This window comes from Crinia signifera, chromosome 6, assembly GCF_055691185.1.
Source record: "Crinia signifera chromosome 6, ASM5569118v1, whole genome shotgun sequence".
Taxonomy (NCBI): Eukaryota; Metazoa; Chordata; class Amphibia; order Anura; family Myobatrachidae; genus Crinia; species Crinia signifera.
The window spans coordinates 208966076-209038164 of record NC_139222.1 but is presented as its reverse complement, the minus strand read 5'-3'; positions in this window follow the sequence as shown (position 1 = coordinate 209038164).

Sequence of the window (72089 nt, the reverse complement as noted above, 5' to 3'; positions counted from 1 at the left end):
AACTCTAAAATGCATGCAAAGTGAGCAGAGGACTCCATGCTCCTCCCACTTCAGTGAATTCTGGGTAGGGAATGGAATGATGACAAAATTTGCAATGTCATATGCACTGACCCAACCACTCGACGACACAAATATCCTTTCCCTGTCTCCTGAGAATCATCTAAGAAGTATAGTTTATAGAGAAGGCAAATCACACCTCCCAACTGGTGTACATCGAGGAGGCACAACTGCCCCCTCCCCCCCCCCGGTGCGGGACACTGCTGGCAATGGGTAGAATGCAGGACGACTACCCTGGCAACTCCCCGTGAGGGCTCACAACGGACTTGGCACTTGATTTATCACATGTAAAAGGACTCCCGGGAAGCCATATGCGATACATTGCAGTGTTAAAAAGCGCCCACAATGTGCCGATGACCACTGCACATAAGATTTATCATATGTACAGCCTGTCTGACCTCTGACCCGATGCTTACGGTACAACGCATTGGGTCAAACATGTGATTTTGGCCCAATTTCACCCAATTTCTTGGCCTGATCCATTGGAATCCAGGCTAAATTCGCACTAGAGTATTAGGCCCTTTACTGTCAAAAGGATGCATATCTGTACAGGTACCTGACGTTCCTAATTTACTTCCATCCTGTACACATGGATGCAGCCCTGTCCTGAGCTTATATAATGCCTATTTGTTTGGATAATGATGTGGAGATCTCAAAGCATTGTTGCTTCATTATCAGTCATGCCATGTTTGCATAAGTAACAGCAGCCATAAGGTCACAACACAGCAAATGAAGATGAGAAGAAAAGAGGCAGACTAAAGCGGTGTCCCAGCGCCAATAAACTGACAGCACTTTGATGGCTGTTTTAGCAGGGGTGATAATAATGAAAAGCTTCTTGCACTACAATTCTTACCACTTTGGTAAGAAACTCTAAAGGAAATACTCAATAATAATACAATATCACCTTAGACACATGTCAAACAGTATATGAGCAATGCAATTATTTCAATGTAATGGATAACTAATGCTAAACAAATGACTTTAATGATTTCTAGCTTGATGTAAAATAAATCCCATGTTTTCCCTTGGCATATCTGAAAAAAAAAAAAAAAACATCCACACCAATTTATACAGCTCATTGCGGCAGGCTACTGTTCATTCCTTAGAAGTGCACCCTTAGGTATTTAAAGGAGTACTAACCCAGGACGACAAACTTTCAGATATGAGCTGTGTATATAAAATGTGTTGCTTAATGTTATCTTGGTATTCCCCTACAGCTCAACTATAAAGTTCTATCTGATTTAATGTCTCTCTTACTCCCCTAGCTCCCTGTGTGTGTGTCTCTCTCTGTTCAAACACCTCATCACTGCTCTTTCGGCCTTATTCCAGTTCACTCTTTCTAACAAAATCCTTCTTAGATGCACAAAACCATGTGCACTGCAGGTGGGGCAGATGTTACTTGTGCAGAGAGAATTAGATTTGGGTGGGGTTTTACTTCAAAGTGAGATCTATTTTGCAGTGTAAAAATAAAGCAGCCAGTATTTACCCTGCACAGAAACAAAATAACTCACCCAAATCTAATTATCTCTGCACATTTTACATCTGCCCCCTGCAGTGCACATGGTTTTGTCCATCTAAGAAGGATTTTGGCAGAAAGAGTGAACTAGAATAAGGCCCTTTTTTCTCTCACTCTCACATTTTCACTCACTCTCCTTGACACTGCACCTCACCACCTCCACACTCCACATCAGTGCTGTAACTAGCACTGGCGGCGCTCTGTGCTGACCCCGCCCCTTTGCATGTGACATCACAAGCAGGGCCAGGGTCACCGGCACTCGGAAACCACACCGATCTTCGTGGTCGGGGCCACTGTGGTGGGCACTACTGCCGTGCTACTGGTTGCAGGGTGTCAAACCATCCCAGAAGCGCGGGTAGTGGGGCTGACCGAATTAGAGCCTCTGTGCTTATTGCTGCTCCACACCCCTTCTTACATTCCACTATTGTTTTCCTCCCTGTATTTCCTTTAGAGTTTCTTACCAATCGTTTATACGCACGTGCAAACCCTTGGAGTGAACGGTTTCAGTGTCTTTCACACTCCAGAGTGGGGAGGACACAGTGCTGGAGCATTTTTTGGATGTCACCATAAAACACTGGGCATTCCCCTGGGAATGCAGGCGGGCCGATGCCTGCTCTGAATGCGCAGCTGACATCACGGGTGAAATGTAATAGGGTGAGAGATTCAGAAAGTGAGAGATTTGTTAAGAAATCTCCCATTTTTAAATCGGCAATCATTTACACTGCAAAATCAAACTGGTTTTGCAGTGTAAATGATTGCCGCTTTTAAAAAACTGGAAATTTCTTACCAAACCTCTCACTTTCTGAATCTCTCATCCTATTACATTGACACCTCACATGTCGGATCTCCAGCTGAAATAAAATTCACTTTTCACTGTGACCATTGAATGATTTCTTTCTCCTTCGACCGCATGCGAGGGGATGTGTTCACGTACACATGCCCTTGCATACTACCGAGTGGCGCTTACCCGCTCACTAGACAGCGAATATACACTGCCTATCAAGTGGGTCTGAATCAGGCCCAATGAGGGACAGCTTAGTCGGTGTAAACTTGCAGCTAGGAGACATGGCCTCCTGGGAAATGACGAGCTACATCATTTTTCATCACTGTGGGGTCATGTTCTGAACTTTAAAGTTGCTAGTCATGCTCCCAGTCCCTCAAATTAATTAATTGCGTACTCAGGGGTGCCGTCAGGATGGTCAGGCTCCGTGAAAATGAAGGGGGCGTGTACACCGGGAGGTTACCAGAGAGCCATGACCATGCCCCTGTGAAAAAAATATTAGTTAGTGGCAGAACAGGTGGATGGGAGGGAAAGATTCTGCACACCGAGAGAGAGAAATACTGCAGCAGCTGCCTCTCTCCCCAGCTCTGCACATGTCACTGAGCAGTGTGTGCTGAGCAGAGGAGAGAGGCTGTGCTGCTGTAGCAGCAGTCTGTTCCTCTCTCACTGTGCCACTGTGTACACACAGAGGCGGATTTTCCACAAGGCAACCTAGGCACTTGCCTAGAGCCCAGCAGGTCCCAAGGGGCCGTAAAAAGATATCCTTGCTGTTCAAAATGCTCCCAGAGGAGATTAAGCTACTACCACATAATATCATGAAATCACATGGGCCTGCCCGCACTCCCAAAGTCCCTTTGATGTTCTGTGATAGGATAAAAAATATTTGGACACACAAAATGGTTTCATACACTGTATGTGGACAGTCGGGTTACTTTAAATGTTATAAGCTACTAGGCCTACTTCCAACAGACCTAGAGCCTGATCAGATTTGTCCGCAATGCCGATGTTCATGCAGCTGAGCATTTATTGGTAGAATGTGCATGCTTCAATGTATTCTAACGATGCTGGCTGCAATCGGCTTTAAAAATATATTGCTTTGAACTGTTGAAAAGAGGAGGGCCCCAAACTGGTATCTTTCCTAGGGCCCCATGAGGTCAAAATCCACCTCTGTGTACACATGCACACACCATCTATTCACTGCTGCTCTGCTTGAGTATATAGTTTCAGCCTCTATTTGTGAAGGTGTATGGACTTTATGTCAACAGTCAATAAATCAACCAATATTGGTTGATATGGTCAATAGGTCGACGTGTTAATGGTCAACACAGCATAAGGTCGACATAAGATTAACATGATTTTTCTTTTTTAATTTTTGGAATTTTTTAACACTTTTCAATCCATGTGGATTACAATTGGGAATGGTAAAGTGTGCCGAGAACAGTTACAGCGTAACCAGGGAACGTGATGCACTAGTTGGGGATCAAATGGCTACCAGATAAAAACTGACATCACAAATACATATAAAATGCATGTTGATCTTTTTATGTGTCAAACTTTTACTAAGTGGACCTAATGCATGTCAAACTTTTGGAGTCGGCCATAGACATTGTCAACCTAATAACTGGCGGCCCTATGAACCAAACTTATTTAGAAATTCTTGTCCTGTAGAAGGCTTTGTGGTTACATAAATACTCAAAAAGAACCAAAGGTGAGACTGTCCTTAACTCTTTGAGTGCCAACATCTGTAATAGATGCACAAAATATCCTCTAAAAATACCAGCGTGGCTCACATTTGTTATATAAATTCAAATAAAAATGTTATGTAATAAAAGATTATATTTCCTATATAAGGTAACATTACAGGTCATTGTGGAGGATGCTTTTACATCCGCACCCCCTTATCGCTGCCCATCGCCGGCTACCGCAAACATAATTATTATCGCATATGCGATAATTATCGCAAAGGACAGCTCTTGCGTTAAGAGCTGTCCTTTGTGGTATTACTTTACATGTATTCCGAGGCCCCTCGCCACACTATCTAAAATCAACTCCACGCCGACGTGGATAGTGGGGGTATGAAAAGGTCGAAGGACGCGTACCGCCGCCCCTCGCTGCACTCGCCATGCTTCATGTTGGCGTTGATACTGGGGGTGGCGTTGACAATGGGGGGGGCATTTAACATAGTAAGGACCCATCAGGGTGCTTGTACAATTAAAAATCGTATACGATCACATGCCATTTAATGGCATACGATGCGATGCAATATTTTATTGTACAATATCGCGTCGCATCGCATACCATCGTATACCTTATTTAGTGTAATGGTATATGATGCGATGGGCGCCGTGATAATACACAAGTACCCACAGCTGTTAATACCCTGAAAGTTGGCTATATATATATATATACACAGGCTCCTGGAGACTCCGTGATACTCGGTTGACACGTCTTTTTTGGTGCCCTATCCAGCCTTTTGTGCATTAACCTCTGGAGACCCTGTGATACTTGGTCTATACGCTTTTAGAAATTTCATTTACTTGTGAACAGAGGGATACCTAATTTTCCTTTGTATTGGTGCTGAAGTCCTTCTGCCCACCCTAAAGGAAATTGCATCCTTCTGTGAACGGAGGGATACCCTAATGTCTTTGTATATGTGATCCCACTGCTGGTGTTGAAATTCATCCATCCACCCTAAAGGGTTATTAACACACCCGCTAGAAACCTGAAGAAACCTACACTATCATTTATGTATTGATCTGTGTAAACCCTGCTCTTTGGTCAAAGAAGTCCACACCTATCCCGAAGCGGTACTTAACCTTCCTTATTGGAACAAAGTTGTCTAAGCCGGAAGATCCTTATTCATTCTAATTGGCAATTTCAGTCAAAGCCTCTCATAAAAAGAAATTTAAATCTCACCCACAAATTAAGTTGGTGATCTCTCCTAAAATAGATTGATTCACTGTCCCTGATGAAGTCCTAAGGGACGAAACGCGTTGGGCCGCGGATTTACAGTGTATGTGGCACACATCTGAAAAATTCTGAACAAATGAAAGAGTCTTTTAATGTTGGATGAACCCATAATAAATGCTGTTCTGCTTTTATGAAAAACACGTTTTTTACTTATTGTTTGTATAGCCACTAAGTGGTTCATTAAGCGCACCCCTATTTCTTTTTTTTCTATTTCTTCCCCCTTGTACCTTCACTGACAGCAGGGTACTATAGAGGTGCTGCTCGTCTAAGCGCATTATAGGGGCCACTACTTTTTCTCCTCATATATATATATATATATACTGTATAAATACATTTGTCTGTCCCCATGTACTGTATGTTATTTTTGCAGGTCCCCATAAACCACAGGAATTTCTGACTAATGTGTATGACAAAATGATGTATTTGGGACCAAAAATTCAGAAATTAGACCACTTGGCAGCATTCAGGGTAAAGTAGAAGAAAAGAAAAGTGTTTGGTTTTAAATGCTGATCAGCTGCTGCCTCTGGAAACCAGAAATTCCCTGTGAAGACTTTCTGCATGTTCAGGCTCCATTGCTGGGTCCTGTATGAGCCATCTGCTCCCTCATGCTGGCCCCATATGCTGGCTCGGCAATGCTTGCCAAAGACTGAGCATAGGAGCCAACATCAGCAGCAAGATTTCATCAATGACATTGTTTCTCTAATAACTAGGGACACTGTATACTCTCTATACCTGCAAGAGTAAAACTGATGGAAACGCCCATTAATTCACTCATGTACAGCCAGTAAAAGTATACTGTGTTTAATAGAAGTACATCTACATGATGTAAGTGCTCATTCATCTTGATAAAAAATAAATTTTACTACTATTTATTACTATTTTATTGTAGCATGGTAAATTACTTATGTAATGTCCCCAATTTCTTGGCAATACTTTATGTGTGCACAGGATTGAGGATGTAGCAGTTTTTGTAACTGTAAAGCAGTATCAATGTAGCAGTATCTGTAAAGTGGATGCTTTACAAATAAGAGCAGCCCTGTTACTTATACAATGGAGTGGTTTTATTGAAAATAGAACAGGTACAGCTTTATTCACTGTGCAGAATGCCTGAATAGCTACATACCTCTCGACTGTACAGTTATTCATGGGAATGTCCTGTTTTTTTTTGGGACGTTCCCATGTCCCGCCCAGGACTGACAGTGTTCCGTGCGGGAGGGAGCAGTTGAGAGTCCACCACTGTCACCCGTGAATAGAAGCTGTGCACATGTGAATCTATTCCCGCAGCCAGAGAGCCTGGGGGCATGGCCAGCAGCTCATGTATTTGGCTATCAGCGAATTATGGGCACCATTATTAAAGCAAATTGACTACACATAATGAATTAAGATGACATCACTTCCAGTGAAATATGATTGGCTGCTCTTCCTTTAAATAAGAGTCTTCCACACTTCCATGACATGTCTTGAAAAAGGTCTGACGACCGAAAACGCTTGGCTGTTAGTGTGGAGAGCCATTTTACAACTTGTATTTTAACATAATCGGGCCACACAATTAATTTTGGAAATCGTCAGGATATGGAATCAAAAAAATAAATCTTTATAGGTTTGAATACACCACCATGTTGAGTGAGTACGGGTACGCCCCTCAGTCTATGATAAGAAGATAATTGCGATAAGTTCTATACCTATCCGATAAGTTCTATACCTATCTTCACCTTGTATATAAAGGTACGCCCACACACATAAAGAGTGTGATTATTTCCATATGAATTACTGTCACCATTGGGACAAGCAAAATCCCCTACCACATGGACGGGAATTCAGCTGACCTCACATTAGATAAAAGAAACCACTACAAGAGGTACATATCGTCCTCATAGAGTGAGTTCGGTACGCAACACACAATATCACTTGTGTAGGGTTGATCACTTTATGTACATTATTGACACTGTATTGATCATATATATATATATATATATAACAACTCCTCGCGAATATATATATATATATATATATATATATTTATTCTTTGTTTTTCACACCTCATACCGTTGGAACCTTGGACAACACATACTACGCTTCACATAAGGATCACAAAAATGAAGAACCACTATTGAGCATTTGTATGTTTATTTAATTAATTTAGTTTAATAAGTGCACCACAGTAATCATTGTATTTCATTTGTCACTTGTTTCCACCGAGCGGTCAAGTTACCACTACCCTTCTTTTTTATTTGCCCTGTTCAGGGTGACGCCCTTTCCTATACAACCCATTTTTTGCCACATCAGACCTTGATCTGACCGTTTCAAAAGTAGATAAATCGCTATTCCCAGGTGGGAGCTGCATACACTGCACATGAGTGCAGCATCGGCAGGAGTCTGTCAGCAGCAGTAAAGACTCCTGACCTTCCCCAGGAGTGCTTCAGGAAGCAGTGTCTCTACTGTGGAACTCCCCATGGTGTACGGAAGCCGGGTTAGGTGACCCAGCTTACCCATTTACAATGTAGTGAATATAGGGTTACCCAGCAGATACTTCACTGGGTTATAAAACGTGCATTCACAAAAAAGGACTCCTCAGAAATTCCCCAGAAAATGCATAGAGCAATACAACAGAAACCATGTATGGGCGCTATCCAGTAGCAATACATCAGTAAATAATTGTAAGAAGAAACAGTGAAAATTTTACTAAAAAAATTAAATAAAATGACATTAAATATTAAATAATAAATTAGCTTAATAAATTTACAGTATTTTGTTACTTTAGAACAGTGTCTCCAACCTTTTTTGGGGTGTGAGCTGCTCGCGGCAAAATAAACCACCCGAAGAGCTACTAAAATTAAAAAAAAAATCTGCCTAATAACTAAATAATGCCCTTTACACATTATGCCACTCACTGTAATGCCCCTGAAACACTATGCCATATACATAACTGCATGCGCACGCCATAGGGTGTAGCCACATGGGGTACATCCAATGAAAATGGAGGTGTGATACACATATGTCCCCAATAGTGCAGTGCCAGATACACATATGCTCAAATAGTGCTAGATACACATATGCCAGGTATGCCCCCACAGTTCTAGAAACAGGAATACCCCCACGGTGCCAGGTATGACCCCATGGTGCCGGGTATGCCCCCACAGTGCCAGCAATGCCCCCACAGTGCCAACAATGCCCCCAGTGCCAACAAGTATGCCCCCACAGTGCCAGCAAAAAGTATGCCCCCCACAGTGCCAGCAATAAGTATGCCCCCACAGTACCAGCAAGTATGCCCCCACAGTGCCAGCAAGTATGCCCCCACAGTGCCAGGTGTTTCCCAGCAGCAGCACACTCACCATTGTTGCTGCTGCCGGGGAGAGAACTGTTCGGTCATCCAGTCCCCCCTGTAGTGCTGCTGCCGCTGGCGCTGTCTGTGTCCGGCGGTGTCCTGTGTCCAGGGTCAGGGGTGGATGGCGGGTGGCGGTGGATAATGGAGGGGCAGACGGCGGTGGATAAAGGAGGGTCGGGCGGCAGCTGAGTAGTCGAGCCACCCCGATCGCTGCTGCAAGCTACCGATAGCTCGTGAGCAACGGATTGGCGACCACTGGTTTAGAAGCTTAATCCTTGAAGAGGCTTTGATCCCTTAGACCAGTTGTTCCCAAACTTTTTTGACTCACGGCACCCTAGAGTATCAGAATATTTTTCAGGGCACCACTAGGTCAAAAGTTTGTTACCAAGAATAAAAAAAAATAATAATTAAATTAAATAAGTTGTGCCTAAATGTCATCCTTAGGTCCAGTTATGTGGTGAGGAACATGATTCACTTCTGTTTATCCACATATTTGGCCATTACATTGACCATAAACAATTTGAATTGGTTCTGGTCCACCAACCTGAGGCAACCCTGCAAGTGCACTGAGGCACCCCAGGGAGGCTAGGCGCACAGTTCGGGAACCACTGCCTTAGACCATTCTATAACTATTAGTGCAGAGTGCTAGAAATATTGTTATTGTTTTGCAGGGACTGTACACTTACAGTATAACTAAATACTGACTGTACACTTATAACTCTGACTGTTAATAGTATTAGAAGACTACTGAAGTACAGATACTTGCCTAGATAGGTTTATTGTGTAATTGCTGGAGTGCTAAGATTTGAATTATAGCTATGATATTAAATTCCATCCTCACTACCTATTACCCCCCCTGATTCTCTCTCTCTCCCCATCTTCATCCTCTCTCAATGTTTCTCTCCCTCTACCCCTCTATCTTATTTTCTCTCTACCTCCCTCTTCTTCTTCTCCTCCTCCCTCTCTATCCCTCCACTCTGTCTTTCTCTCTCCATTTCTTTATCTCTATCTACCCATCTCTCTCTTCCCATTTTTCCCACTCCCTCCCTCTCTCTCACTCCGTGTCCCCCCTATCTCTCTACTTTCTTTCTCCCTCCCTCCTCTATCTCTCTCCTCTCTCTTTCTCCCTCTGTCTCTACCTCCCTCTCTCTCCATCCATCGCCCTTTCTTCCTCTTCTCCCCTCTCGCTCTCCCTCCATCTCCCCCTCTCTCATTCATTTCCCCCTTTCCTTCCCTTTCTCCCACTCCCTCATTCCCTTTTTTCTTTCTATCTCTCTCTATCCTACCCTCTCTCTATCTCCCCCTTTCTCTCGCTCTCCTACTTCTCTGTTTCTCCTTCCCTCCTCTCTCCCTCTCTCTGTCTTTCTCCCCATTTCTCCCCATTTCTGACAATATTTAATTAACATAAATCAAGCCCTATAAATAAATTCATTCGGCCAGATTAAAGTGGATTTGTCAGCTTCTCAAAGAGGATGTATTTATTTTGCGGTATGAACCATACTACTATTGTAACATTACCATTTCTTCCCACTCTGACTCCTGCGCAATACTTCAGAGCTGGGGCTAAGGACAAAGCTGTTACAGAAGAACTGACTAGAAGAAGTAGCCTAGAGGATGCTAGAGGAGGCTGCGGCCTCCTCTAGCATCCTAAAAACTGTCTGCTTTATGGGGGAGGCCATTTTGTAAGGGATATTTTTCATAAGGAGAAAGCCAGAGGAGAGCCGACCAGGCTAGTAAATCTGCAGGTTCACTCCCGACTCCCGGCCACAAGCAGCATAGCAATAGCTCCCGCAGACCCCCAGCACCGGGAGCCCACACTTGGTCAGCGCCTCCCTGCCATTGCGGGGTCTGTGGCGCTATTGTTATGCCACTGCCTATTTCCCTATAGATTGTAAGCTTGAGAACAGGGCCCTCCTACCTTTGTCTGTAAATACCCTGTTTGTTGTATCACTGTCTCCTTTTGTAAAGCGCAACAGATAATGCTGCGCTATATAAGAAACTGTTAATAAATAACTAAATAACGGTGTATGCGCATGCGCAGTAGCTCACCATTTCTGCCCTGCGCGAACACGCAGGGGAGTGAGGCGATTAGAATAAGGGCCTAAGTCACATTGTTGATCACATAGCTTAGGGAAAAGAGTAGTTGGTACAATGGGGTATTTGGACACACTGACTATGGGCATCACAAGGAATAACGGGATCCAAAATAAAATATTAAAACAAGCAAATGACTTGTCCATAGAAAGCATAGAAGAGACAAGGCAGGGGCAGGGCATGCACATCATTTTTATGAATCAGATTTAAGTACTGGAAAACAGTGTGGTATGTTTAGGTTTATAGTAGGGGGATGCAGTTTAAATCCCGGCGGTCGGGATCCCGGCGTTCAAAATCCAGACGCCGGAATCCCGAACGCCGAAATCCCGACACTTTCTCCCCCCGTGGGTGTCCACGACACCCTCAGAGGGAGAATAAATTAGTGTGCCAAGCGTAGCGAGGCACCGGGCCCGCTGCGTGGCAAGCGCAGTGAGCCCGCAAGGGGGGGCGATCCACGTTCCCCCCCCTTGTCGGGATTTCGGCGTTCGGGATTCCGGCGTCGGGATTTTGAACGCCGGGATCCTGACCGCCGGCTTTTCATGCCGAATCCTAGTAGGGATGTGCAAAGGGCACTTTACGCATTTTGTGTTTTGGTATTGGATCTAGATCTCCGTTGTATTTTGGATCAAGATTGGTTTTGGCAAAACCACCCTTTCAGGGTTTTTTTTTGTTGCTCCTATGCTATTATTAAGCTCAATAATAGTAATTTCCAATCATCTCCAATCAATTCGGAATACCTCACAGCTCACAATATTGTTTTTAGGCCAATAGGTTGCACCGAGGTAGCTGGATGAATATGCTAAGCGACACATGTGGGCAGCACATACACCTGGCAAATCTAGGAGTGGCATTGCAGTGGCAGACATGATGGCAGTTTTAAAAACTGTGACAAAAATGCTCCAAAGAGCACATAATGCAAAGAAAATAGGTGCAAGATGGAACTGTCCATTGTCCTCCAACCCACCCTTATGTTGTATTTCAGGACATGCACAGTTTAACAAATTTCAGCGACAGGGTCTACCACAACTGTGGCTGAGATGATTGGTTCATTTGGACCCCCACAAAAAAAGAGGTGCTCATTGGAATTGTCCTACATAAACAGTACATGCCCATTTTAACAAACAATTTTAGTGACAGGGTCTACCATAATGCTGCTTTCACATCGCAAAATGAAGGACTTTGAAACGGGTCAGTTCCTGCGCGAACCTTCATTTTGGAATGTTCACATCCCCACAGCAAACCGGCAATAATGCCTGTTCGCTGACATCATCGGGGGCACGGCAGGGAGTCAGCACGTCATCGGGAGCGGGGGAGGAGGCAGTGCTTAGAGCTGGCACTGCTACAAAACGCTGCCTCCTCCATAGAGTGAACGGGAAATGGGTCACTTGACCCGTTTAACCCATTCACACCGCCAAGCAACATGGCAACAAACCAGTAAGAACTCTGCTTTCGGTACTCTTTACTTAGAACGGCGCCCACGATTTTGATCGTGGGCATCGTTAGTAAAAAATCGTGGCCATCTCGGGCATTGAATGCACTAAAAAATCGGGTGCGATGCGACCGACGCGATGCCCGCGATTTCCCATAGGGAACAATGTTAAATGTCTCAATTGACCCAATTTTCCTGTTCAATGCCTCAATTGAACCGATTTTTCCATAGGAAACAATGTTAAATGGCCCACATAGGCCAAATAGGCACCCTGAAGTGTGAAATGGCCCCCACAATTGTTAACGCCACCCCACGATCAACGTGAACCCGAAGCGTGGCAAGCGCAGCGAGCCCGCGAGGGGTGGCGGTACGCGTCCTACGACCTTTTCATACCCCCACTATCCACGTCGGCGTGGAGTTGAGAATAGAAAGTGTGGCGAGCGCAGCGAGCCACCGAGCCCGAAGCTTGGCGAGCGCACGCGGACAGCTGTGAAGCCCGCGAGGGGACGCGGATACCTGTGAAGGTATCCGCGTCCCCTCGCGGGGCTCGCTGCGCTCACCACGCTTTGGGCTTCACTTTCTATTCTCAACTCCACGCCGACGTGGATAGTGGGGGTATGAAAAGGTCGTAGGACGCGTGCCGCCGCCCCTCGCGGGCTCGCTGCGCTCGCCATGCTTCGGGTTGACGTTGATCGTGGGGTGGCGTTAACAATTTGGGTGGCCATTTCACACTTCAGGGTGCCTATTTGGCCTCTGTGGGCCATTTAACATTGTTTCCTATGGACAAATCGGTTCAATTGAGGCATTGAACAGGAAAATTGGGTCAATTGAGACATTTAACATTGTTCCCTATGGGAAATCGCGGGCATCGCGTCGGTCGCATAGAAAGTGTAGCGAGCGCAGCGAGCCACCGAGCCCGAAGCTTGGCGAGGGGATGCGGACAGCTGTGAAGCCCGCGAGGGGACGCGGATACCTGTGAAGGTATCCGCGTCCCCTCGCGGGGCTCGCTGCGCTCACCACGCTTCGGGCTTCACTTTCTATTCTCAACTCCACGCCGACGTGGATAGTGGGGGTATGAAAAGGTCGTAGGACGCGTGCCGCCGCCCCTCGAGGGCTCGCTGCGCTCGCCACGCTTCGGGTTGACGTTGATCGTGGGGTGGCGTTAACAATTTGGGTGGCCATTTCACACTTCAGGGTGCCTATTTGGCCTCTGTGGCCCATTTAACATTGTTTCCTATGGAAAAATCGGGTCAATTGAGGCATTGAACAGGAAAATTGGGTCAATTGAGACATTTAACATTGTTCCCTATGGGAAATCTCGGGCATCTCGTCGGTCGCATCGCACCCGGTTTTTTAGTGCATTCAATGCCCGAGATGGCCACGATGGGCGCCCTTCTAGGTAAAGAGTACCCTGCTTTCTTGTTGGTTCAAATTGCCATGTTGCTACCCGTTTTAGGGACACGGTAACCCCTTTTACATCACACTAATTACCGGGTCAAAACGCCTTCTAATTAGTTGCAATGTGAAAGGGGTATGATTGTGGCCGAAATAATTGGTCTGTTTGGGCCCCACAAAAATAAGAGTTGCTCTGTCAGTTGTATAAATTCTGGGGTGCTGCTAAGTCTACTGTATAAGCCATGGGGTGCTGCTAAGTCTTTTGTATGACACCCAGGGGTGCTTTGGCACAATTTAATATCTTCTACAGCACCCCCTGTACGGCAGCACCCCTCTCCCTGAATTATTCTCCAGTGTGTCTTCACAAACTTGATTGCAATTTAATATTTGCTACAGCACCCTGTAAAGCAGCACCCATCTCCCACAGTGCGAGGATTATGCTGCATTGTGTCTGCAAACTTTTGTCTCAAAAATATTGTCTCAAAAATATAAAAAAGGCATCTTGAGAAAGATATCGCATTAAAGGAGGAGGAAAAGGGAGGACCTTATCCAGTGTGACATGTATCATCTCTCATGATTATGCGCTGTTGTCTACACCACATGTAGACCAAAGTTTAGGGTACGAGTCCATACTAATATGAATGCCTGAGTTGAATTAATGCCTAACAGTATCACACTATTGTAGCGTTTTTTTCTTCTCTTCTGGGTATATCATCTGGACTTAATAACTCCTTCTATTGGATGTTTGCTAAAGCGCCTAGGGAACCTGTCAAAACCCAATTTGGTATTGTATGTCAACCCCCTTTTTTTGAAGTGGTTCTTCAAAATACTTTGAAAGTGGTGACCAGGGCTGCTTTATTAAGCGCACGATTTTCTAGATTAAAATCTTTTGTATATCCTTTGAGAGCTGCTCCATCTGTATAAATAACCCTTTTTATTTGGAGTTATTATATGCAGCACAGGAAAGCGTATCCCTAAACCACACAGGGAAGCCCCTGTAGAAATTATTTGGACAGCACCAATGGACTGTACTGGATACAGCAGAGCAGGTCACCCCAGACTGATACAGCTGCACAGCATCACTGGACTGGATTGTTACAGCAGAGCAGGTCACCCCCCAGACTGATATAGCAGCACAGAAGCACTGGACTGGATACAGTAGAGCAGGTCACCCCTAGACTAATCCAGGGGCACTGCACCACTGGCCTGGACTGATACAGCAGAGCAGGTCACCCCCAGACTGATACAACAGCACAGCACAACTGGACTGATACAGCAGAGCAGGTCACCCCCAGAATGATAAAACAGCAGAGCAGGTCGTCACCCCACACCCCACTTCACAGGACTGGAGTGAAGTTCGGTGGCGTTTAGATCTCGGAGATCCGAACGCACTCATCCCTAGTTTATGGTGCTGGGATCCTTCTGTCCTCTGTTTACTCTTACCAACTCATACCACCAAGTTCCTTTAATTCTACCTTCTACATTTAAAATCCATGCTATTAACCTATTCCAACCTGTTTGCCTTCAAATAGCTGTCATTTACCGCCCCCTGCTATTCCCACCATATTCCTAGATAACATTGCTTTCTGGCTCACTCACTTCCTCTCTTCAGACATTTCATCCATTATCCGTGGTGATTTTAACACGTCCCCACACAATCCTCTGCCTCTGAACGCCTAAACCTTACATCATCACTCTGTCTCTCCCAGTGGACCTCCTCACGCTCCCATGTGAGAGCAAACTCACTTGATCTGATCTTCACTCACTGTTATTATATTTAGGACTTCTTCAATCCCCATCTCCCTTTCTGACCATCATCTGCTCTCTTTTATCTTATGCATATCTGCTTCTCCATCTTTACTTCTCAAGTCTTTATTTATTTATTAACAGTTTCTTATATAGTGCAGCATATTCCGTTGCGCTTTACAAAAGGAGACAGTCAAAGGTAGGAGGGCCCTGCTCTTAAGCTTATAATCTATAGGGAAATAGGCATTGATACATAAGGATAGATACTGTATTATTTATTGAATTAATTCCAATAGAATGCAAGGTCCCTGGTGTGCTGTAAGATATGGTGACCCAGCAGTTTGGCCATGGGTCAGGAGGATGGAAAATGTGAAAAAGAAAGAGTGGATATGTGTGGACTGTACAGTGGGAATGTGATTAGATAGGAACGATATATGAAGGTTAAGGGGGAAATTTACTAAAGGAAATTTGTAAAAAATAGGTGTATTTGTATCCAGAAATACACTTATTCTTGACATTTACTATCCCAAAAATACGGCAATTCGTATTCGTATTGATGTGCTATCAATACGAATACGAATTGCCGTATTTTCGGGATAGTAAATGTAAAAAATAAGTGTATTTCTGGATACAAATACACCTATTTTTTACAAATTTCCTTTAGTAAATTTCCCCCTAAGTGTCTGGTTCTGGAATTTGATAAGCTTGCCTGAAGAGGTGAGTTTCAGGGAACGCTTATAGGTTTGGAGACTGGAGGAGAGTCTTATTGTGCTCGAGAGGGCATTCCACAGAGTGTAAAATTTGCACTGTTTCCTTACTCTCCCGGCTTGACTCACTTCTGGTTTTCTCTCTCTCTCCTCTCATGAACCAACCACTTCCCTATGCTATGCCTCCCTTACTTTTACTTTTGACCAACAACCTCTATTCACCCTTGAAGATAAATACCTCAACCATGGCTTTCTAAATCCACAAGATGTCTGCAAAGATGTGACTGTACCACTGAACAACAGTGTAGGAAATCTCCACAGACTTCCTCGAGTTCAAATGTATTTTCACATCTTACAGTGCTGCCATTTCTGTCCCTAGACATACTGTACATCGAGTACCTCATCTCCTCCAAATCTAGCTCCACTGCCCATCCCCACATTGACTCCCTTCTTCACTCTCTGCCTTTAACTTTTCCACCTACTTTACATCCATTATTGATTTCATATATCAGGGCATCACATCCCAACAAACCCTCTACAAACCTCCCCCCTTCTTTCTCTGACTACCACTCCCCATCCATATCACCAACCATGTCTTTATTTCCATATACCTGGAGATGAAGTAATGTCCTCCTCCCACCTTTACTTCTCTCCAGCATGTAACCCATCTTTAGCACCACCTCTTCCTCTCACCAGGCACTGTCCCCTCTGCTTCAATGATTCAAGCATGCCATTGTCTCACCTAGGGGTAAATATTATTATAATGTACAGTAGCTTCTAAAAATTAAAAAAGGTACTGTTGCCCATAGCAAAATTATGGGCAAAATTTACTAAGAATACGACTATGTCTCATTTGTATTTTGTATATTACTGAATATAACTGTTATCGTTGGAGTATTTCATTTACACATTCGTGTTCTGGAGCATAATTTACATAGGTGTTATATTTTTGAGATTCGTATTTTTCAATGTCATATGGATTCAAATTTTTTGGGAGTATTTTTTTTAAACTTGTACTAGAATGCGCCTAGTACTCATACACATGTTAAAAGTCTGATTTTGTGAAATACGCCTGCAAATTAAGGTGTATTTTGTGGGAGTATTTTTTTACAACTTGTACTAGAATACACCTAGTATACGTTCGTATTTTGACATACAACTTGATTGTAAATTTCAAAATGGAGTAATGTCAAATTCAAGGCGTATTAATTTGTATTTTTGTAAAAATACGAATACGACAGGTTGTTACTGTCATAAATACAAAATACTAACATTATTTCACATTACAAAAAGCCAACAAAGGTGGACACTGATGCACTGTCTGTAATTTAAGAGTGTAGCATTTATTCCATTTATTCCTCTTTCCCCGGATGTATGTTTCTCCACAGGTAAGTACCCACAGGAAGAAGAAATAGAGAGGGATGTCAAATAAACTTTCCACTTAAAATTATCTTTCAGGAACAGAGTATTCCTTGACACTGACCTGTATCACAGCCCCTATACGCATATAAAGGTATCTTTAAGGATATCACATGCTTCAATTCCCATGCAATGTAAGCTCACCTTTATTCGGTGTCCTATTTTCACTAAAGGGTTTCTTTCCTTTGTGAATCTGCCAACCATCAATGAGACACCCTGAATCCAGGCTGTATTCCAAATGTCCAACAGAGCATAAAAAAATGCAAATAGGCAAACAACAATAAAAGAAAAAAGAAGGATGGTCCACAGACATCACTTTTTCCTTAACACCTCCACTCACCCGGGTTGATATGGAGAAGCTTTTCCTTTCTCACAAAAGTCAAAAGGCGCCAAACAAGTCTTGTATCGCTCACTGGTTACCGCTATTTCCTGAATGGTAGCGGAGGCGGAAGTGATGTCTATTTTCGAAACTAGACGTCACTTCCACCTCCATTGAAACTAACCTCACAAATGTCTGCAATGCCCTAAATGCTGTCAAATCTAAGGGCCAAGCTCTCTGTTTATTCTCCTTGACCTCTCTGTTGCTTTTGATACTACAGATGGGTCAGGTCCCATCCTTGCAGGGGATGGCGCTGGCGTCGCCAGCCGCCATCCCCCGCCAGCGCCATGGCGATCGTGAGAAAGGGACGCGCGCGCACGAGAGGGCGCGCGCGTCCCCTTCCGACGGCGCTTCCATCAGTTCCCCGGGTCCCCGCCGGCTTGCCGGCGGTAACCCGGGGTCCCCGCCGCCTGCCCGCACCCCCCACTAACCCCCCCTAACCCTGTCCGTCTCCCTGAGGCGGAGACGGACAGGGTTTCCGTCGCGCCAGCGACGGAGACTGAGATGCGCGTGCGCGTGAGACGCACGCGCGTCTCAGTCTCCTCGCTGGCGAGGCTGCTGGCGGGTCGCCAGCGCGTACGTTCTGGCGACCCGCCAGCAAGGATGTAGGACATCACATACTGTATAGACCGCAATCTGCTCCTATAAATCCTTCATTTTATTGGTCTACTGGTACACATACTTGCCAACTTTTCAGCTGCCCTCTCCGGGAGAGGGCAGCCAGCTCTGGTAGACAGGGGGGCGGGGCCACATCCGGGAGTGAAAAAGAGGCGGTTCGGGGGCGTGGCCACACAGATGCTGCCCTGTTGGGGGCGTGCCTACAGCGTTGCGTCATTTTAGCCCTGCCCCCCACCGTGCAATGCCGGTATTTCAGGCATTACATGGCGGGGGGCCGGGAGGGGGACCCGATTTCCGGGACCCTCCCGGCCATTCCGGGAGGGTAGGCAACCCTGCTGGTACATGATACTTTCATCTCCTGGCTTTCCTCCTACCTCTCTGACTGCTCATTCTCTGTCTCCTCTCATGACTCCACACCCCCCCACTTAAACTAACAGTAGTTGTCCCCCAAGTCTGTGTTCTTTGACCTCTTCTTTTCTCCCTCTATATACTTTACATTCTCTTTAGATGAGCTCATTTGCTCTTTCGTCCCCCCTGACCTCTTACTCCCTCTCTCCTCACTCATATCTCCAACTCTCTCTGCTTTATCTTCCTGGATGTCACAGCACTTAATTTAACAGCACTTAAATTTAACGTGTCTAAGAATGAACCCACTCTCTCGCATAACCTCACCTTCCACAATTTCACTATCTACAGTATTGATCGCACAACTATCTCCTCTAGCCCTCACTTACTGTATGCTATCTTTGAGTTATCTTTCAATCCTCCCTCTGATAAAACCCCACATTCAGTACCTATTGCAATCCTGCCATTTCCATCTCAAAAATATTTCTAGTTTCAGACCATTTGTCTAACAGGATGCTACTAATATCATCATGCACTCATAGGTCATCTCCAGAATGGATTTATGTAATCTCCTCCTATCTGGCCTCCCTGATTAACACCTCTCTCCTCTCCAATTTATCCTCAAAGCTGCTGCCCGGCTAACCTTCCTCTACAAACATACTATATCCACCTCTCCTCTCTATCACGCCTTACACTAACTTCCCCCCTTTACAAATCCACTTTAAGATACTAACACAGCTTCTCACATTCACAAAGCCCTCACCCATTCATCTCTAATTTACATCTAACCTTATAACCCTTTATACTCCATCTCTGCTTCAAATATACACACTGTCTCTCTTTCCCGCTGGTTACTTTATCCCATGCCTCCAAGATTGCGGTGCACCCTATCTCTGGAATTCTCTACCCCTCCCTATCAGACTCCCCATCTCTTTAAAACAGGCTCTTTAGATCCATTTAATCAAACCCAACCTTCTCCCATACTAACCCTTTGTTACCTGCTCACTTCTTTCCCACCTGTGCAACTCCTGTTTGTCTGCCACTTCCCTTCAGAATGTGAGCTCTAACTGTGAACTATACTCTCATGTGTCTTTTCCATCTGTTAGAATATTTTCTACTCTATACAGTCATTCCTCACTTAACGACCAGGTTCCGTTACTATAACCCGGTCATTAAGCGAATTGGTTGTTAAACGAACCGATATAAAACCCCTTAATACTTCTGAGACGCGGATCGCTAAACAGGCTGGTAGGTCGTAACTGCGAGAGGGTAGGCGGGCAGGTCGTAAATCAGAGCAGACGGGGAAGTAAGTCCAAGGAGTCACAGCATGGACGCTAAACGAAGGCCCGGGTCGTAAGTCCGGGAGGTCAATAAACAGGTAGGTCGTTAAGTGAGGAATGTCTGTACTCCCTTCAATGGCACCTAATCCTAGGTTTTTGCCACCTTAATTATTATTTCAATGTCCCGTCCCCTGATGCAACAATGTTTATAAACCATATTCTTGCCTTGCATTTGACAGGACCAGACCCAGTGGAGTAGCCGGTATCGGCAAATGCATACACACTTGCAGATATTGGACATGACAAACGATGAGGGAGGCAGCGGGGGAGCATGGGAGCTACATTTCACAGCATGGCTCTAGCTAGCAATATCCGCCATTGTCCTGCATGTACAGATGACGGATGACATCACTAATGATTTAAAAAATACAATATGGTATTTTTTGCGCTAATGATCAGATGCAGCAGGTTTATGACATATAGGAAGGTCCACCAACCCTCCAAAACATATGACAACAGTAGATGGGGGGGATATGTCAATAGTCCAGCGCTTCTGGGATTTTGGACTTACACTAAAATATAAAGGAAGTCCTCAAATGGTGTCTTTCTTATTGAAGGGGAAATTCAGACCAGCCGATGGAACTTCAATAAAATTAGAGACCTCGATATTCACACACACTTCCTGACTCAGATTCTCAAGTAGTCTAGGAAGAGATAAACAATCGTGCAACACCTTTTTTCAAAGGGGGGAACAATTTATTGGTACACTCACATTTTCCAGATAAAAACAAGCATATAGTCACCAGCCGGTGACAATTGATGGGGAGGTTACACCCAGAACTGTTCCTCTACCAATGGAAAAAAGGGTTCCGGAAACCTTTCATCGAAGTAGAAAAGCAGCAAAAGGTATAGGGATTTACCAGACCTCCAGTTCGCATATACAGGGGTGATTCATCCAGCCACGGGAACACCAGCTTAATGCATTTCAGACCTTAGGGTCCTTCATCAGAAGCATGGTCTTTCCCGTGGCTGGCATGGTTTAAATAGCAAAGAACGGCGCGAAACGGAGCAGTTACGCTCCGCTACGCCTATCCCGGAAGCGGAAGTAACCGGGATTCGTTTAGTAATGGAACGCACGCCTTTTGCGCTCCATTCTATCTCTATGTGACGGATGTCCGGAGCGTCACTTCCGGCATCCGTCTGCGCGACGTCAGGACTGGACACGCAGTTCCTGCGTTCCACCTGATCTATGTTTGCGCTTCATTCACCGGAATGACACTTCCTGTTCTGGGATAAATATATTGCACATTGCCCATTCCTACAGACATGTAAAACAGAAAACTGTGGTACAAAATTCTTCTGTTCTTGACGGATTTCTGGTATCTTTTTGCCAATATCAGCGTCCTTCATTTTGATAGAGTTTTTTTCAAAATGTAAATAGTCCCGTGTTTAACGTCCATATATGAAAAAACACAGAGCAAAAAACAGACTGTCAGCAGGGTACATATGTGCAATCATCATAATAAAAATTATAAAAAAGTTATAAAAAAGAGTGTAAAATGACATTTAAAAGCAAGTACAAGTTAAAAAGACAATTATAAAAACCATTTAAGTTCAAAATCACTATTAAGACCATTTGGCACCAAAGTATTGAGTTTAAAAATCCATTTCATCTCGGACTGTGCAAGGCGAGTTTCAATATTCTTATTTCGCCAAGTGGGAACAATTACTTCAAGACCACCAAAAGATTTAATGCAACATTCTTTTGAATTATGCTCTTTTTTAAAATGTGCTGGAACCGTATGGGTCTCCAGGCCTTTTCTTATATTGTACACGTGCTCGGCTAAACGTGTTTTTAAATTTCTGGTGGTCTTGCCCACATAAAATAAGCCACAGTCACATTGTAAAAAATAAATTACATTTTTTGAATTACATGTAATAAAATCATTAACTCTAAAACTGGTGCCATTAAAAGTGAACTCTTTGGTTTTGCTTATACCCTTGGTGGTTCTACACATCAGGCACATTCCACAACGGTGGAAACCTTTTGTACGATCACTTGTACGTGGTGCCATATCAAGGCAACTTTTCACGAGTTTATCTTTGAGTGATGGTGCCTTTCTGTAAATAAAACCAGGGTAAGGGGGTAAGGAACGACCTATGACGGGGTCACTTTTTAGCAGATACCAATTCTTTTTAAAAACAGCCTCCACTTTTTTAAAATCAGAATTAAAATCGGAGATAAAAGACCACTCGGTAGTTTTCTTTGGTTTTATGGCTTTTTCTCCTAGGAGGGTTTCTCTGTTTACAGTATCGGCTTTTTGTTTAGCAGCAATAAGTTCCTTTTCGTCATATCCTTTTGCTCGGAAGCGGTTTGACATGGCAGCTACTTGACTCTCATATAAATCATTTTTAGTACAGTTACGTTTAACCCTCAGGAACTGGCCATAGGGGATACCCTCAAGCCAGTTCCTGTGGTGCTGACTGTTCCTCTCTATGTAGCTATTTGAGTCAGTAGCCTTAATGTGATTGGATGTGCAAATAGCATTATTCTTAATATATATATATTAAGATCTAAAAACACAATTTTTTCCGTACTCCATGCAAAGGTTAATTTCAAGTTAAAATCATTTTGATTCAGACTATTAAAAAATGTTAAAAGGGTTGATTCATCCCCCTTCCAAACCATAAAAACATCATCTATGTACCGTTGCCAGGAGACCAGACTTGCCCCCAGCTCTGGGACCGACCAGATGACAAGCTCCTCCCAGTACGCCATGTACAAATTGGCGTAGCTGGGGGCAAATCGTGTCCCCATTGCAGTACCAACCATCTGAAGATAAAAGCTGCCATTAAAATAGAAGAAATTGTTTTCTAAAATAAAAGTTATGCTTTCTATAATGAAATTTTTCAATTTTTCAGACATTGATGTTTTATCTAGAAAGAACCGTACGGCTATTACTCCTGTTGTGGGGTTAATGATGGTGTACAAGGTTGACACGTCACCACTCACTAAAAAATAACCAGATTCCCAATTAATGTTGTTGATTTTTTGTAATACATCCTTTGTATCTTTTAAATAAGCCTTAGTTTCTTTGACAATAGGTTGTAAGTAATAGTCTACTATTGCTGAAAGATTTGAGGTCAAGCTGTTTGTTCCTGACAGTATTGGCCTGCCAGGCGGATTAGTTAAACTTTTGTGGACCTTCGGTAGGATGTACATTGTCGGTCCTGACGAAGCTCATTAGCGAAGCGTATGCCGACCGTACACTTCGTGGGCTTTCCCCACTCCCTTACCCCCATTGAAATGTACTAATTTTGATCTGTCTAGTTTAAAAATTGATTTATTGTACTACTGAGCGGGCGCATCGACACACAATCTGTCGGCTGAAGGGCGCACATTTGTGTTGCGAGTGCTACCCAGTCCTCCCCAGTGTGAGACGGCGTACAACCGCCGTGCTCCAGGGACCATGTTCCCCACGCTGTGAATCTTGCATTGAGCTAGCGTGTTAATGATCACCGCCGCTACTAGTACATTTAGTAAGCAGGCGTACTGTGTTCCCCACGCTGTGAACCTTGCATTGAGCTAGCGTGTCAATGATCACCGCCGCTACTAGTACATTTAGTAAACAGGCGTACGATACTAACATTGGGTGCTTTCTGACCATCTAGTCCTGTCCTATGAGAGACAACTTGTCTTGATTAAAAATATATTAAATCTCTAGGGACTAGGACCGACTGTTATTTGATGTGCATAACCAATGTTAATTGATCATTACCACTATTGAAACATTTAATCAATATGAGATCATTTACTATTTAAAAATGCTCTTATATAGTGCTGACAGTGTGTGAATGCCACACACCATGCGATGACTTATATCTTTAAATATGAGCACTGTTCCAACTGCTAATAGCACTAAATAAGGTGCCCACTCAACAGCTGATTAAATACAAACATCAGTGAATAATTCTGACGGCCAACAGTGTCCCCCGCAAAAAGGACAGGCTCTGGAATTATACTTCTATAGCACCGCCATAACACACTGAGCCTTCCAAACTACTTGGCACTGTTTTTTCGACAATTTATAAATTGTCCGGTTGATGAAATAAGTACAATATTGTGAGCGATTACTGCTATCCAATCCTGGTACATAGTGAGACGAGTGTCCTACTAATAGACACACCGTACTCCAGGGATTGTATTTTCACTGACCCCAATCCTACTATATTGTGAGATAACGTGTCGTTTAAATTGACACGATATACTCCAGGGATTGTATTACATTATGAGTGACCATTGATACCCAATCCTACTATATAGTGAGACGAGTGTCGTACCAATAGACACGCCGCACTCCAGGGATTGTATCTCTACTAACCTATACTGCCAATCAGTCCTGCGATATCGTGAGATAATGTGTCGTATAAATTGACGCACTAAACTCCAAGGACTGTACTGATCCTACCACCATTGTATTTGGCCGTGTTACAGTGATTATTTCCACACACAGATATAGGTTATCGACACGCTCATGTAGATACACTAATACTACATACAGAGCGTGTGTCGACATTCTGTAAAAATCAGTATCACTCATTTTTTGCCTAATTATTTCTTGGCATAAATTTACGCCACTATATCTCATATTGGCACACCAGTGACCAACTAGAATAAACTATCAGTGCCCTGTAATATAAGCCCTAGACATCTGGGAATTATACCCTTGAAGTCATCACACAGCACTATATCTCAAACCAATTGGCATACCCGCCCTTAACAGCCAATTCATTATGTACCCAATTTTCTCCCATTTAAGGAGTAATCTATAACATGTGTTCAATGCCCGCCGCACACATATAATCAATTCAGTACAATAACTGACAGATCGCGTACTTGATACTAGTGGGAATTAAAAATTTAGGAGTGTGGGACCCCACGTAGCAAGGATAATTTATATCCTTTTTTAACAATTTGTGTGTCATTTATGTTTTGTGTTTTTTATATTTCGCTATAATTTTAACCCATATTAATAAAGGTTAGATTTTAATTGACTCTCTATTTGGTGCACCACACAGTGACATTCCTCTCTGTCCAAAATCTTATACGTAACTTTTTGATGTCCTGTGGTAGCACACCCTCATACGTTATACAGATATAATTATTAAGACACCTATTTGAGGGGCCAAACCTTGTGACTCATATTCATCCCTTCCTGTGCGATTACCACCCTTTCCTTCTAAAAAAATGAAGATAAAAGCTGCCATTAAAATAGAAGAAATTGTTTTCTAAAATAAAAGTTATGCTTTCTATGATGAAATTTTTCAATTTTTCAGACATTGATGTTTTATCTAGAAAGAACCGTACGGCTATTACTCCTGTTGTGGGGTTAATGATGGTGTACAAGGTTGACACGTCACCACTCACTAAAAAATAACCAGATTCCCAATTAATGTTGTTGATTTTTTGTAATACATCCTTTGTATCTTTTAAATAAGCCTTAGTTTCTTTGACAATAGGTTGTAAGTAATAGTCTACTATTGCTGAAAGATTTGAGGTCAAGCTGTTTGTTCCTGACAGTATTGGCCTGCCAGGCGGATTAGTTAAACTTTTGTGGACCTTCGGTAGGATGTACATTGTCGGTACCGAAGGTTCCTTTATTGACACAAAATCATATTCAGCTTTTGTTAGGACTTCATCTGTTAAGGCTTTATTTATAAAGTCATCAAACAGTTTCTTAATTCTTACAGATGGGTCTGACTTTAATTTTTTATATGTCTCTCCACTGTCTAACTGTTGACTTATTTCTTTGAGATTGCACATATGTACCCTGCTGACAGTCTGTTTTTTGCTCTGTGTTTTTTCATATATGGACGTTAAACACGGGACTATTTACATTTTGAAAAAAACTCTATCAAAATGAAGGACGCTGATATTGGCAAAAAGATACCAGGAATCCGTCAAGAACAGAAGAATTTTGTACCACAGTTTTCTGTTTTACATGTCTGTAGGAATGGGCAATGTGCAATATATTTATCCCAGAACAGGAAGTGTCATTCCGGTGAATGAAGCGCAAACATAGATCAGGTGGAACGCAGGAACTGCGTGTCCAGTCCTGACGTCGCGCAGACGGATGCCGGAAGTGACGCTCCGGACATCCGTCACATAGAGATAGAATGGAGCGCAAAAGGCGTGCGTTCCATTACTAAACGAATCCCGGTTACTTCCGCTTCCGGGATAGGCGTAGCGGAGCGTAACTGCTCCGTTTCGCGCCGTTCTTTGCTATTTAAACCATGCCAGCCACGGGAAAGACCATGCTTCTGATGAAGGACCCTAAGGTCTGAAATGCATTAAGCTGGTGTTCCCGTGGCTGGATGAATCACCCCTGTATATGCGAACTGGAGGTCTGGTAAATCCCTATACCTTTTGCTGCTTTTCTACTTCGATGAAAGGTTTCCGGAACCCTTTTTTCCATTGGTAGAGGAACAGTTCTGGGTGTAACCTCCCCATCAATTGTCACCGGCTGGTGACTATATGCTTGTTTTTATCTGGAAAATGTGAGTGTACCAATAAATTGTTCCCCCCTTTGAAAAAAGGTGTTGCACGATTGTTTATCTCTTCCTAGACTACTTGAGAATCTGAGTCAGGAAGTGTGTGTGAATATCGAGGTCTCTAATTTTATTGAAGTTCCATCGGCTGGTCTGAATTTCCCCTTCAATAAGAAAGACACCATTTGAGGACTTCCTTTACATTTTAGTGTAAGTCCAAAATCCCAGAAGCGCTGGACTATTGACATATCCCCCCCATCTACTGTTGTCATATGTTTTGGAGGGTTGGTGGACCTTCCTATATGTCATAAACCTGCTGCATCTGATCATTAGCGCAAAAAATACCATATTGTATTTTGTATCCATTTGTTGTTCACCATTGTGTATTTTTTGCTGCAAAAATGTTTACATATAGAGAATCAAGGAGGGAACTCCTTAAAGATCTATTTGACACTGACAATAATGAGATTAATTGCAGTGATGAGGATTTAACATCTGTTCTGTCAAAATTGGAAACTCTAATCCTTAAAGAAAATCGGGTGTGGTGGGAGGTCACCACCCTCGAAAAATATCAAAAAGAGTCACTAATCCCAAAAGGCTTAAGGATAGAGAAAGGCCCTTCTTTTGCCTCTGAAAATATTGAATTCCGCAAGGAATGGGAGCAAATTTTAGAACACTGTTCACTTAATCTAGTAGACCTCATTTTAAAAGAAAGACATAATTTTCTAAAGAAAATAAATGAAGAAATAAATAGTTTACAAATAATGGTGAAACCTTTTGAGGACTACAAAAATAGTGAAGAGAAAATCCTGAGAAAAATAACGAAGGAGACGAAAGAACTAAAAGATAAAAAGATTAAAAAATATCATAGAGATATAAAAATCAAAGAAAATTTATTAAAAAATCCTGAAGAAGAACTAATCACTAAAAGTATACCTCCAAAAATTCAGTATGTAAATGAAACCCCCAGATGGAGAAAACAACCCAAAAAGAAATCATATAAAGAAAGAACAGATCTAGGGAAAAATCAATATTCACAAAAGATGAATTACCACCTGGAAACCCCATATGTAATACCCCCAAAAAGAAAAAGGGCACCTAACTCTTATAAAATCAATAGAGATACCCATAGAGAAAATCCACTCAGGGTAGAAGAAAGAACTCCATATAATCGGTACCATTCAAGAAACAGGTTCGATCTTTTTAATACGGATGAACCTGCACACACCCCTTTTTTAGAGAGAGGAGGAAAAATGAGAGGGAGATTCCGAAATTAAAAACCAAAAGAGGAAAAAGAGGAGGTCAGAAGAAAAATAAAAGTAAAAAACCTAAAAATAATGAGAATAAAAAACCTATAGAAGAAAATGAATCAGGTAAAATATTTAACCTGAGTAAAAGAACTTTAACCTCTGTAGAGGAACAAGTTCTTAAAAAAGGTCTAAAATTTGCACCTACCAATGAAACAGACCCTTTTAAACTGTATGTGGATCTTCAAAAATTTACACGCAAAATTACGATAAAAAAGTTTTTTGCGGAAAAAGAAAAAGAAAAAAGTGTGGAACCCGAGCCTGAGACCGAAGTCCCATCCGGGTCAGGTTTTAGGGGTAAATCCACGTTTTATCCCTCACATACTAAAGGTTGTTTTATTGACAGCTTTAACAAGATTGTCACGGAAGAACTGAGTAACATTTCTAAGAAGAAGAAAAGCAATAAAAGAAAGAATCATAATCTAACTGCAAAAGAAATTCAGGCAGTACAATCCCTAAAAAATGATAAAGAAATCATAATAAAACCCGCTGATAAGGGGGGAGGGGTAGTTATCTTAAATAAAGATGATTACATCAAAGAAATAAGTCAACAGTTAGACAGTGGAGAGACATATAAAAAATTAAAGTCAGACCCATCTGTAAGAATTAAGAAACTGTTTGATGACTTTATAAATAAAGCCTTAACAGATGAAGTCCTAACAAAAGCTGAATATGATTTTGTGTCAATAAAGGAACCTTCGGTACCGACAATGTACATCCTACCGAAGGTCCACAAAAGTTTAACTAATCCGCCTGGCAGGCCAATACTGTCAGGAACAAACAGCTTGACCTCAAATCTTTCAGCAATAGTAGACTATTACTTACAACCTATTGTCAAAGAAACTAAGGCTTATTTAAAAGATACAAAGGATGTATTACAAAAAATCAACAACATTAATTGGGAATCTGGTTATTTTTTAGTGAGTGGTGACGTGTCAACCTTGTACACCATCATTAACCCCACAACAGGAGTAATAGCCGTACGGTTCTTTCTAGATAAAACATCAATGTCTGAAAAATTGAAAAATTTCATTATAGAAAGCATAACTTTTATTTTAGAAAACAATTTCTTCTATTTTAATGGCAGCTTTTATCTTCAGATGGTTGGTACTGCAATGGGGACACGATTTGCCCCCAGCTACGCCAATTTGTACATGGCGTACTGGGAGGAGCTTGTCATCTGGTCGGTCCCAGAGCTGGGGGCAAGTCTGGTCTCCTGGCAACGGTACATAGATGATGTTTTTATGGTTTGGAAGGGGGATGAATCAACCCTTTTAACATTTTTTAATAGTCTGAATCAAAATGATTTTAACTTGAAATTAACCTTTGCATGGAGTACGGAAAAAATTGTGTTTTTAGATCTTAATATATATATATTAAGAATAATGCTATTTGCACATCCAATCACATTAAGGCTACTGACTCAAATAGCTACATAGAGAGGAACAGTCAGCACCACAGGAACTGGCTTGAGGGTATCCCCTATGGCCAGTTCCTGAGGGTTAAACGTAACTGTACTGAAAATGATTTATATGAGAGTCAAGTAGCTGCCATGTCAAACCGCTTCCGAGCAAAAGGATATGACGAAAAGGAACTTATTGCTGCTAAACAAAAAGCCGATACTGTAAACAGAGAAACCCTCCTAGGAGAAAAAGCCATAAAACCAAAGAAAACTACCGAGTGGTCTTTTATCTCCGATTTTAATTCTGATTTTAAAAAAGTGGAGGCTGTTTTTAAAAAGAATTGGTATCTGCTAAAAAGTGACCCCGTCATAGGTCGTTCCTTACCCCCTTACCCTGGTTTTATTTACAGAAAGGCACCATCACTCAAAGATAAACTCGTGAAAAGTTGCCTTGATATGGCACCACGTACAAGTGATCGTACAAAAGGTTTCCACCGTTGTGGAATGTGCCTGATGTGTAGAACCACCAAGGGTATAAGCAAAACCAAAGAGTTCACTTTTAATGGCACCAGTTTTAGAGTTAATGATTTTATTACATGTAATTCAAAAAATGTAATTTATTTTTTACAATGTGACTGTGGCTTATTTTATGTGGGCAAGACCACCAGAAATTTAAAAACACGTTTAGCCGAGCACGTGTACAATATAAGAAAAGGCCTGGAGACCCATACGGTTCCAGCACATTTTAAAAAAGTGCATAATTCAAAAGAATGTTGCATTAAATCTTTTGGTGGTCTCGAAGTAATTGTTCCCACTTGGCGAAATAAGAATATTGAAACTCGCCTTGCACAGTCCGAGATGAAATGGATTTTTAAACTCAATACTTTGGTGCCAAATGGTCTTAATAGTGATTTTGAACTTAAATGGTTTTTATAATTGTCTTTTTAACTTGTACTTGCTTTTAAATGTCATTTTACACTCTTTTTTATAACTTTTTTATAATTTTTATTATGATGATTGCACATATGTACCCTGCTGACAGTCTGTTTTTTGCTCTGTGTTTTTTCATATATGGACGTTAAACACGGGACTATTTACATTTTGAAAAAAACTCTATCAAAATGAAGGACGCTGATATTGGCAAAAAGATACCAGGAATCCGTCAAGAACAGAAGAATTTTGTACCACAGTTTTCTGTTTTACATGTCTGTAGGAATGGGCAATGTGCAATATATTTATCCCAGAACAGGAAGTGTCATTCCGGTGAATGAAGCGCAAACATAGATCAGGTGGAACGCAGGAACTGCGTGTCCAGTCCTGACGTCGCGCAGACGGATGCCGGAAGTGACGCTCCGGACATCCGTCACATAGAGATAGAATGGAGCGCAAAAGGCGTGCGTTCCATTACTAAACGAATCCCGGTTACTTCCGCTTCCGGGATAGGCGTAGCGGACCGTAACTGCTCCGTTTCGCGCCGTTCTTTGCTATTTAAACCATGCCAGCCACGGGAAAGACCATGCTTCTGATGAAGGACCCTAAGGTCTGAAATGCATTAAGCTGGTGTTCCCGTGGCTGGATGAATCACCCCTGTATATGCGAACTGGAGGTCTGGTAAATCCCTATACCTTTTGCTGCTTTTCTACTTCGATGAAAGGTTTCCGGAACCCTTTTTTCCATTGGTAGAGGAACAGTTCTGGGTGTAACCTCCCCATCAATTGTCACCGGCTGGTGACTATATGCTTGTTTTTATCTGGAAAATGTGAGTGTACCAATAAATTGTTCCCCCCTTTGAAAAAAGGTGTTGCACGATTGTTTATCTCTTCCTAGACTACTTGAGAATCTGAGTCAGGAAGTGTGTGTGAATATCGAGGTCTCTAATTTTATTGAAGTTCCATCGGCTGGTCTGAATTTCCCCTTCAATAAGAAAGACACCATTTGAGGACTTCCTTTACATCACTAATGATTTGCAGGAGCGCTCATCATAAACAATATTGTGTGTACACACAAGACCATATGCACTTTTTCTGCACAAGACCATATGTCTTCTTGTTTCTGTATTTTATGTGGTGCTACAGAACTCTTGTGGTGCCATATTAATACATGATAATAATAATGTCTGCATTTGCATAGTGTTTTTATTCATGTCACACTTTACACATTTGAGCCAAGGAACATTGCAAGAGAAATTTCTGATTGGTAAATATAGAGGTGTTAGGTTAATTCAGCGAGCCACCCGCTGGATTTTCTAATGGAAAATAAAGCAGAAAATTACACACACTTTATTTCTATGATGCCGACTTTATTTTGTTCTTGTCAATGTACAGAAAACCAAGAGCAAATAGTAATAGTTCCTAGTAATGACCAATAATAACAAACCATGTTACAATGCAAGGCGTGCAATTACATTTTTATTTTTATTTTTTTGCATGCAGGATAAATATTGTATGCTTTAGCATCCGTTAGTTAGCTCTTTTTTTGACAATGTAGTGTAGATTTGAGTTTGAACATACTGTTCCCCACCTAAATCTAAATCTCTTTTTATAAAGTAAATCTGCCCCACCTACAGTGCAGCATGGTTTTTATCCCATTGCATAATTACTTGCTCTTTTTTGCTCTACTCAATATAAGACTCATAAGGGGAAATTTACTAAGATGGGAGTTCTATTGAAAATGAGATGTTGCTCTACCAACCAATCAGATTACAAAGTTACATAGTTACATAGTAGTTAAGGCTGAATAAAGACGTGCATCCATCGAGTTCAACCTTTGGTTAGAGTGTTTGATATATTTGCTACATCCCTTTATATAAATCGTGTATTCTGAGTTAACAGACAGATTATGACAGTTGTTTGTACCCCTGGATGTTTTTACCCAATAGATGTTTGTCCAACCTTATATTAAATGTATTTATTATGTCTGCCGACACCACCTCTCCAGGAAGAGAGTCCCATTTGTGATACCTGTGGGTTCCACTGTCTGTTCCTCTCTAGTAAATACCAATGAGAAAAATTTATTTAACAGTTCAGTAATGCTATTTCTGTTGATATTGGTAAGGGGCCTATGTTCTCTTTTATTATTTGCTATTTATGTATTTGTAGAACTTCTTGGGATTTGTTTTGCTCTCAATGGCTATACACTCTTCATGTTCCCCTTTAGCTACTTTGATTACCCCTTTACAAATCCTATTTAATTCTTTGTATTTATTGAACGCCTTCTCATTGCCATTAGCCTTGTAAATTGTGAATGCTCTTGTCTTATTGTTTATTACTGTCCTTACTTTATGTCCAAACATGGAAGTTTTTTTCCTATTGATTTTACCCTTATTAACTTTTGGGATATATTTAATAGTTAGTGTTTCCAGTGAGTTTTTGGGGTTTACCACATTTTCTCTGCATTTTTCCCCTCAAATAACGCTTCCCGCTTAATTTATTTTCAAGATTTCCTGAAAATTCAAGGTTCACTCTCCTAAAATTTAGTATTTTAGATGGTCCTGTATATTGTTGTTTACAGAAATTGATTTCCAATGAGACCATATTGTGGTCACTGTTTCCCAAATGTTCTATTACTTTGCTATTTGATACTAAATCTTTTTTATTTGCTAATACTAAATCAAATATTGCCCCGTTACGAGTTGGTGTTTCTACCAATTTATTATTTATTATTTATTAACAGTTTCTTATATAGCGCACACAGATTCCGCAGCGCTTTACAGAGCATAGTTATAATCAAAAACACATAACAAATTACATTACAAGACAGTTTAGGACAAGTACATGGTTAATATGGATAGTTGCATCAGGGGACAGGACACTGAAGCAATCATCAGGGTGGCAGTGGTTTATATATTCTAAGAAAGGCACATGAGGAGAGAGGGCCCTGCTCGTGAGAGCTTACATTCTAAAAGGGGAGGGTTAGACAGACAGGGGTGACACAGAAGGGGAAGAAGTGGGCATAAACAGTAGGTTAGGATGAGAGATGGTCAGGTTTTATGCAGGAGGGTGGGAAGATGACAGCTTAGTCTTTGATATTTTAAGTCTAAAGAAGCGCTGACTCATCCAAGAGTAGACAGCAGAGAGACAGTTGGAGATATGAGTGAGGATAGAGGGAGAGACATCAGGAGAGGAGAGGTAGATTTCAGTGTTATCAGCATAGATGTGATAGCGGAAGTCGAGTGAGCACATAAGCTCACCCAGAGAGGAGGTAATTAACTATCGTGTACTGTACATGGAGGCCTGCCATTGTGAATTTTTGTTTGTGGAAAAGTCCGAAAGAATTTGATAAGCACCAACTACTGTAACTACAGTACCTGTATTGGTTTAAAAAAAAAAAAAGAACGTTTAAAAAATAAAAATATAATGTAACCAACTGAGGATCGAACTACTGATACTGAGATAGTGAAGCCGTGCCTCTACCCGCTAGGCCACTATTGCCTGTGATTTTACTGCTGGCAGATGGTTAGCATGGCATCTGCACCAATCAAATACAGTTCATGACCATCCAGTACGTCACTGCGGCTGCGAATAAAAGAAAATAACTCTGTCCGTAAAGTAAGGACAAAATCCGTAGTGTAAAGTACTGTACTGTATGATACTGTAGGTCCTCCAATAATTTAAGTAGTCATCTAGCAATAGCAAAGGTTAGCATGGCTTCTGTACCAATTACATAAAAGACCGTACGTAGCTGCTTCTGCGAATAAATACTGTACAAACTGTCCGTAAACTAAGGACAAGATCCGTAGTGAAAAGTGGCTGGTTAGCAAAGGTTAGCGAATTTTATCCCGAAACACGGTCCTCAAGGCAAGGAGTTTTACCTGAAAAACTAAATCTATTTTGCGAAAAAAACCCGTTCTCTGTAGCGCAGTATGTACAGTATGGGTATTAACTATCGTGTACATGGAGGCCTGCCATTGTGAATTTTTGTTTGTGGAAAAGTCCGAAAGAATTTGATAAGCACCAACTACTGTAACTACAGTACCTGTATTGGTTTAAAAAAAAAAAAAGAACGTTTAAAAAATAAAAATATAATGTAACCAACTGAGGATCGAACTACTGATACTGAGATAGTGAAGCCGTGCCTCTACCCGCTAGGCCACTATTGCCTGTGATTTTACTGCTGGCAGATGGTTAGCATGGCTTCTGCACCAATCAAATACAGTTCATGACCATCCAGTAAGTCACTGCGGCAGCGAATAAAAGAAAATAACTCTGTCCGTAAAGTAAGGACAAAATCCGTAGTGTAAAGTATGATACTGTAGGTCCTCCAATAATGTTTTAAGTAGTCATCCAGCAATAGCAAAGGTTAGCATGGCTTCTGTACCAATTACATAAATGACCGTACGTAGCTGCTTCTGCGAATAAATACAAAATACTCTGTCCGTAAAGTAAGGACAAAATCCCTAGTGAAAAGTGGCTGGTTAGCAAAAATCCGTAGCGTAAAGTCTTAACGTGGAGCATTAGTCACCCAGTGGTTAAACTATGTATTGCATGGCGTGGTACATAACGCAGGACATAACGCGATCTGCAACTCGCGAGTCAGAGCCCTCAAAAGCGCGTTGTAAACCACGATGTACCTGGCCATAACTGTATAGAGAAAGAGGACACCTACTATCAATGGAAGAGCAGGAGAGGTGAGGTCATTAGAGGTACAGCTGGTCATTTTCAAAACTGACAGTGCAAGTACAAGCTTTAACAGTGATAGTAAAAGTTGTTTGCAGAAGTAAAATGCTGATGTTATGGTTGAATTGCCAGATTAAGCAGCCAGGAGTAGTATGTTGTGTGAATGAATTTAACACACTCAAAGCAGACTTTGGTTTTCTCAGTTGTTGTTTTGTCCTTCAGTTACACTTCGGTTTAACGCTGGTATAACGCTGTAGTTATGAATCAGTTTTCCCACTTTAATAACGGCCCACTTCAATCTAGGCCCACAGATAAAATCGGCCCACAGCCTATCCGGCCACAGCCGTATGCAATGACTACTTAAGTACTCTAACAATGCATGAGTTCCCAATTCCCAATAATTGGAATCCACTCGCTCAGTCCCCACCCCCTACAACACATAGCAATAAAAGTGGCTTAGAAAAACAAAACTAGCATTCCAGGATACTATATATCATCTAGAACACACAGGCTAGGTACTGTTGTAAAGTACACAGAGGAGATTTTCAGTGTGTTACCTAGTAGTACAAATCAATCCCACACAATAGATGTAATGCTCTGCAGTACAGAGGAGATGTTCAGTGTGTTACCTAGTAGTACAAATCAATCCCACACAATAGATGTAATGCTCTGCAGCACAGAGGAGATGTTCAGTGTGTTACCTAGTAGTACAAATCAATCCCACACAATAGATGTAATGCTCTGCAGCACAGAGGAGATGTTCAGTGTGTTACCTAGTAGTACAAATCAATCCCACACAATAGATGTAATGCTCTGCAGTACAGAGGAGATGTTCAGTGTGTTACCTAGTAGTACAAATCAATCCCACACAATAGATGTAATGCTCTGCAGTACAGAGGAGATGTTCAGTGTGTTACCTAGTAGTACAAATCAATCCCACACAATAGATGTAATGCTCTGCAGTACAGAGGAGATGTTCAGTGTGTTACCTAGTAGTACAAATCAATCCCACACAATAGATGTAATGCTCTGCAGTACAGAGGAGATGTTCAGTGTGTTACCTAGTAGTACAAATCAATCCCACACAATAGATGTAATGCTCTGCAGTACAGAGGAGATGTTCAGTGTGTTACCTAGTAGTACAAATCAATCCCACACAATAGATGTAATGCTCTGCAGTACAGAGGAGATGTTCAGTGTGTTACCTAGTAGTACAAATCAATCCCACACAATAGATGTAATGCTCTGCAGTACAGAGGAGATGTTCAGTGTGTTACCTAGTAGTACAAAGCAATCCCACACAATAGATGTAATGCTCTGCAGTACAGAGGAGATGTTCAGTGTGTTACCTAGTAGTACAAAGCAATCCCACACAATAGATGTAATGCTCTGCAGTACAGAGGAGATGTTCAGTGTGTTACCTAGTAGTACAAAGCAATCCCACACAATAGATGTAATGCTCTGCAGTACAGAGGAGATGTTCAGTGTGTTACCTAGTAGTACAAAGCAATCCCACACAATAGATGTAATGCTCTGCAGTACAGAGGAGATGTTCAGTGTGTTACCTAGTAGTACAAAGCAATCCCACACAATAGATGTAATGCTCTGCAGTACAGAGGAGATGTTCAGTGTGTTACCTAGTAGTACAAAGCAATCCCACACAATAGATGTAATGCTCTGCAGTACAGAGGAGATGTTCAGTGTGTTACCTAGTAGTACAAAGCAATCCCACACAATAGATGTAATGCTCTGCAGTACAGAGGAGATGTTCAGTGTGTTACCTAGTAGTACAAATCAATCCCACACAATAGATGTAATGCTCTGCAGTACAGAGGAGATGTTCAGTGTGTTACCTAGTAGTACAAATCAATCCCACACAATAGATGTAATGCTCTGCAGTACAGAGGAGATGTTCAGTGTGTTACCTAGTAGTACAAATCAATCCCACACAATAGATGTAATGCTCTGCAGTACAGAGGAGATGTTCAGTGTGTTACCTAGTAGTACAAAGCAATCCCACACAATAGATGTAATGCTCTGCAGTACAGAGGAGATGTTCAGTGTGTTACCTAGTAGTACAAATCAATCCCACACAATAGATGTAATGCTCTGCAGTACAGAGGAGATGTTCAGTGTGTTACCTAGTAGTACAAAGCAATCCCACACAATAGATGTAATGCTCTGCAGTACAGAGGAGATGTTCAGTGTGTTACCTAGTAGTACAAAGCAATCCCACACAATAGATGTAATGCTCTGCAGTACAGAGGAGATGTTCAGTGTGTTACCTAGTAGTACAAAGCAATCCCACACAATAGATGTAATGCTCTGCAGTACAGAGGAGATGTTCAGTGTGTTACCTAGTAGTACAAAGCAATCCCACACAATAGATGTAATGCTCTGCAGTACAGAGGAGATGTTCAGTGTGTTACCTAGTAGTACAAATCAATCCCACACAATAGATGTAATGCTCTGCAGTACAGAGGAGATGTTCAGTGTGTTACCTAGTAGTACAAAGCAATCCCACACAATAGATGTAATGCTCTGCAGTACAGAGGAGATGTTCAGTGTGTTACCTAGTAGTACAAAGCAATCCCACACAATAGATGTAATGCTCTGCAGTACAGAGGAGATGTTCAGTGTGTTACCTAGTAGTACAAAGCAATCCACACAATAGATGTAATGCTCTGCAGTACAGAGGAGATGTTCAGTGTGTTACCTAGTAGTACAAATCAATCCCACACAATAGATGTAATGCTCTGCAGTACAGAGGAGATGTTCAGTGTGTTACCTAGTAGTACAAATCAATCCCACACAATAGATGTAATGCTCTGCAGTACAGAGGAGATGTTCAGTGTGTTACCTAGTAGTACAAAGCAATCCCACACAATAGATGTAATGCTCTGCAGTACAGAGGAGATGTTCAGTGTGTTACCTAGTAGTACAAAGCAATCCCACACAATAGATGTAATGCTCTGCAGTACAGAGGAGATGTTCAGTGTGTTACCTAGTAGTACAAAGCAATCCCACACAATAGATGTAATGCTCTGCAGTACAGAGGAGATGTTCAGTGTGTTACCTAGTAGTACAAAGCAATCCCACACAATAGATGTAATGCTCTGCAGTACAGAGGAGATGTTCAGTGTGTTACCTAGTAGTACAAATCAATCCCACACAATAGATGTAATGCTCTGCAGTACAGAGGAGATGTTCAGTGTGTTACCTAGTAGTACAAATCAATCCCACACAATAGATGTAATGCTCTGCAGTACAGAGGAGATGTTCAGTGTGTTACCTAGTAGTACAAAGCAATCCCACACAATAGATGTAATGCTCTGCAGTACAGAGGAGATGTTCAGTGTGTTACCTAGTAGTACAAAGCAATCCCACACAATAGATGTAATGCTCTGCAGTACAGAGGAGATGTTCAGTGTGTTACCTAGTAGTACAAAGCAATCCCACACAATAGATGTAATGCTCTGCAGTACAGAGGAGATGTTCAGTGTGTTACCTAGTAGTACAAAGCAATCCCACACAATAGATGTAATGCTCTGCAGTACAGAGGAGATGTTCAGTGTGTTACCTAGTAGTACAAATCAATCCCACACAATAGATGTAATGCTCTGCAGTACAGAGGAGATGTTCAGTGTGTTACCTAGTAGTACAAATCAATCCCACACAATAGATGTAATGCTCTGCAGTACAGAGGAGATGTTCAGTGTCTTACCTAGTAGTACAAATCAATCCCACACAATAGATGTAATGCTCTGCAGTACAGAGGAGATGTTCAGTGTGTTACCTAGTAGTACAAATCAATCCCACACAATAGATGTAATGCTCTGCAGTACAGAGGAGATGTTCAGTGTGTTACCTAGTAGTACAAATCAATCCCACACAATAGATGTAATGCTCTGCAGTACAGAGGAGATGTTCAGTGTGTTACCTAGTAGTAAAAAGCAATCCCACACAATAGATGTAATGCTCTGCAGTACAGAGGAGATGTTCAGTGTGTTACCTAGTAGTACAAAGCAATCCCACACAATAGATGTAATGCTCTGCAGTACAGAGGAGATGTTCAGTGTGTTACCTAGTAGTACAAAGCAATCCCACACAATAGATGTAATGCTCTGCAGTACAGAGGAGATGTTCAGTGTGTTACCTAGTAGTACAAATCAATCCCACACAATAGATGTAATGCTCTGCAGTACAGAGGAGATGTTCAGTGTGTTACCTAGTAGTACAAATCAATCCCACACAATTGTGTAATAAACTCATCCTTAAGTAAGTTTAGGAACCCACTGCTTTTAGCTGACATACTGGTCTCATTAGTTCAGTCGATGTCTGGAAAGTTAAAATCCCCCATAATTAATATCTGAACCTGATCTGGTGATTTTTTGATTTGGTCTAAAAGTAGTGTCTCATTTCTTTCATTAATGTTAGGTGGTCTGAAACATACCCCTTTTGTATTTGATTTTTTTGTTACTTTCAGTTATCTCTACCTACACGGCCTCAGTATTATCCAAGCTCATTTCCTTCTCACATGGTTTTAAGTTTGATCTTAAATAAATGCACACCCCTCACTCTTCTTTTTTCACAGTTTTTTTCTGAAAAGGGTGTATCCCTCCATGTTTATGGCCCATTCGTGTGACTCATTGCACCATGTTTCCGTTACACCAATTATATTATAGTCATCCTTGTAGCCAGGGGTTCTAGTTACCCAATTTTGCCTGCCAAGCTTCTTGCATTGGCCAACAAGCATTTCAACTTACTTTCTCTCTCTTCCCCTTGCATACACAAAAAAATAGAAGGGGACTGTTCTCGGGAACAAACAGAACAGTGTTCCCGAGAACAGTCCCCTTCTCTTTTTTTTGTGTATGCTATGATAACCCCTGACTGTTGGAAACTGCACCCCCATAACGAATAAAGGATATATCTTGGGGATAAAAAAAGGTACTTATGTAATATCTGGGCTCCCGTTTTTCTTATGAGACCGCGTCCCCTCGTGGGGCTTGCTGCGCTCGCACGCTTCGGGCATGGTGGCTCGCTGCGCTCGCCACACTATATAAAATCAACTCCATGCGTAGTTGGATAGTAGGGGTATGAAAAAAATGGGGTGCATTTAACATGGGAGCCCAGATAATACATAAGTACCCCCCTTTCTAGGTTTGTTCATGTTCTTGAAGTGCTACTGTTTTTTTACTAAATCTATTGTTTCTCCATGACCCCCTTCTACCCCCTCCATTCTGTTGCTTACCAGCTCCTCACTATTCCGTCCTTCTAGCCCATAGTTTATTTAAAAGATTGTGGGAGATATTAAAAGGATGAGAGATTCAGAGAGATTTGGTAAGATATCTCCAGGTTTTTTAAAGCGGCAATCATTTACACAACAAAACCAGTTTGATTTTGAAGACCACATATGGTCTATGATAATCCAGATGCCCTGACTAGCACGCATACCCATGGAGTTTACATGTACTCGCCAAGCATCTTTGGAGTTTACATGTACTCTCTTAGCACAGTTTTCCTACCTTTGCTATATATCATGTCCTTACATTTGAAATCGCCTCCTAGTTTATTTGTACTAGCCAGTGACATTATACATATGTATGATCTACTGTACATGCAAGACTTTGCTGCTAATATTGCCACTTGCTTTTATCTGCTATTTTAGTGGGGTGTTGTACAGTGCAGAGGTGTTTGTGCTGTACAGAGGGGTTTGTGGTAGTGCAGACTGCAGAGGGGTTTGTGTGCTGGGTTATACATTATATATATATATATATATAATATACTTAATTATATTGTATAAATTGTACTGGTCGTGTGTTAGTCAGGCTGTCAGTCAGTGTAGTGGTGTACAGTACACAGGAAGGCTGTCAGTCAGCTTTTCATTGTTAATTTTTTTTTTTATTGTGGTGTGTGGTCACTGTGGTGTGCTGCACTGCAATCCAATATACCATATACTACCGTCAGAAGCAGAACAAGTTCCGTGTTTGATTGTTCTGCCTCCACGGTCCACGCAGTGTTATCCAAGCCCCATCCATAAAAATACAATATAAAATAAATGTTGCTGTTCTTTATTTTTTTGGTACATCTGTACTTTCACGGCGCCAGCATGGCGCCGCGCGTCAGAGTCCCCTTGCGGGGCTCGCTTCGCTCGCCCACACTGCGGGCTCGGTGGCTAGCTACGCTCGCCACGCTAATTAAAATCAACTCCATGCCAACATGGATAGTGGAGGTATGAACTATCCATGTTGGCATGGCGTTAACTTAGTTTATTTTACTTAATTAGTGGCGAGCGTAACCCGGAAGTACGCGCGGCGCCATGCTGGCGCCGTGAAAGTAAAGAAGTACCATTTTTTTTGCTGTATACTGCACCCCAATAGTATACACCACAAGTTTTGTGTGTGATTGTTCTGCATCCACGCAGTGTTATACAAGCTGCGCATTAAAAATAATTAAAGTAAAAAAATCCAAATCAATTTTTCTCTTCTTTATTCATTCTTTGTGTGTACTGCACCCATAGTATACTTTCAGAAGGTCCGATGTGAGTGTTCGGCCTTCAAGCAGCATTATACAAGCTGCGCATTAAAAACAAATTAATTTTTTTAAAGTAAAAAAATCCAAATCATTTTTTCTCTTTATTCATTTTCTGTGTGTACTGCACCCATATTATATACTGTCAGAAGGTCCGTGTGTGATTGTTCGACTCCACGCAGCGTTATACAAGCTGCACATTAAGAAAACACGTTCTGCAGCCCAATACACCATACTGATACTGTCAGAATTTCCGTGTGTTAATAATTAGTCAGCTTGCTGCAGACCTTGGCCTAAATTGAATGAAAACAACATTGGCCCTTATTCTGGTTGGTGCGGTCGAGCCGCATATGCGGCTCCGACCGCACCAGACGAATCCCCGCCCACCCTACGGATCGCCACGGCCGTCCGTACACGGACGGCTGGCGATCCGCATAAAAATGGTGGAGGCTACGCCTCCACCATGGTGGGAGCTGCCCCCTGCATTCGATGGTCGTCGACCATCGAAGGCAGGTCCGCACGCCGCGGCAGCTCCCGCAAGCTGAGACCACACGGACAATCGTCCGTGTGGTAGCTTGTATGGGGGCTGAAAGCTGACATCCGGCGACGTCAGCTTTCCGCCCCCATGAGTTGCGTCATGCCCTCATTAGCATGCGTACGCCCCGCGTTTGCATGGGAACGCCCATGAAACGCGGGGCGTATACATAGGGAAATGAGGGCATGAAGCCCCTCACTCCCCTATACGCCCCCTTTGCGGCGTAGTAACGTTATGTGCGGCGAATTCGCCTGCACATGCGCAGATTGACCTCTGCGCATGTGCAGACGGAAAACATCGGCGGTACGGCCGCACGCGGGCCGTACCGCGCGAATCAGAATAAGGGCCATTGTGAGCTGTAAAGTGGTTAAAATTGCCTGAAATTGCTGGAAATTAATGTTATTGAGGTTAATATTGAAAAATGCCAAAAATTGCTTGGATGGGTGAAAATCGCTCATTCTGTATGCACTGACCAATTTCCAGCCCACTGATTTTCCCCATCATCGCTGTGCATACACGCTGGGCAAAAATGCCCAATGTGTATGCACCTTTAGACGTGTTGCTGTTGCTGTGGGTCCCGTAATCCAGAGATAAGACTTCTTAAATTACAAGATTGATGACATTAATATAATTCACACTATGTATAGTCAGTTGTAAGGAAATGCCTTACTGACAATCTTAAAGTAGTTTTCACAGAAAATCATTTAGAAGCTGTCTGATGTACGGTATGTTACCATATTTCTATTACAGTCTGTCACATTCCAAGGTATTGAAAAGGATCAGGGAACACAATCATGTTAGAAGCAATGTATGCTGCAAATTCCTTTATTGTTTCCTTTACTCGTTTACAAATACCATTAAATCAAAACCACAATGAAGCGGATGCAGAGCTGCATATAAATTCACAGTGCAGTCAATTGCTGTGAATTTTCACACTGCACGTGCTCCATAGTCAAGATGTAGCAACACTATGAGAGTTTATAATAAAGGAGCTCCGAAATTCAGGCAAACTTTTTTCTAAGTTGCATAGAAGTTGTATATTAATGTATGATATTACTTGAGCTTTAAGTCATGATATACTGTAGGTCTAAAGATCGGAACGACCAATCGTTTAAAAAACTTTCTGTGTGTGTGGGCATGATTACGATCTAATGCGGATGCCCGCCGGTTATTCATCGAAACTGCTGATCCCTTCAGCAGGTGGAAAGATGAATGACCCATCATGCATGAACTGGCACACATTGGCAATGATGTGGTATATGATTTGCAGTCATTAAGCGAACCATCTAACCCTCTGATTATTTACTCAATCGTTCTGTGTGTGTGTGTATGATCAGGAGTCTTCTGGATACAAAAGGAAATTGGATAAACACTGACAAACTTGGTACACATATGACTTACAATCTGGTAACAAACACTGTGGGGGTAAGACACCCCTAGCACCCCTAGGGGTGGGACTGCAGCACAGAGTACATAAGGAGACAGCATAACTTCGGAGCTCCTGGAGTAATTTACACCAAACTTGGTAAACATTTGTCTTACAATATGGGAACAAATACTGTGTGGGTAACACACCCCTAGGGGTAGGACAGCAGCACAGACTATAACAGGACATGCATGATATGTCTGACTACAGGGCTGCATGTGACAGGGGAAGTGACATGATGTGAGGAGGGGAACGGAGGTAGCACAAACCCACAAACCCTGAGAGTTATTTAGTGGCAGTAGCAGGGACTCCAGCAGCACAAAGTATATCAGGAGATGCACAAGAAACTGTGTAAATAAATTGAACATTTTACAGGGGCATTGCTCTAATTTACCATCTTCACCCCTTGGCGAAGCACAGATATTCAGCTAGAAATTATACTGCCATATGTATGCCAAGCACTCCCTTCCAAGGCCTTCTTCTCCAATTACTTTGAGTGGGGCTGCATCCAATGATTAGACTTAACACTCTGTAAAAACCTGCCAGAGACAGAGGCCACCATATATTCTAGTTCTATGCTACACATCTCAATCAGTGTATACTGTGGTACTTGTGCCTAATGCCAGACTTAGAGTCTCCACCAAATCCCATCTAAGTAATTCTGTTTCTATCTCCACTATGCTATGGGGCTACCATGGAGCAGAATCCCAGTTTTTCAAATCTCTCTATAGTTGCATTCTTATTAACAAAATATATATATAAGACAGACAGATCCAGAAATGTAATCTTATTTCTGATCTTCCAATGTTGGTATTTCCACCTGGCTTTGACAATGGTTGATTCTACATATGGAGTTTCTCACTTTTGCCCCCTGCAAGGCTTCCCTTGTTTGCAGATGTACATTAGTGTGGGAATTTTCCAGTATTATCACATGCCTTATTGTGTCATACTTAGGGCTTGTATATGTCCTCTAGTCTGTAGTCAGCTTCATGAAATTTAAGTGAAGGCGTTGCCTTGTTACACAACTCAGATTTGTACGCATGCCTGATCTTCTGACACAAGCCTCCCTCAGCTTTCATGATACCCCATAACATGCCTTTGATTTGACATATTCATGTCACATGTTGTCAAATTTCTTCCTCCTGAAAATGTTGCAATACTGTCTGCAACAATGAAGATCTCCGAAATACCTTGTTGTCTGGCCTGCAGGTCAGGTTTTCTGTTTTCTTTGTGAACTGTTGACTGTCATCTAATTGCATTCACCTCTAATCAGAATTCTCTTTGAATCCACTGACAAAAGCAACCTACAGTATCAGAGACTTGCATTCCCTATGTATTCCCTGTGTGCCTTGTGCTCAAGTCAATCTGATTCCAAGCAAGTCTCAGCCTGACTCCCTAGCTCCTGATTATATTCTACTGTGTCCAATGATTAACCTGCCTAGCTGTGTTTTTGATCTGCATCCTTCTGTCTTCAGTGCTGTACCTGGCTTTCACCACTGCAAGCTTATTCAAACTTCAGTCATTTATCTCTTATCTTCCATAAACCTTCAAGCTTCCTGATCCTCCATCTGCAATAACAACAATCTGGTCCTGTCCCTGTGTTTAACTGACAGCTTCTCCATAGACTAACTGCTACCTGTGTCCTCACCCGTGCCCATACCTTCCAACTTCTTTGCTTCATAAATAGGGACACTCGCGCGGCCGAAAAGGGGGCGGGCGTATGCAAATGAGGGCGAGGCTTATGCTAATTAGTCGTGACCTCATTTTCATATGAGAATAGACGCTGTGCGCACGAACTTCACCAAATGAATATCTTTGTTCACCTGTGAGCTATCTTGGTTTTGTGAGTACTTACCTTCCACATCCACCCATTCCACCAGTACCCAGTGGCAGTCTGTTCCTGTTTCACCACTAACATTTCCACTCAGTCCATTGTGGCATTTTATCTTATCCTGTGTTATCTTGCATCCCTGTACTTCTCAGCACCACAGTTGCAACTTGCACACCAGTGCAGGATCGTCCAACTCTTTCTCCATTCCGGCACACTTTCCCTACTTCAGGCCAGTATTTAACAGTCTTCTGGTGCCCTAGTCCAGTCTAGTTCAGTTCTAGTTAGACACTGTAAGTATCCCAGTATCCAGATTGCCCCAGTAACTGCCCATGGGCCAGGTGCACTAAGATTCAAAAGTATAATAAAATGGAAAGTGATAAACATCCAGCCAATCAGCTCCTGTCTGACATTTTTCAAACACAGTCTTTGACATGGCAGGTAGGAGCTGATTGGCTGGCTGTTTATCTCTCTCCATTGTATCACTTTTGAAGCTTAGTGCATCTGGCGATATGGCTGGACTGATCTTGTGTCCAGAGACTATCTGGATTGATCTGGAAAGGGCGGATATACATGTATATGAACACACACACACACACACAGAAACCTTATACTATAAATTTCGTGTTTGGCCACGACAAGGTTTTTGTAACAAGGAAAGAGGTTTTTGGTGGTGACTGGTCGCACAGAAATGATCAGAGAGTGTTTCAAATGGCCACTATCAAAGTCGATATTTATATGATCAAAGAACAATAAGTGAAAAGCGTAGATACGTACTATGTCCGTAACCTGCGTACCCTTTATTCCTAGCTACATGCGAACAAAACGTAGCGCAGCGTAGCGTACCTTTATCGTGTATTATACACTAAAGAACCAATGCATTAATAGGAGATCCCTTCGCAGTACTTTGTCTCTAATCTGCGAATACACTTTTAAGGACAATGTCCATAATACACCTTATCGCTAGATGCGAATAATAGACGAGACCACGGTATAAAGGTGAGGAGATAGATTCTCCGTAAACAGTGTATTTAGTCCCTAATGGACAAAAGGGGATTACAGAAATAAGAATATACAGGGTAACACGTGATACACTTTTCTAACAATAATAAGTACTTTAAAACACTTACAAAGATGCAGAAACAGATACAATCATAATCAGCCACATTACATAAAACGGGAATACAAATGTTACCGTCAGGGAAATAGCGCAGCGCAGTCCGGTCGGAGCTCGCTATATTCAGATTGAACTATAGCCCGGGTTAATGGTGAAGGGATTCATCAGCAGTTCCAAAAATAAAAGAAAGAACCAGCTCAGGGATGGCTATCTTATAGGGTCAGAAGGGGGAGGACAAAGGCCATTCCTATTGGTCAGGGTTCGAATGTCCAGTCCTTAGTGATTGGGCAAGGTATTACATCTTGCTTGGAGACGCGCAGGGGGGGGAAGGGTACTTTGGTGTCCTTTTGTTTGCTGGCATGTCGTCGGGGGTCGTAAACAGCAACACAAACTAGTTACAACTGCATTCCTTTGCCTCACACAGGACACATGATAAAAATACATATAATAGGTATTTTGTCCGTAATTATCAAACCAAGGGACTTGCGAATATTTGGCTGCGACCGGAATGCTGCGTATGGGACACTGAACATAATGATACCAAACATGTACAGAAACAATCGTGTATTTCTAATTAAACTATGTGTAGTGCACTAATCCTTTTTTTTTTTTTTTTATTATTATTCTTTATTGGTTTTCATTTATAAAAAAAGAACATACACATAAAATACATAACAATACATAACAAATAGTTCCAGTTGATATATACAGGTCAGTCTAGATATTAATTAAGATTACACCTATTACTATGAGGTTCCCAACCTCTTGACCTCAAAATATCCGGGTGGGGGGGGAGGGGGGGGGAGGTGGGCTTGGGTAGCTCTATTATTATTATTTTTTTTTAAACACTATAGTAATATTGGTCTTTGTATACTACTACCTAAAGCTAACTCAGATTTCCGCAATCCCACTATCTTGTCTCCATTCTGTTTTCTCAAAGGGAAATATTACTTGGCGTTGTATATCCTGTTCCAGGGACCTTATATAATACTTCCATTTCCCATAGAATCTTAAACCTCCCTTTTCTGGGTCTATCATCGAAGTTTGTCTCTCAAAATACATTGTTTTCCTCAATAATTGTTTCACGTTTTCTAGCATAGGGGCTTTCCTTGATATCCAGTTGTTCAATATAATTTTTTTTGCGATTGTAACAATTATTGTCAGTATAGGTACCAATTCTCTGTTATCCCCCTTCAGGTTCCAGCTTGAAAACTCTGCACATAGTAAAGCTTTCGGATTAATTTCTACCTGGATATTAAACGTGTTATTTATATAATTAATCAATTTATACCAATATCGTCGTATCTTAGTGCATTCCCAAAAGTTGTGCTTAAAAAGTGCATTTTGTGCTTTGCATTTTGGACACCTTCCTTCTTCTATTTGAACCATATGTTTACGTTGTCCTTGGGCTATATACGCCCTGTGTATAGTACGAAAGTGCACCTCTTGTAGCAGTGCTGACGGTAATTGTTTCAAAGTGCTTTCTAATTGTGATAATGTGTCTAGTGTGAAAATTCCTTCTGGGAAATCTCTTCCCCAGGCTGTGATTAGTGAAACCCATAGTTTCTGTTTGCGTATGTTCATTACATCCCAGTATAGGTATCTTGTCCTATATGGGGTTGTTTTAATTAATTCAAGTAGGTTCATTACCCTGCCCCTATTTGCTTGTGAAGTGTGTGGTGTTAAATTTTGAATATAGTGACGTAATTGTAAATACATAAAGAACTGTTTTTTCTCCAGTTTAAATTTCTCTATTAAAGCTTGATATGTCAGTAGGGCCCCTCCTGGGTCGTATACATCTTTAACATCCATGATGCCTTGTTCATGCCAGTTCTTGAATAATATATTATCCATTGCTGGCTGGAATAGCGGGTTACCACAAATTGCTATATATTTAGAGGAAGAATACGAAGATTGTAGGCTTTTATGGATTTTTATCCAAGCCAAGTAAGAGGGCATAAAAAAAAGCATTTGACTTTATTTTTATGGGAAGTGCTTTCCTTGGGGTATGCAACAGTGCACTTAGAGAGTAGGGTGCCACTAGATTTTCTTCTATCTCATAATTGGAGTATGTTGACCTACGTAGCAGCCAATCTGCTAGATATCTAAAAGAGACGGCCAGTGCAAATGCCTCTGTATTGGGGATTGCCAGTCCCCCTTCTTTGCGACCTAGTTGTAGTTTATTTAGCGCAATTCTAGCTCTTTTTCCTTGCCATAAAAATTTAGAAAAAGCTTTATTACATTTCAGCGAGTCTTTCTTAGACATCTTCATAGGCAGCATTTGAATTGGATATAGAATTTTTGGCATTATTATACTCTTTAAGGCAGCTGCTCGTCCCAGGAGAGATAGAGGTAGATTTTCCCAATCGCTGAGGTGTTTACTTACTTTTTTAATAATAGGCGTATAATTATTATTATATAGGTCCCCTAGTTTAGCTGTAATTTTAATGCCTAGATATTTTAATGGGGTTGTTAGGTAGTGGAATTGCGTGAATGTCTGCCTAAACTTAGCTGTTATTGGTACATTTCCAAGACACAAGATCTCGGATTTATTCCGATTCACCCTGTACCCTGCAAATGCTTCAAATTGGGCAATGTTTTTGTATATACTCTGTACTGATGTTTCCGGATTAGAGATAAAAAGTAGCAGATCGTCTGCAAATAGTGAGATTTTAATTTCCTTTGCTCCTACTTTTATACCTTGGAATTCTGGATTTGACCTCAGGAGTATGGCTAATGGTTCTATTGCGAGCGCGAACAGTAGTGGGGAGAGAGGGCATCCCTGGCGGGTCCCCCTTTCTATTTTTATATGATTTGATAGTTGGCCATTGCTCAGGATTTGGGACGTAGCTAGATTGTATAACGCCTTCAATGTCTCCTGGAATTCCTCAGGAAATCCAAATCTTTTTAGGGTCTCCCAGAGGTGGTCCCAGGAGAGAAAATCGAAGGCTTTCTCTGCGTCAATTGCCATTAAAATATTTGATGTTTTATCCTGCAATTGGTCTAAATTCTGTATTACCGCTAATATTTTCCTGATGTTACGCGTGGAGTGCCTGCCCGTAATGAAGCCTGTCTGATCTTCATTGACCAGTAGTGGTATTGAATGTTTTATTCGATCGGCCAGTATTTTAGTAAATATTTTGTAGTCGACATTCAATAATGATATCGGGCGATACGATTCCAATTTTTTGTTGTCTCTCCCTTTTTTTGGTAGCACTCGTATTAGGGCTGAGTTGAAGTATTGTGGCGTACGATGAGTACTTAATATAGAATTGAAGAAAATTGTGAGGGTTTCTGTAGTTTGGTTGAGCAGAATTTTATAGAATTCTCCTGTAAACCCGTCCGGGCCAGGAGATTTTTTAGGCTTAAGAGCTTTAATGGCTGCTTGTACCTCTAGGGGAGATATCGGGGTGCATATTTTTTGAACCGTTTCTGGTGCTAATTTAGGGAGCACTATTCTATCCCAGAAGGCTGTTTTTTCCTCAAGGTTCGGTTTATCTTCTTTATAAATCTGTTCATAGTATCCCCTAAATGCTTCCACTATCTGGGTACTTTCTGAAATGATCGTACCATTTTTGTTATAAAGGTTGGGAATCAGAGTTGGGGCATTTGAAGCTCTAAGCAGGTTTGACAATATACGGCCTGATCTATTTCCTAATTTATGGTATCGATATTCCTTCTGAAACGTATATCTGTCTATTATATCCTGAAGTATATTTTCAAATTTTTGTTTAGCCAATCCATATTCCATTTTAGTTTTTGCATTTACTGTGGTTTTAAATTTTTGATATGTATCTGTAAGTTGTGTTTGTGCTAAATTGTATTCCTGTGTCTGTTGTTTTTTATTTCGGATCTCATATGAGATCAACTCGCCTCTTATTACAGTTTTTGCAGCTTGCCAATAATTTTGTGGATTTTCTTCTAAATTTTGTATATTGTTCCTTTTAAAGTCTTCCCAACATCCTTCCAATTTTTCTTTAAGTTTGTGTGAATTCGCGAGGTAGGTCGGGAACCTCCATTGTCTATATGTCCCTCTGTCCTGTAATGCCACTTTTGCCCAAACTAACGCGTGATCTGAAATTGTTATGGGTTCTATCTCTGATGTTATTACTTTACAAAACATATTTTCTGAGAACAATAAGTAGTCAATCCTCGATAGTGACCTGTAGACACCTGAATAGCATGTATACTCCTTCTCTAGTGGGTGTTGGGCACGCCATACATCCATTATTTTTAGTTGTTCACATATCCATTTTATACCATATTTCGGCATTCGCGCCCCCACGGGCCGTTGCATACTTCTGTCCATGTATCTAGAGGTCACCAAGTTCATATCCCCACTCATCAATATATTGCATCCCGAATAAGGTCTAAGTCTATTTAGTAACTTAAGGAAAAAACTGCTACTATATGCATTTGGTGCATATACGTTAACCAATATATATCGAACTTTGTTTATACAGACATCCACTATCACGTAGCGCCCTTCATCGTCACTGAAAGTAGAGTTAATAGTGTATTGAATCTGGGAAGAGATCAATATCGCCACTCCCCTTGTTTTTTTTATTATATGCTGCAAAGGCTATCATCTTCCTTCCCATCATATTCAATTTCACTACCTCCTTCTCCATCAAGTGAGTTTCCTGGAGAAAGGCTATACCAATCTTAAGTTTATTTAGGTATGTCAGGACCTTTTTCCTTTTTATTGGGGAGTTTATTCCTCCCACGTTCCACGTTGCTATTTTAAATCCTGACATACCCGGGCAATTCTTTCCATTTACCTCTTTGCGTCCCAAGCTTACAAATAAGGAAGGGGGCTACACATAAGGACAACATACTTAGGGCAGACATGACACATATACATAACATTACACAAATACTAACAACACTCCTTCCTCTTCCAAACAGAAAAGGAAGGAGTATATTAACTACTTTCAATATTGACTTCCTTTTTTTTTTTTTTTTATTAGTGCTCCTAACCTCTAGCCTCCATTTTATATAATATCTTCAACTCTTCAGCATATGTTCTAGCTGCTCGCAAAGGCCAGAATAGCCCCCATGCAGGTCCCAAGCCCGCCAAGAGAAGGACAAAAAAAAACAGAGATACATCTATCATTCTGTCCCTGTTCTGGTGCCCTTTGTTTATCTTTGGAGTGTCTGTTATATCTTTGGCCCTTATTCTGATCTGTGCGGCCGGAGCCGCATACGTTGCTCCGGCCGCACAAACCAATCCCCGCCTACAAGACGGATCGCCACGGCCGTCCGTACGCGGACGGCTGGCGATCCGCATGAAAATGGTGGGGCGTACGCCTCCACCATGGTGGGAGCTGCCCCCTGCATTCGATGGTCGACGACCATCGAAGGCAGGGCCGCACGCTCCACCAGCTCACGCAAGCTTAGACCACACGGACAATCGTCCGTGTGAAAGCTTGTATGGGGGCGGAGAGCTGACATCCGGCGATGTCAGCTTTCCGCCCCCATCACTGGTGTCATAGCCTCAGTACCATGCATACGCCCCGCGTTTGCATGGGAACGCCCATGAAACGCGGGGCGTATGCATAGGGAAATGAGGGTATTAAGCCCCTCACGCCCCTATACGCCCCCTTTGCGGCGTATAAAATTTTTGTGCGGCGATTTCGCCTGCACATGCGCAGAGTGACCTCTGCGCATGTGCAGAGTGAAAACATCGGCGGTACGGCCGCACGCGGGCCGTACCGCCGAGATCAGAATAAGGGCCTTTGTTATTTCGGCAGGGGGGTGCTCATGATTCTCATGTTTATTTCCTCAAGGTATTTCTGAGCGTCCATAGGTGACAAAAAAACTTTGTGGTTTTCGCCTTCATATATCCTTATTCGTGCTGGATATAGCAGCGTGAACTTCCTATTGGCTTTAATCAGTGTAGAACAGATTGGGCTGAATTCTCTTCTTGCTTTGGAAACTTCCATGGAATAATCCTGGAATAGCAGGATTTGCCTTCTTTCCCATTTTAGATCTCGCTTTTGTCTGGATGCCGACCATATTGCCTCTTTATGGAGGAAGTTTAAGCATTTAAAAATAACTGCTCTAGGATGTTTTATTTCTTCTTCTCCATACCTAGGTTTGCCCAGGCAGTGTGCTCTTTCGATCACTAGATCCGTGCAGGCTGCTTTTATGTCCAGTAGTTCTGGTAGCGAATTTCGGAGAAAGTGTAACAGCGCAGGGCCTTTTACCGTTTCAGGTAGTCCTATCACTTTGAGATTTTTTCTTCTTGCTCTGTTCTCCATTTCATCAATTTTTTCCCCCATCAGTCGTTGGGTTTTTTCCATCTCCGCTAGTTGTTGCTTTAATTGCCTTGTGTCATGGAAAACTTCTCCCAGTCTCTGTTCAGTCTGGTCCATACGTATGGCTATCTGTTGTACTTGGCCTTTGATTTCTTCTACGGCCTGTTTCATTATATCAGCTTGCACCTGTAGCATTGGTTCAATGGTGGCCTTAATTGCCTGTACCATTTCTTGGTATCCACTTGATTTTGAGCCTTGTGGGGTAGCTGGTGTTAATACATTTACGTTCATCTCCTCTTGTTGCAGGCTTACATTGCCTGATGTTCCAGCTGCTTTAGTTGACTTACTTGTAGTGGTTTCAGGGGGGGATATCCCTGTCGCCTGGCGTGAGCGTTCTGCTCGTTCTTTTTGCGTTTTGGGAGGCATTTTCGGGGATAAATATCTATCCATACACTGGACCAGCACTTTAACCGTTTTTTTATTTTTTTTATTTTCAGGTTTATTATGCTTGAAACTTTTATAAGCCCCTCCTCTGATCAATGTCCCTCAGTGGTGCTCAGGTCTTATACATTTATTGGGCAGCTATAGTTGATATTCCAAAAGTGGCTATTCAGAATTGGGCTTTTAACTCTTGGCCCCTCACCCTTATGTGATAGTCTGTATGCGTATATATGGGTTGTTATTAGCCACTCCAGCCAAGCTTAGTACAGTAAATATAAAGTCAGTTTCAACTCACCCAGACCATAAGGATTACTTGCCGAGATCCAGATATAGATTTCTTCCCTCAAGGTCACTTCCTTTCCGAGGGTTACTTTATCCTTGTTTTACTTCCTACACACCATACAGTTCAATTGGTTCCCCTTTTATGCTCTGGCAGGATTGGTCTGGAAAGATGTAGCAGGCAGCTTGTCTTAATGACTATATTATCTTGGCGTTATAATTTTAATGCTTCTTGCCTTGGGGCTGGAGAGTTTCTCCACAGATCACCTTTACTTTCCCTCTGCAAGTGTCGACCCCAGATGGAAGGTTCGCCTTTACGGGCCGTCTGTGTTTTGTACGGTGCGGGGTACACGGCTTCACCTCTCTGGGTAGTCTGAACTCTCTCAGCTGTTTCAACCCCTAAGGCAATTTAGCAATTTAACTGGGTATCTTCCGCACCCTTGGTCTCTGCAGTTTCTAGAATTTATCCGGAATGCCAGCCCGAAATGCTGGCACTGTGCAGGGCAGGAAGATCACTGAATTCGGAATAGGGGTTTCTGAACCGGGCTGGAGAATCAATGCACGTTCGGGTTGGATGCTCTGTGTTAGGAAGGAGGGTCAGTGGCGGTGCAGGGTACAGCTCTGGAGATTGTGCAAGTTGCCTCGTGTCTGATTAGATTCTGGGTCTCCGGCATTCGTTGCCGTTCAGCTGCAGACTGCAGCAGCGCTCCAAGCGTCTTTTGCCCGGCGGCTCTCTGTAGCTCTCTCCCGGCAGCTCTCTGCACTCTCTCCGTCAGGGTTCCACTCCCCTCTCAGCGTCACACAGGAGCGTTTCCCGGCGGCTCTCTGCTCTCGGCAGGAAGGTCACTGAATCCGGGGTAAAGGGCTTTGTGCTGGGCAGGGGGATCAGTACACGTTCAAGTTAGGTGGTCTGTGTTGGGGAGGAGGGTCAGTTGCAGCGCAGGGCAGAGCTCCAGGGTTTGTACAGTCTGCTTCGTGTCAGAATCTCCGGCGTTCGTTACCGTTCAGCTGCAGGCTGCACTCCAAGAGTTTTGTGCCCGGGGCTCTCTGCGGCTCTCACCCGCCAGCTCTCTGCTCCCTCTCCTTCAGAGTTCCACTCCCCTCTCAGCGTCACACAGGAACGTCTCCCGGCGTCTCTCTGCTCTCGGCAGGAAGGTCACTAAGCCCGGGGCAAAAGGGCTTTGTGCTAGACAGAAGGATCAGTACACGTTCAGGTTAGGTAGTCTGTGTTGGGGAGGAGGGTCAGTTGCAGCGCAGGGCAGAGCTCCGGAGATTGTACAGGCTACTTTGTATCAGAGTCTCCGGCGTTGGTTACCGTTCAGCTGCGGACTGCACTCCAAAAGATTTTATGCCCGGGGCTCTCTGCGGCTCTCACCCGACGGCTCTCTGCGCTCTCTCTCCTTCAGGGTTCCACTCCCCTCTCAGCGTCACGCAGGTACGTCTCAGGGGCAGCAGATTAGACTACTGCGACTTCCGCCTGTTCTCTGCTGCTCCGTCAGTTTCCGTGCTTCCTGCTGCGGTACACGGGCGATACTTCAGGCGCTGCCAGGGGGCCTTTCCGTCGGAGTCAGTACTTCATTGCTGCCGGTATTTTCATTTTTACTTGTAATATCCGTAGGCTTAGAGTCGTTAGGGCTAGGGTAACGGAGCACACATTCACCACGGCTCACTCCATAGCCGCCGGAACCGGAAGTCGGTGCACTAATCCTTTAATTAACTATATTTTATTTAGTGTTAGTGGCATTATGAATTTATGTGTAATAGTATGGCTGCGCTTCTGGTCCACTTTGTCACACAGACTCGGGTATGTATACTTTATTTGCGCAACTCTGCGAACCAAAATGGCGGCCATACTATCCTAAAATGGCGTGTGTGCAACTCGACTTTAACACCACCTAATAGGCATTGATGGTTAATCAGACGTATATCAATTAGCGGTGTGCTACCACTGGACACGGCAAAGTTGCAAAAAAAAGGGGGGAAGAAAGAGTGTCTCGGTGTGGTGCACCTACAAAGTTTAATAAAATATAACCTTTATTCATTAAATTTCAAAAAGCTGCAAAATATACAACACAAATACATATATGATACGGACAGTGAGATTAAAAGGAATAATCCTCACACCGTGAGGCCCCCAGGATCTGTGTCCCTTCTTTTTATCTCGATTTTTCTGTAGTGGTGCTTGTTTTTTTGGTTCATTCTTTCTGACAAAATCCTTCTTAGATGGACAAAACCATGTGCATTGCAGGGGGGGCAGATGTAACATGTGCAGAGAGAATTAGATTTGGGTGAGTAATTTTGTTTCTGTGCAGGGAAAATACTGACTGCTTTATTTTTACACTGCAATATAGATCTCACTTTGAAGTAAAACCTAATCTAATTCTCTCTGCACAAGTAACACCTGCCCCACCTGCAGTGCACATGGTTTTGCCCATCTAAGAAGGATTTTGTCAGAAAGAATGAACCAAAATAAGGCCCAGTGTGAGGATTATTCCTTTTAATCTCACTGTCCTTGTCATATATGTATTTGTGTTGTATATTTCGCAGCTTTTTAGAAATTTAATGAATAAAGGTTATATTTTATTAAACTCTGTAGGTGCACCACACCGAGACACTCTTTCTTTCCCCCTTTTTTTTGCGTTTTTTTTGTAACAAGTTTTGTGCTATCTATTGTGTTGGCCACATCTGTACTTACAGTACTTCACCACGTACTGTGTCATAGTCACGTAAGATAAATTGAGGAAGGACATTGTAAATATGCCACTACTTTAACATTGGCAGTTGGTCCCATTCTCAAGTGTCATTGCAGCAGCAACACTTTCTCCCTACTATTTACAACATGTCAGGCATGTGTGTGGAGATACTATTACTGCTAAAGCTCAGCAGCTACGGTATATATGGCAGTGAAGGAGTTAGCTAAGTCTACCATTCTGCCACATTTTGAAGTGCTAAGCCGCAAGCGGCATTCCATGTGGAATCACATTTGGACTGATTAACTCTGCGTTAATTCAATTAACAACATGTCATGTTAATTACATAAATGCATTTTTGCAGTAGAGTGAGAAAAGCACATCAGTTCAGGGCAGACTTTATAGAAGCTTTTTGGGATTTTATCACAATTGCACATAACCTGGTTTGTAAAGATCAAGTAGATGGGCAGCAGCTAATAAGACCTGACGCAGGCAGCACAAGGGTTACTGGGATGCATGAGGTAGACCAAAGCTTTGTTATAAGTGTCGATTAGACTTTTTGTCATTCTTCATATAAATGATCCTTTGTATCATTATTCTTCTCTGGAACGCCATTTCGATGCCATCGTTAATCAAGTGTATAAACATAAATAGTTAATGTGGTGTAGGAGCAATCTGCTCCATTGTATAGCAGCTGGTATGCCATCATGATGGCAAACATTTTTATGTAGATGCACTTTTTTTAAATTGCTTTTAAGCTGTAAAATTGCAATTTAATGGGTAAAATGAGGGCATATTGTTAATATAAAAAAGAGCAATGCACAGTCATAGTTGCTGTAATTGTTATTACGTATTGGGGGGTTAGGTACCAATAAAAAGAAGTAAAGTTTCGCTTGTGTGTTTATTTAGAGCATTTTTTTCTATTCCCTGAGGCTGATGCAGAGTGAGCCTGCACACGTAGCGACGAGCGATGCTAGAACGCTCAGCACACAGTGCTGCACAGAGCTGTGCCGCTGAGCGATCTGTCAGGGTAATCGTTCTCCGTGAGAACACTGGCCCTGATGCTGGCGACCCGGTGATGAACTAGATTATCCAGCATGCTGGATATTTATCGCCAGGGCAATAGCGACGTGCGGGGCTGCGCAATGCTATCGCTATGCCCCATACACACAGAGCGATGAAGGGGCATTTTCTAAGCGATCTAGGGGTAAATGCATGAAGCTGGAAGAGATGATATGTGCAAGGAGATATTGCTCCAGCCAGTCAGCTCCCAACTGTCAATTTACATAGTGAAGCTGATTGGCTGGTGAGGTATCAGCTTGCACATAACGTTCTTTATGGAGATAGACACCACTTCTCCAAGCTTCATACATTTAGTGAGATCACTTAGCGAATACCCTGAAATTGCCCCATGTGTAGGCCCCAATACACCAATTTGTGTAGCGTATCTTTTTATAGAAAAACTCTGCTCATTCCCAAAATCCACTTTAATGCATTTGTACCTATGCACAGGGCCGGTGCAAGGCACCGGAGCGCCCCAGGCGAGTCGGGGTGGGGGCGCCCCAGTGCCCGGGGGTGGTACCTGGTAACTGTATTATAAAACTGGCGGCGTCGGCGTCCCTGCAGTGCTGGAGCGGGCAGGGGTGTCTGTGCCGCGGGGGTACCTGCGGCGCTGTCACTGTGTATAAAGCTGCTGTCGGCGGCGGTGGGGTCCCTGCGGTGAATAGAGAATAACTAGCGCTATGCAGCGGCGCAGGAAGCGCTTCTGATTTTGAAAACACTTGCCGCACGCTGATTGGCTGAATCTCAGCCAATCAGCGTGCGGCAAGTGTTTTCAAACCCAGAAGCGCTTCCCGCGCCGTCGCATAGCGCTAGTTATTCTCTATTCACTGCAGGGACCCCGACGCCGCTGACAGCAGCTTTATACACAGTGACAGCGCCGCAGGTACACATAAGCCTGCCCTAATCTGACTGATCTGTGCAGGGTTCAGCTAAATACAGATGTGTTTTCTGCTGAATTCGTAGCTGAAAACAGCAGTATGAATGTAAGTAAATGAGCCGACCACCATAGAACTCATGGCCATATACGGTCACGTTCTATCAATGGTGTACTCATTCATACAGCTGAATTCGGCTGATAGTAAATTAGCCGTACATGGTTTAACAGCCTTATTTTAGATCAAATGCATACATTTGTACCCATTTGATCTTAGTAAATTTACCCCTCAAAGCATATTTACTGATTCACATAGAACAGTGGTTTATATATAGGGGTTTATTTTTTACCATTTTTAAATTGTACTTTTATGGGTGAAATCCAGATACAAAGTTAAAACAAGTCTGATTGTATTAACATCAAAACCAAACTTAAACAACAGTAAAATACAGTTTGTTCATCTTAGCCATATAGTATGATTCTTTTACCTCATTATTAAAGTAAAAGTATTTTCTGGGAAAAATGGAAGAATTTCATTAATGAAAAGGGCTGTACTAAAGTGTTACTATTTTATATTTTGAAACTTGTACTAAGTCATGTACTTGTAATGCAGCAAAATCAGATATATTCCAATTTAACAGTTGCTCCCTTAAGCAGACAAATAGGTAAATTTCTGCAAGGCAGCTCATGAGTCGGCATATTTCGCAGTAATGTAGTAAATGACCGTTAATGATTGTATTTATTTTATCTATTTTCCTGCAGACTGTGCACCAGATTTACTGGTTGAGGGGTTTTCTGCAGTACATTCAATTTAATAGCTAGTACATGCCATCTGTCATGGCCTGCCAATACATTTACTCCTGGGCCTAAGCACTCATGCAATGTCTCACGTGCTATTAAAGTCAGTGACTCTAAACACTTTACTACCAGTTGCCAAGTTAGCCACAAGTTTACCTTGTACATGGAGATATTTACTGCAGCAGCAAGGCTGGTGCAATGGTCGTACTCTGGGGGAAACTCAGTCATGTGCACAATGGCCGCAACACTCTAATGACTGCTGTCAATATTAAGGCCATTATACACTTGTCCGACTTGTCTAAGCCACAAGTCGGACCCGATTCCCTTGAACCTCCTCGGCAGTTCCTCACATGCGATTTGGCACTTGATGTGCCACTTTTTACATGTGATAAATCGCATGCGATTTATCGCATGTTAAAGGACTCCCAGGGAGCTGCACATATGATTTATCCGTCCTCCGACTTCAACCCAAAGCACACAGACTGTGCGTCAGGTCGATTCGGATGTCAAACACAGGCAATTTAGCCAGTTTTCTCACCCTTTACTCTCATGTTCTGATTTTGTCAGTTACTTCATTTGTAGCTACATCATACTCCAGAACAAAAATGATTGATCTACAGTAGTTGTCACGTCATTTAATACAAAATTCTGAGGCAATTTCTTTGTACTATTAAGCTATAATTGAGAACCTGTGATATCCAAGCAGTTGCCTGATTAATTTGCTTATGTGCCACATACTGAGCCCTGGCTTCCCACTGCTCAAGCTTCCTTGACGTGTAAAAAAGCTGATATGGTTTTGTCTCTTAGATACCTATGCCTCTAGTATCCCAGGCTACAAATACATGGTCAATGCTGTTTTACATCGCAGTAGTGTATGGCCAGCGTAATTCTCTGTGCACATGTTCCAACTTGCACGGACACCCTCTGCTGGAAACAATTTTTCTTGCATTCATACTTGTTCCTGTAGCAGCAGCCTATTGCCCGCTGCCCTCTAATGCCCACCCAATACCCCGGAATCCCCAAGCCTCGTGTGAAATTCTGGGGATTGGGTGGGAGTTGCAGGACAGCAGGCGATGGGCTGGTGGAACAGGAGCCTCCCACAGAATCCTGGAGTGTTGGCATGAATTGTATATGGAGCAGCTCTGATCCAGTATTTCTATGGATATTTGTATTTGGCAGGATGGTACAGAAAGTTCTATCTATGTACAGTATGGACTATTTGCTAACATCACTTCTTAAATGACCTGTCTCAAAACGCATTTAATAGTCTTTGAGAGAGTACATTAAATGCATTAAAATAATGCCTGCCAGAGGCCGTATACTTCTGCACATATTCTTAAGGGGTTTGCACAGTGTTGGAACTTGAGAGAAATGTTTTTGAATGTAACTTCCTTAATAGAGTTAATGGTTCTGTGTCTTGTTAAATTACAGCTGTAAAAAAAGTTCAAAGTGGACATTTCCTCTGGTCCTCCAATTTATTTGTGACTGAATTGATTAAATGTCTTCTTTTATTTTCTATGTACTTTTAATGATTAAAGTTGCGATTCATTATAAAAGCATTTTATTCTAAATAAATTACTAAAAAACATCAAAGAACTTCATACCATGTCTGTTTTAATAGAATAACATAAGGGCCTTATCTCTCCTTTCACATTTTAATTTATTTTCAGTGTCCAAAAAACAGGGTGCGGAGAATGAACAGAAATTCTACACATTTACTACATTAGCTTTCATGGCATTAGGACAACCTTCATCCATCTGAGACTCATTTTGATTTGACAGTAATGAGTTAATTTAAACTGACAATATCACAGAGCAGATCTGGAGGAAATACAGAGGGGCGGTAGCTGAATTTGACATATCCAGCATTATTAATGGCAACAAAAGTAAATGCCAGGTTTTGCATGCATTGTAAGGATATTAGAAGGACGTCTGTCGGATGCCAAATCCAGTATGTGCAGTAATTAAGCCTGCCATATTCTACAGTATATAATGCATACAGTAAGGTTATTGTCACCTTCATGATACATTGAGATCTGCAACTTTTAATGTCAGCCTCTACACATAGAACGTGCAGTCACATACAGAATATTTCTTGCCTTCTAGATTGGTAGAATTTCAGACTTGTAGAACATTTGGTAATGTGTGAAATAAAACTGAACTTGCCAGATGTTGTGTTAAAAAAAAATAAAAAAAAAAATAAAGAAGAATTAAAATAAAATCTGTAACTTGCATTAACTTTTCAGGTGTTTACATGTGTAGCGCACAGTTAACCATTTCAAATGTAAGACGGTCGATATGCGATAAGCAGATCTGTGATGGAGATCTTCTGATCTAGGAAACCTTGATGACTTTGACCTCTCTGAGCTTATTAGGACTTTTTCGGGCCACAGATAGCATCTCCTGCACACCTCTGTCTTTCTTGAAATTAATCTTAACCACCAGGTTAATTGTGTGAGCAAAACATGGAATGTGTTAGAATTCACACAACTGTAATGCTCTTCCAATATTGCTGGCATTCAGCAATCACAAATCCCTAGAAGAGTCCAAGTGGAGAACACTATTTTGCATTAATCCCTTGAGTTTCTCTAAGAGATTGTCAGCCAGAATGCCTCAGAGTAAAACTGGTGATAAACAGAGTAGCCTGCCTCTGAATGAGCTGGAATTTGTGAGATGATGATGATGCTGTTGGTGCTACTGAAGGCAGTAATCCTACCCAATGGGCTGTCCGACACGAAGTCTTTAGTTTCCCCTGTACTGCTTGTCCACATATCTTTGGTTAAGAGGACTGTCAGTACAATAGCATTTCGGAGGACACCATTTAGGTTTTTTCTAATGTCCTTGTACAATGCAGGAATTTGTTTTTCAGTGAAGTGGAATATAGATGGTATTTGGAAGCAGGGATACAGCACTTTAGATAACTGTTTAAAAGCCAATGCAGGAACAGCAGATACTGGTCGCACATCTAATACAATACAAGCATAGCTTTTTTATGGCTTCAGTAATCCACTAAGCAACAGGGTGACTGCTGTCATATTTGGTCCCACTTGAAAATGACTGTTTAACAGTCAATTGCTTTGCTGCATTAGTATAAGGTGAATTCCTGGTCCCCTTCTGAGATGAAGATCCACTAACAACTACAACAGCAGCAGCAGAAGGTGTAGCACTCATGGATGCTTGTGCGGAAGCAAGCATAGGAGTGGAATGAGCCATGCTAATTAATTGGATGCAGGACTACTTCCAAACATTATTGAGGATACTGATGGTGAGGGTGTTGGTGGTGGAGATTGCAGGCACTTGGCTCTAACAGAGCTAGGTGAGAGTGGACTAGATGTTACGTTTTTAGCCAAAGTTTGCGAATTTGTCAAAGACGATTCATGATTCTGCTGCAAGTGAATTCATAGAGAGGAGGTTCCTAGATGGTGACGGTCCCTACCTCTGCTTACTACAGCTTAACAAAGATACATATGGTTTGACAGTTGTTGTCCGGATATGGGGAAAAATAATTCCACACATAAAAAGTGGATTTTTTTATGTCTTTTGCCAAGGCATGACAATTGACTTTTTTATCCCATAGGCAACAACTGTTTCCATTGGTGCCTGACTGATACAAACAACATCCTCATTAACATCCTCATCAACAACGTCCTCATCATCAACATCTTCATCAGGGCCAGCTACACATAAATACTCCTCTTCTTGGTGCATTTCCACAGAATCATCCTCAATTTCTACATCAGCAAACTGACTTGTGCTGCGCATCCCGACATTTTCAGAGTGTGCACAAGTGGTGGAAAGAGCCCCCTCTTCCAGTACAGTACAGTATTGAAAAGATCAGGCTCATAAATGGCACACACGGACACACCTTGTGATGTTTCTGAGCATATAGTTGGTTCCCATGCCTTTGAGTTTCATTTTTTGACACCTCTGCTGTGAAGGTTTACATGAGAGGTAGAACCATCAGGCATAAACAGTGGCCAAGGCCTTATCCTTTCATTGAAACTTTGAGTGGTATTGCCAATTCTTTGTTTCTCTGTAGCTGAATATACTTTAGATATACTTTAGATTTTTTTACCTTTCCCCCCCAAAAAGTTATTTTCTTCCATTTGATATGCCCTTAATTTGGGCAAAGGTCTTAGTAGATGATGCTGGCAAACTTGGAATAATATCATGGCTGCTGGCAGCAGTTGCAGAAGTATCTGGTATGTGCTTCCTTCTCTCCTCTTAGTTGTTCATCCTACAAATATATCACAGCACAAACCGTCCGACAGTCACACAGTGGGGGTGCAGCCAGCAGTAACACTAACATATACACAGTGGGCTTTGGAAGGTAGTCACAGTACCGTATTAACAGTTGAAGTATGGCCGACAGTTACTGTACCATATACACAGTACGGTACAGAGGCAGCAACAGTACCGTATCAAGAGTTGGGGTACAAGTATAGCTGGCATTCACAGTACCTTATACACACTGGTGGTACAGACAAAAAAAAAGAAAACTCTTCACTTTTGGTGATCCGACCACCAGACCTTAGACGGCAGCTGCTCCGTATGTGGGGGGTACAAAGAGAAAAAAAAAGTAATTTTTTTTTTTTACTTTTAATATGTTTTTCTTTTTTTTTATAATAAACGGATGGGATATGGCTGGCAGTCACAGTATCATATACAGTACATAGTGGAGGTATGGCCTGCAGTGACAGTACAGTATGCACACAGTGGGGTTGTCCAGCCATCATTGACAGTAAACTACACACAGTGGGGCTATTGGCAGCAATTACAGTACACTATGTACACTCAGTGGGGCTATGGTAAGCAGTCACATTTCACAGTACAGTATGTACAGTGGGATTTTATGGGGATGGTCAACACTCACAGTATGCACAGTGGGTATATTTTTTAAATAATAAATATATGCAGTAACAGTGGGGTGTATATTAAATAATAATATAAATACTGCAGAGTGTGCAGTTGAGCATGCACTTTCAAGGCTTGGATCCCATGTAATAGCCTTATATGGGATCCAAGTCTTGCGAGTATCCGACGTAGAGAAGACAGCGTTCACCCTCGCTTGGGGATCCAAGTCTGGTGGTAATGCGGACTAATCCCTAGTAACCACACACACATTTGAAGTGACTATGGTACGTTAGACCACTTCCTCACGGATCCCCTACATAGACTCATATTTCTGGTTCCCAACTTTTTTCAGACAATTCTACATATATGTTTTTTTTCTTTTATTTACGCATGTTTGAACAAGACACTAGTACAAGATGCTCCCTATTAGGATTCAACAGGAAGCACTCTGGAAATTATCCTCATTTAATTTTTTATGAATAATACAATATTTGTTTCTCCCAAGTACTTTTCTTCCAACTTTGACTTGACATGACAACCTCAACATGACAAACCTTTGACATGACAACCTCAACTCCATCTTCAGCAGTGAGTTAATCTACATTATGGTCCATCATCAGTACACAGAGGTGAATGTAATAGCCTGTCAACAAATGAGTCAGATATAGAATTGTTATGCTTATATTAAAAATCTTTGAAGGGACCTGTGTAATTGCGCCCATATACATGTGAGATATTGCATGTGATCCATGCAATTTTGATAAATCTCAGCAACAAATTGCATGGATCGCATACCATTAAATGTTATGCGCGGGCCCTCCGGCCAGATATTATGTGCTGCAGTGGAGCTGGCGGTGGGTGGCAGAAAGGCTGACGGGCGGCGGTAGGTAGTGGAGCTGGTGGCGGGCAGCAGGATGGCAGTTGGGTGACAATAGTCAGCCGAGCTGGTGGCAGGCAGCAGAGTTTGATAAAAAAAAAAATTCACAAGACTGGGCAGCCCTCTGATTGGCTGAGAGAGCTCTCGTCGTCCGGAATGTGAGAGTAATTACTAAATATGCTCCCGCTCCTGCTTTTGTGTTCATCTGAATCCATTGTCTTAAATTCCTTTTGTATCCATTTGCACTTTGTGGTTCTTTTGTTCTGCTAATACAAGGTAACCAATTATCTGATAAAACATTAATCACTTTATTATACAAGTAACAAACAAATAAATAAATAACAAACAAGAGTAATTTTTGCCTAAAGCTGTGTACACACTGGCCAATATATATGTTAGGCACCGCCACTGCTGCGGTGGATCGCTGCGCTCGCCACACTTTATAAAATCACTCCACGCCGACGTGGATAGTGGGGGTATGAAAAGGTCGTAGGACACGTACCGCCGCCCCTCGCGGGCTCGCTGCGCTCACCACGCTTCCGGTTCACGTTTATACTTGGGGGGTGGCGTGGGGGTTCATTTAAGCATTGTAAGCACCTACAATTTATAATCGCATCCCATCGCATTGTATGGCATTGCATGCCATATACAATGGCATACAATTTTTGGTACTCTTTACCTAGCACGGCGCCCACGATTTTGATCGTGGGCATCGCAGGTAAAAAAATCGCGGGCATCGCGGGCATTGAATGCACTAAAAATCGGGTGCGACGCGACCGACGCGATGCCCACGATTTCCCATAGGGAACAATGTTAAATGTCTCAATTGACCCGATTTTCATGTTCAATGCCTCAATTGACCCTATTTTTCCATAGGAAACAATGTTAAATGGCCCACAGAGGCCAAATAGGCACCCTGAAGTGTGAAATGGCCCCCACAATTGTTAACGCCACCCCACGATCAACGTCAACCCGACCTTTTCATACCCCCACTATCCACGTCGGCGTGGAGTTGAGAATAGAATAGTGTGGCGAGCGCAGCGAGCCACCGAGCCCGAAGCGTGGCGAGCGCAGCGAGCCCCGCGAGGGGACGCGGATACCTTCACAGGTAAACGCGTCACTTCGCGGGCTTCACAGGTATCCGCGTCCCCTTGCGAGGCTGGCTGCGCTCGCCACGCTTCGGGCTCGGTGGCTCGCTGCGCTCGCCACACTATTCTATTCTCAACTCCACGCCGACGTGGATAGTGGGGGTATGAAAAGGTCGGGTTGACGTGTACCGCCGCCCCTTGCGGGCTCGCTGCGCTCGCCACGCTTCGGGTTCACGTTGATCGTGGGGTGGTGTTAACAATTGTGGGGGCCATTTCACACTTCAGGGTGCCTATTTGGCCTCTGTGGGCCATTTAACATTGTTTCCTATGGATAAATCGGGTCAATTGAGGCATTGAACATGAAAATCGGGTCAATTGAGACATTTAACATTGTTCCCTATGGGAAATCGCGGGCATCGCGTCGCACCCGATTTTTTAGTGCATTCAATGCCCGCGATGGCCGCGATGGGCGCCATGATAAGTAAAGAGTACCCAATTTTTAAATTGTATGCCATTGTAGAACATCGGCCAATATCCCGTCGCATCGCATCGCATGCGATATGGTCTGCGATGCGATGGGCGCGGTGCTAGTACACAAGTACCCTTTAAAATATTACCATGTACAGTAGTTGTAAGTAATAATTATGTGATGTAAAACTTCTGTCCTCATACTAGTCTATACATTGCATTAATTAATCTCAGGTAGCTAATTCTCAGAACTTTCATTTTATTGAAAGACTTCCCATATAGCTTGACTCAGTAAACCGCAGTCAGTATGTATGCCCTGATTGGTAATCCCAGCTGGTGCACATGCTGATTACTATATCTACATGTACTGTATGCCCCTCTGGAACACCTGTTCAGGGTTTGAGTTTCCTGGCGCACGATGTAAATTGCTCATTTGAAAACCAAGAATGGGTTTCTAAATTGTCAAGTGGCACCAATCAGGGATATTAATTACAAGGATATATGTTTGCTCTTTGGTGAGCTGTTTTAGATTGTGTCCAGTGTTTAAGGGGGTGAAGTGAGTTGCTGTGTTGGCATTAGAAGATGGAATACAAGAAAGAATCCTATTAAGTTTATTGTGGATCTGATATACTCCAATACATATGAAAAATGAATGCAAAATGTAAAAATAACTTAAGTAGTAATTTATCTACATTTGAAATAAGCCCGTTTGAGAAAGTTTAAGGGCGGGATGTACTAAGGGAAAAATGCGGTAAAACCCCCATTTTCGGGAGTTTTACAGCATTTTCAAATGTACTAATACCCAGCCGCCATGTCTTCTCAGGGCAGGGTATCGCCACCTTTGGGTGGCGATACCCTATTGAATCCTATGAGCATCTATAGCTGCTCCCCCTAGCAGTATGTCAGAGCCGGATGTCCTTCCAGTTGCAGGGGGGAGGAGCTGCCGGGTACAACCGCTGAGCCGTGGATGTGACCGAGATCCCCCGCACACCATATCACAGGTATTGCAGGGGGCCTCCGTCATCAATTTAAAAAAACATAGTACATATGCGCTAGAATCGCTGCGGTGGTGCGGCGAGGGGTGGTAATGTATTTTATTACATCCCGCCCTAAGCTTTAGTTAAAGTTCAACAGTGGGGCGGAGCTGGAAATATGGAGTCTTTAGCTGGCCATACACTAGTGCTATTTGGACAATTTTCACCTGATTCCGATGGATCGGGCCGAGAAATATATAAAAAATTGTCCTAATTGCATGTGTTTATCATCCGATCCTATGCACAGTCCTGTGTGCATCGTATCAAAGTCGGAGATCGGACCTGCTGCACGTCCGACCTCTGACTCGCACAGCCTCCCGGCAGCGGGGTATGGGAACGCACATGCTACAGATGGAGCCAGGCTCTGTGTTTCCTCCAACTCACCATCCACTGGTACCTGGTGGATGGCGAGCACTACCGGACATGGACGCGCAAGCATCTTACACGCTCACTTGTCCATTTCCGAGAATAGGGCGTGTGAGCGTCCCTGATGTGCCCGCACACCATTTGGCGGATGGCGAGGGCTGGCAGGTGGCAATCGGCTTGCCAGGAGCAGCTCTGATGAGAGCGTCTCCATCTGTATATCATATTCAAAAGGACAGTTTACAATATACAGTATGTGATCCTGACTTCATCCCTCTCAGAAGTTGCGTAGTGTATAAGGGATTTACCCTATAAGGACACCCTGTTTATATGGTCACAAAGATGGCTCTATAAAATGACAAGCAAATTAAAATCTAAAAACCTGTAAAAGATGTTAATAGGCATAATACAGTACATTACAATACAGGGGGAGTTATTCTTATTTCTATTGTAGTGCTTGTCTATGTACACAATGTTATGTATACATGAACACACAATAGTGTGCATCGTTCTAAGAATATCATCTGTTCTGTAATGGGGCACTAATCCAGAATGTTATGGCCATATGCACGCAGCCTGGATAATAAAACATTGTTTATACAGTATCTACAGTATGTTACTTACTTTGGACCCCGAGTTGCATTGTGAAGGGTTAATCTCTGAAGTGCTCTGGTATAATGTTCTGGAATTATCTATGTTACTGACATCTGCTTTGGCTCAACGTAGCTCTTCACTTCAACCTCTCCAAGTAAATACTAATTAATACAATTACTGTGTCATAATTAGAATATGGCCATATGCCTGGGACATTAAAAAGCTTATCTGCTTCGGAGCTCCATAACACAACATCATCAATTCCCTATAGTGCCAGAAACGCAGACAAGCTGTAGTGGAATTTTAACATCATTTGAACACTTGGAGGTGGTAGGTGGAACCTGTATGTAAAATCAGGTAGAAAATATCAAGTGGTATCTGTACATTCTACAATATGTTTGCATTATTGTGTTGCTAGGGGAGGTCACTCTTTCATAACCTGTCTGTTAAATGTCAGCCACATTGTGTTTCTGAGTCTATACTGGCAACGTCAGTGGAATTCCTATTTAAAATATCAGAAGTCATTGCAGTAAGATATAGCACCCAATATATTCATTCCTGCAGACTTAACTTCCAGTAATGTCTACAAATTGCTTATTCTCTTGGAATGAAGCAACTATACTGTACCACTATTGCACATGAATACTGTATGTCCTTCACAAAAGGCAGTTGCCACTGTTCCCAGCCCCTAGTGCTGTACAGGCGATCAGATCTCTTCCCTACCTGGCTCAGCTCCCTTTCGGGACGGGTGTGGTACAGAGGTCCGTCAGTCGGGATCCCGACTGTCATTAGCCTGATGTCAGGATCCCGACTGGCCGGACCCAGACAGCATGGTGAGCGCAACTAAGCCCCTTGCGGGCTCGCTGCGCTCGCCACGCTACGGCCACGGTGGCTCGCTACGCAAGCCACCTATTCTATTCTCCCACTATGGGGGTCATGGACCCCCACGAGGGAAAATAGCTGGTGGCCATCAGGAACTCGGCTGTCAGTGTTTTGACAGTCTGCATCCCGACGTCGGGTAAATGCCTGTCGGGATCCCAACTGTCAGGACTCCGTCCGGCACCCTTCGGGACTATGTAAAAACCGGACCCGGACTAAACCCTGGACCGCCGGACCGGACATCAAAATCTGCAGTCCGGGGCTTGTAGTGTCCGGTCCGAAGGGTGTCCCGTCTGCGGGTGTCTTGTCCGGGGGGGTCCCTGTGATAGCTATCATCAGGGACATGGGGAAGTGGAGATTGCAGCCTCCCCGTGTGGTCTGGACCGTTCAGTTTTTGCTACATGCCCGGACCATACAGAGAGGCTTTATTCTCCCCCTCCTCCACTCCCTGGTGACAGGTGTCACAGGCAGCCCCCCCCCCGGACAGGACACCCCCGGACAGGACACCCCCTGGACCGGACGCTACAAGCTCCGGACTGCAGATTTTGGTGTCCGGTCCGGGGGTCTTGTCCCGGTCTTGTCCCATACCCCTCCCTTTCTGCTTGCAAGGCTAACTGCCTTTCTGTTCCACACTTCCCATTTGGCTAATGCTTGTAGCTCTAATAAATGTAAGTCTGTGTTCTGGTATTAGAACCATGCCATATTTGCTATTTTAGTCTACCAAACATGGGGCCAATTTGTAACTGTTCGCAGCACTGCGAATACGCAGTACTAATTATTTGAAAATCACCTTGCATGTGCAAACTTCGAAGCGCGCATGTGCATCATGTGATGAAAGCCGGGGACGGCTTTTTGTCGCTGCCCATTTACAAGCCGGCTAGCGTTTGAGGGCAGCACCAGGTCGCTTTCAGGGAGCGTCGCAGAAAACGCAGGCGGATCCCGTTCGATTTCAGGTAAACAGGCTGTGAAATCAGCTCTGGCCCTGGACTAACCAAGATCATTGCAGCACCGAGTAAGTATTTGGCTATGCGGCAGCTACAGATATGGAGGGTGGGGGGGATACATTCGATTATAAGTGACTGTGAATATTTTTTCCCATATTGAAATGGCTACAATTGCTTTTGCAGCTGTGCACAGTAGAGGGCCTGATCGCTGGGCTCTGAAGGTTAGCAGCCCAGCGATCAGACCCCTTGTTCATGCAGTTCTGTGATATTGTAAAAAGTGCTTTGTTGCTGTGAGGATCCAGGACATATCTGTTATGGGTAATGATGGTCACTGAAGCATGAACAAGTTCAGCAAGTTTATGACATTTGGAAATCCTGGTGACTATAGGAAAATAATATAGTCAGACAAGCAGGAATCAGGTCTGGTGACCAGAAACAAGAATAATCACCAAGCTAAAAAGTCAGGAGCACAAACTCTTTCAGAAGTATACAGATAAGGCTGGCAAAGGCTATAGAGCAGCAACAGCTGAAAAAGGGAAGTGGGAAGAATGGTGAAAGCTTCTTATATCAAGTATAGCAGGGGTCCTCAAACCATTTTGCTCTGGGACCCCATCAGACAATAAAAATAATTACAGGACCCCAGCAAGTTACTGCAGAAGGTTATCACATACACATGTGTAGGCAGCAGACAGCACATACATGGCAGCATTGTGGAGGCACAAAATAATGTGAGTCTAAAATAACAGACAACTCAACAGATTTCTAAGACTCCTTGAATCACTCACTGAGATTAGAAAAGTCATAAGCCTGATGGTCAGCAGCATGGAGTCGGGACCCAATTCTGAAAAGGTCAGGACCCACTTTGGGGTCAGGACCCTCAGTTTGAGAACAGCTGAATTAGAGTAAAAAGGTGGGCCAACAGGGGCCCTAAAGTGGGTTCTGCAGTGGTAAATGGAATTGTAATGGTGGGTGATTGTACCAGGGAAAGACGAGGTGTGCATGTTCGTGAAAAGGGGCATGGCCACATTAAATGTGGCATGGTCATTCCTCACATGGTTCAGGATGCACTAAAGTCTGCTGGTCTTTTATAAAAGTCTCTTCAAGGGTTTCTTTTGTCTGTGACTTGTCTGTCACTGTACCACCAACATCCTCTGTATTATGTGCATTGTTTTTTAATGTCTGTAAAGCGCCTTGAGTCCTGTTGGAGAAAGTGCGCTATATAAATTTGACTTACTTACATTTCTCAGGGTTGGCGGTAAACCTGTGTGCCCGTAGAGACTGTAAACAGCTTCTGCCTTTGGTAGGTGTGACTCCCAGTCAGAGCTGAAAATAACAACGTTGTCTAAATAAGCAGCTGCATATTCCCTGCAGATTGGTGGGGCACCATGTAAACCAAAGGGTAGCACTTTATACTGGAATAAGCCCTCTGGGGTAGAGAATGCTGTTTTTGCCTTAGCAGCTTCTGTTAACGGAATCTGCCAATAACCTTTTGTCAAATCAAGTGTAGTGAGATACTAACTATTGGCTACATTTTCTACCAACTCATCAACCTGGGGCATAGGGTAAGAATCAACTGGGACACTTGATTTAGTTTACGAAAGTCATTGCAGAACCTTAAAGCACCTGAAGGCTTAGGTACTGACAATTGGATTAGTTCACTCACTGGTGGAATTCTCTATTACCCCCAGGCGAATGCGATATGGCCTTTGTTTATTAACATAAAGGGTGAAATCTCTTACATTCTGATCTCTCATCCTATTAAATTTCACCCCATGTTGGATGATCTGCTGGAATAGCAGAAAACACATCATGATAGTGCTTCACCAAGTTCACCACTTCCTGTTTCTGTCCAGGAATAAGCATGATTACCTGGGTACCTGGCACTCTGGAACCTTTTTAGCTAACAAAGAGGGCTAACTGGCAGTTTCTTTCCAGGGTTTCTTTGCAGTGGTTATTACAGGCAGTAGCATACAGGCATAGCATACAGGCACTATTAGCATAACAGACTCTTGAAAGGCTCCAATGGTCCCTACAATAGAAAACCCCCTGGCCTGTTGCTAATCCATCATTAAGAGCAAGGTGACTCTGCCCTGGAAACCCTTAAATCAGGAAATCCCAGGTGCTGCTGGTTATACTCCTGGGATTCTGCTATTGCTCCTAAAACCTGGTCTGGATCATCCATATTACTTCCATGTGGGGAAATGCTGACTCTG